General features: G+C 42.3%; 1 protein-coding gene and 1 long non-coding RNA gene across 2 annotated transcripts; both read right to left on the bottom strand.

Moving 5' to 3' along the window:
- Positions 1-29,724: 29,724 nt before the first annotated feature.
- LOC132885435 (uncharacterized) lies at positions 29,725-30,869 on the bottom strand. The gene is made up of 3 exons (XR_009654593.1): positions 30,613-30,869; positions 30,420-30,485; positions 29,725-30,323 (listed from the first exon to the last, which is right to left on the bottom strand). It is a non-coding gene; the product is annotated as an uncharacterized LOC132885435 (long non-coding RNA).
- Positions 30,870-40,127: 9,258 nt separating this feature from the next.
- On the bottom strand, positions 40,128-43,883 carry LOC132884643 (uncharacterized). Its single transcript, XM_060918482.1, has 15 exons — positions 43,538-43,883; positions 43,311-43,400; positions 43,123-43,192; positions 42,848-42,951; positions 42,487-42,759; positions 42,222-42,315; positions 42,022-42,089; positions 41,671-41,889; positions 41,515-41,553; positions 41,267-41,392; positions 41,100-41,177; positions 40,861-40,983; positions 40,683-40,760; positions 40,525-40,608; positions 40,128-40,310 (listed from the first exon to the last, which is right to left on the bottom strand). The coding sequence occupies exons 1-15, from the start codon at positions 43,628-43,630 to the stop codon at positions 40,128-40,130; spliced, it is 1,722 nt and encodes a 573-aa protein (XP_060774465.1). The 5' UTR covers positions 43,631-43,883.
- Positions 43,884-72,089: the final 28,206 nt, after the last annotated feature.

Genomic DNA, 72,089 nt, shown 5'->3' with positions numbered 1-72,089 from the left:
TGTTCCACAATTATTGGCACCCATAAGAATTCCTCGAAAATAAATGTAATTGAAGCATTTGTCATTTCTACTGTAGTTTATAAAGTTGATCAGAGTATCTAGGAACCTTTAATTAGTAATTCATCACATCCTGTTTCCCTGGGGTATAAATATGATGTGACACAGAGGCCTATTTCTCTTATTCACTCTTCAACATGGGAAAGACAAGAGAACACACCATTCAAGTAAGGCAGATGTGTGTCACCTTCATAAGTCAGGCAATGGCTGCAAGAAAATAGTCACTCGCCTACACCGGCCCATATCTACAGTCAGAGGAATCATCGAGAAGTTTAAAACAGCTGGAACAGTGGCAAACAAGCCTGGACGAGGATGCAAGTTTATCTTGCCACCACGCACAGTGAGGAGGATGGGAAGAGAAGTAAAAAGTTCTCCAAAGCTCACTGTTGGAGAATTGCATCAAAGAGTAGCATCTTGGGGTCACAAAGTCTCCATAACAACCATCAGGCGCTATCTACATGCCAACAAGCTGTTTGGGAGGCATGCACAGAAAAAGCCTTTTCTCACTTACAAGCATAAACATCTGGAGCTCGCTAAGCGGTACTGGGACTTCAACTGGGACTGTGTGCTTTGGTCAGATGAGACCAAGATAGAGCTTTTTGGCAACAAACACTCTAATACATCACAAAAGATGAGTATGCGGAAAAGCACCTCATGCCCACTGTGAAGTACGGGGGAGGATCGGTGATGCTGTGGGCCCGTTTCTCTTCCAAAGGCCCCGGGAACCTTGTTAGGGTGCACGGCATCATAAACTCTTTGAAATACCAGGACATTTTAAATCAAAATCTGGTGGCCTCTGCCCGAAAGCTGAAGATGGGTCGTCACTGGGTCTTTCAGCAAGATAATGACCCTAAACATGTGGCCAAATCTACACAAAAATGGTTCACCAGACACAAAATCAAGCTCCTCCCATGGCCATCTCAGTCCCCAGACCTCAACCCAATTGAAAACCTGTGGGGTGAGCTGAAGAGGAGAGTGCATAGGAGAGGACCCAGGACTCTGGACGATTTAGAGAGATTGTGCAAAGAGGAATGGTTGAATATCCCTCTCTTTGTATTCTCCCATCTTGTGAAATGTTATAGGAGAAAATTAAGTGCTGTCTTGTTGGCAAAAGGGGGTTGTACAAAGTATGAACATCAGGGGTGCCAATAATTGTGGCACACATGATTTCATCTCATCTCATTATCTCTAGCCGCTTTATCCTTCTACAGGGTCGCAGGCAAGCTGGAGCCTATCCCAGCTGACTACGGGCGAAAGGCGGGGTACACCCTGGACAAGTCGCCAGGTCATCACAGGGCTGACACATAGACACAGACAACCATTCACACTCACATTCACACCTACGGGCAATTTAGAGTCACCAGTTAACCTAACCTGCATGTCTTTGGACTGTGGGGGAAACCGGAGCACCCGGAGGAAACCCACGCGGACACGGGGAGAACATGCAAACTCCGCACAGAAAGGCCCTCGCCGGCCCCGGGGCTCGAACCCAGGACCTTCTTGCTGTGAGGCGACAGCGCTAACCACTACACCACCGTGCCGCCCACACATGATTTCATGTAAAATAATTATTTCTTAATGTGGGATTTTTTTTCCACTGAATAAATGCACTTGAATTAAAGGTTGGATTTTTCTCTATTTTTGCATTGTTGTCCTATATTATTTAAAAAAAAAGAATTTATTAGAAGCCTAAGAACATATCTTAATGAGGGGTGCCAATAATTGTGGAGGGTGCTGTGTGTGTGTGTGTGTGTGTGTGTGTGTGTGAGATATATAAATATAATTTTTTTTTTTTTTAATCTAAAGCCAAATGTTTTTAATCTATTTGACTGTCTATGTATCTATCTGTCCTCACTGGTCCTCTTTTTCATCCTCTCCTCAGTAAAGTGGTGTGTGAGCTGATTAATGTGCACATATGAAAACACTATAGATGTTTGCATTTGTCAGTTAACACAGTCACGGCTGCACTGAGTGTGTCTCGCTATCAGGAAATTCATAGTGCGTTCAGCTGAAGACTATTAAGACTCTTCTGACCTCCTTTGCGCTGGATAAGCGAGTTGTTCCTATTAACTCCATCAACCCTGACCGGACTTGATGGCCACTAAAGAGCTGTGTAATTGAGAGATATGCCACTCCAGTCCATTTTACAGTCTGCTAGATCCTGACAGTGGGAACATTGGGATGCAGTGGCTTTTTGACTAACATGATTTTATTCAAGTTAGATTGTTTAGCAGTGTGATCTTCTGCGCTTTCGAAAAGGGTACCGCTATTTTTAGCTCTCACATTTTTGAATGTATATAGTCAGAATACTTACTTAGACATATAATTGTAGATTGTAGCCAATTTGTTGCTGTGTATCCATTTCGTCAGCCCCCTGTAACACACACAGTGCTCTCCATGATTATTGGCATCCAACCTTACAAAGTGTTTTATTCTATCCACATTCATTGGATCCTCAACAGAGTTCTGTTGGAGAGGATGGAAGAAGCAGTTGACACCAAGCTTCGAGACCAGGCTTCCACCAGAACAGATCCTGTGCCAACCAGATTGCCACCCTTCACTGGAATGGAACTCTCCCCTTTACATTAACTTCACTGACTACGAGAAGGCATTCGACAGTATAGACAGAGATACACTGTGGAAGCTACTGAGACACCATGGGGTACCCGAGAAGCTCATCTCCATCATCCAGTGCACCTACAAGGACATGACATGACATGACATGACATGCAAAGTAGCTCATGTAGGACAGTTGTCAGACAGCTTCAAGGCAAAGATCAGAGTGCGACAAGGGTGTCTACTGACACCCTTTTCCTCCTGGTGATCGACTGGATCATTAAGACCACTACAGCAGGAAGGAAGAATGGAATACAGTGGACACTCTGAACGAGCTAGACTTTGCTGATGACCTGTGTAGGTACACACAGTCCCTTTTAAGAAACTACAAATCCCATCAACCAACTTCTGTGTTGACCTACGTCACGCTTGGGCGGGATTACCTACGTCACATCCTCCCTGAAGCCATAAGTTACTGAGTCAACTTCCGTTCTGTCTCTTTGGTGCTGTGAATCTCGCCGCGGACCGGCGCGTTCTACAGACATAAAGAGGCCCGCTCACCAGAACATCTAAAACCAAGACGTCTGCTTTGCAAGTAAGAATTCAGCGCGTTTTCATTTACCACAGCGCTCCGGTGGACTCCAGAAGTTTCGGAACATCTCCATAATCTTGCATAAGCAAGATACTGGAAGTAAGACTGGCATTTTTGGGCAAAAAGACTAGTCTTAGGAATTAGCTTTATGAAGTAGTGTGAATTTAAACTCAGGAATTGTTTAATTGTGCACACTGTAGACAGTGTGAATTGATCATTGTTCTATGTTCTCTCAGTTGTTTTTTTTTTGGATAGGCTGTTGCATGCTTCTCTATCCTTTCTAACATCCTTTAATTTCATTATTACACATATTTTGACCTCATCAAGATTTCAGTGGATTTAGTAATGTTATAAGCTAGTGGGTTAGCTGCCCTGGCTAATTCTTTTGTCTCAAGGCAAGCCACGAGGTAGCCTCACCTCCCCCAACACAAACACACCTTAGATAACATTCCTTTGTCTTAGCTAGCAACCAAGGCTAGTCCTTTGTTCGGGCTACGAGGCCACACACACACACACACACGCTCTCACACACACGCGCTCCCATATACACACATAACTCACTGTTTGCTGCTGATCATATTTGAATATTTCAACTGCTATTACTCATTTTTATCATTGTTATAATAAATTCAATTAATTGTTAAATTGTGTCTGTGTTGCTTCTATATACTTGAAGTCACCCAATCTCAAAGAATTCCAAATTGCCTTCAGTGTACCATTGGCTGTAGCTTTATGTAGCTTGGTAAGTGATACATTGCTGCATTGGAAGTGATCATAATAATTTGGAATATACCATAATTTAGCTGTTTGGTAATTTATTATTAAGCACCAAAATTAATGGTATTACTAATGAGGCTGATTTAATGAGACTGATTTAATGATTTGATGAGACTGATTTAATGAGATTGATCACTTAAGACCAATTGCCCCTACACCTGGCACTCCTGTCACACAACCACAACCAGATGCAAGACAAAACTACCCACCTTACTACAACATCAGCAAGAACAGGGCTTAAGATCAACAGGAAGAAAACGGAGCTCATGAAGATTAACACCACTGCAAACACTCCAGTCACAGTAGATGGAGAGCCAATCAAAGAGGTTGAGTCCTTTGTGTACCTAGGAAGTGTGGTTGACCAACAGGGGGGCAAGGACCAAGACATAACAGCCAGGATTGGCAAGGCAAGAGCAGCATTCGTCATATTAAAGAACATCTGGGCCTCAAAGGAAATCCACACAGCCACAAAAATGCGTATCTTCAACTCCAATATCAAGTCAGTCTTGCGCTATGGCTCAGAGACATGGAGAATGACCAGGGCATTACAGCAAAAGGTGCAAACATTTATAAACACTTGTCTATGATGAATCTTCAACATCAGGTGGGCTGACAGAATCAGCAACAAAGAATTGTAGCAACAGGCAGGACAAGAACCAGTCACCAAGCAGATTCTGAGAAGAAAGTGGGACTGGATTGGACATATCCTTAGGAAACCAGCATCCGGCATTACCCATCAGGCACTGACCTGGAACCCCCAGGGTAGAAGAAAGAGAGGCCGGCCGGCTGGCCCAGAAACACCTGGAGGCACGACACTGACAAGGAGCTGAGGAAATGGGACCAGCTGGTTGGAAGTAACGAAGACTACATCGAGACTGTGTCTGTTCCCCGAGCTCAACAAAAAGGTAGAAATATTCAGAGAGTTTGTTCCAGTAACCTAATCAATATAAAACTAAATCATACTGACTGTACAGCTGCTGCCAGCACCTTTGATCTAAAGGTGGGGCTATTAAATATTAGATCTCTTACATCTAAAGCGCTAATGGTTAATGAACTCATTACTGATCAGGAGTTTAATGTATTTTGTTTAACTGAAACATGGATTAAGCCAAATGAATATATAGCATTAAATGAAGCGAGTCCTCCTGGATACAGTTATATACACCAGCCTCGTCTAACTGGCAGAGGAGGAGGCGTCGCGGTTATTTATAATGATTATCTAGGTGTAACACAAAAAACTGGTTATAAACTTAATACATTTAAAGTTCTTCATACTAATATAATGTATGTAGCCTCGAAAAATAAGTCTACCCAGTTAATTCCATTACTTATTATTTACAGGCCCCCGGGGCCATATTCTGAGTTTCTTTCTGAATTTGCAGATTTTATCTCAGACCTGGTCATTTCCTTAGACAAAGCTTTAGTTGTCGGAGATTTTAATATTCACTTCGATAACCCAGAAGACCGTTTAAAAACAGCGTTTGTGTCCATTTTAGATTCAGTAGGGATTAATCAGAAAGTCATAGGACCGACCCATAATGGTGGTCACACTCTCGATCTAATACTAACATTCGGGTTAAACGTAGAAAATATAGTCATACTTCCACAGTCTGAAGTTATCTCAGATCATTATCTCATCTCATTCAAAATATGTCTGAGTAACGTAGTGGTTAGCACAGTCGCCTCACAGCAAGAAGGTTCCGGGTTCGAACCCAGCGGCCGGCGAGAGCCTTTCTGTGTGGAGTTTGCATGTTCTCCCCGTGTCTGTGTGAGTTTCCTCCGGGTGCTCTGGTTTCCTCCACAGTCCAAAGACATGCAGTTAGGTTGACGTGGGGCGGCCTTGGGCTGAGGTGCCCTTGAGCAAGGTACCTGATCCCTGACTGCTCCCCAGGCGCTCTAGTGTGGCTGCCCACTGCTCTGGGTGTGTGTGCATGTGTTCACTGCTTCAGATGGGTTAAATGCAGAGGATGAATTTCACGGTGCTTGAAGTGTGCATGTGACAAATAAAGGTTTCTTCTAATAATATATGCACCTCACCACGCTACTGTATTAAACGTACATTCACGTCAACTACTGCACAGACCTTTATAAATGATCTCCCAGAGTTATTAACTTTGACTGGGTCACTGTCAGCCCCTGCAGAACTTGATCAGGCAACTGAATGCTTAGAGTCAACGTTCTGCCAGACTTTAGATAATGTAGCTCCTCTTAAAAGGAAAATGGTCAGAGAGAAAAAATTAGCACCCTGGTATAATGATGACACTCGCACATTAAAACAGACCACTCGAAAATTGGAATGTAAATGGTGTCAAATAAAATTGGTAGTGTTCAAATTAGCATGGAAGGAGAGCTTCCTGAAATATAGAAAAGCTCTTAGTGCTGCGAGATCAACATATCTCTCCTCCCTAATAGAGGATAACAAAAATAATCCTAGATTCCTATTTAATACTGTAGCAAAATTAACCAGGAATAAGTCCACTATAGACACATGCACACCTGTAGTATGTAGTAGCAACGACTTCATGAATTTTTTTAATGACAAAATTGAGAATATCCGACAAAAAATTTCAAACTACTAATTTAAGGTCAGACAATGTAAGTGACCCTAGTAGTTAACAGTATAACTAGCAGATCAGCAATTAGAATGTTTTACTCCCCTTAGAGAAATTGAATTACTTTCATTAATCTCCGCATCAAAAGCCTCAACTTGTGTACTAGATCCCTTACCTACACGTCTATTGAAACAGATAATACCTGAAGTAATTGAACCGCTTCTAAAAATAATAAATTCTTCTCTTACGATTGGCTACATACCCAAATCCTTTAAACTAGCAGTTATCAAACCCCTGATTTAAAAACCTGACCTTGATCCCTGTCAGCTGTCCAATTATCGGCCAATATCAAACCTCCCCTTTATCTCCAAGATCCTTGAAAAAGCTGTGGCACAGCAGTTATGCTCATATTTACACAGGAATAACATCCATGAAATGTATCAGTCAGGATTTAGACCTCATCATAGCACAGAGACAGCTCTGGTTAAAGTAGTAAATGCCCTACTGTTGGCGTCTGATCAGGGCTGTGTCTCGCTGCTTGTGTTGCTTGACCTTAGTGCAGCATTTGATACCATTGATCATTCCATTCTTCTGGATAGACTAGAAAATGTTGTGGGAGTTGAGGGATTATTGACAAGACTGAAGTACTTGTACTCGGACCACATGCAGCTAGAAGTAAGTTTTCTGATTACACGGTAACTCTGGATGGCCTTTCTATTTCTTCACGTGCAGCAGTAAAAGACCTCGGAGTGATTATTGACCCCAGTCTTTCATTTGAAACTCACATTGATAACATTACCCGGATAGCTTTCTTTCATCTCAGAAATATTGCTAAGATAAGAAACTTAATGTCACTACATGACACGGAAAAACTAGTTCATGCTTTCGTTACCTCCAGGTTGGATTGTTGTAATGCCTTACTGTCGGGCTGTTCCAATAAGTGCAAAAACAAGCTCCAGTTAGTTCAAAATGCAGCAGCAAGAGTCCTTACTAGAACTAGAAAATATGACCACATCACCCCTGTCTTATTCACACTGCATTGGCTCCCAATCAAATTTCGTATTGATTATAAAATACTACTATTGACCTTTAAAGCACTGAATGGTCTCGCACCACAGTACCTGAGTGAACTTCTGCTCCTCTATGACCCGCCATGCATGGGCGCCACCGGGGGGGAAAGGTTAAAACAATTCTAGGGGCCCAGCACTGCCATGGGGCCCTTTAAGGGGCTGATAATATGCTTTTAATGATTTTAATAAGACTTTTGAAATAACAACAATGCAATATTCCATCTGGTAAAATGAGCTAATTGAACAAGGTTGTCTATTTCTTGAGTTCTTCAACATATTGTCATTTAACCCTCCCCCTTTTGTGAAATGGTACGGTCCAGTTCTGGTAGAAGCGCGATGCGTTAAATCTGTGTGCTGATCAGTGCAACGCTACTTGCTGCTGTGTCGCGGTGCAGCAGCCAGCAGTGGAGTGCGTACAGTCTATGATCGCTAAATATGAAGAGTGGCTGTCAAAAACGTAAAGAAAGGCAGCTGAAAGCTGAGAGGGACTGGAGAGGCAGGCAACTGGTCACTCAGTTTTTCCCAAAGAAAGGTAGCTATCGCTCACATGTGTTCAAAATATTAGCGAATGGTAAATGAACAGTATGAACGTGGTTGGATTAGCCTATCAAGAGAACACTTTTACAGTTTGTACAGTGACATTTTTCCATTTTAATAACTGAACTGACTTGTGTGATAAACAGGATGAAATATTACGTTATGCTGGTGCTAATAACTAGTGCTAATAACCAGTTTCATAACTAATGGGGTGCCCTAAATATGCACAGATTCAGCCTCAGGGGGACCTCCGCCCTACCAAACCACTGAACCCCCCTTTGGAGAAGGAGGTAAGCAGCAATACAACCCATAAATGCTTTAGGATTGAAGTTTTTAATGAGCGAGCGCCGTATACAGTTTGCTAGATTAAAGTGTTGCTAATGTAACAGACGTTGCATTGTGTTGTTCACCAGTCTTTTTATTCTGAATAAATGAGACACAAATACACTGCTGAGGACGGGCTGCAAACGTCCAGTGGCATTGGCGCTTTATTTCCAAAACGAACTGAATGAGGCCAGCGCCTCATTCCCATAACTACCTGCGCTCTTAAAGGGCCAGCGCAGAATTTCCCCACCACTACACACAATGGCAAGTGGAAAAAAATAAACCCGTTACACTAATAACGGACACCAGTCAAGTGTTTGACATGGTTACGTGTGTGGAATGTTCACACGTTCTAAACCATTGGTTTCAACCATTGGCTAATACATAAAATGTAATAACAAAGTCACAAACTCAAGGTCCATGGGCTATCAAAAGTCAAATAATGACAGTAGTGCAATTGTGACGAGGGTGGGCAAAGTTGGGGGGGGGCCCAAAATTCTAATCTTTCATGGGGCCCAAAATTTCTGGCGGCGCCCCTGCCGCCACGCCTACTTGGATCAAAAGGTGCAGGCTATCTGCTGGTACCTCGTATAGTGAAGGCTACATCAGGGGGTGGAGCCTTTTCTTACAAAGCCCCACAGTTATGGAACAGCCTTCCAAGTAATGTTCGGGAATCAGACACAGTCTCAGTGTTTAAGTCTAGGCTGAAATCATATCTGTTTAGTCAAGCCTTTTGTTAATGGTGTTTATGAGGTAAAGGAGTAGATCTGGAGGGCCCTCAGACAGAGTGTTTTGGTAAACTGGGATGTATGGATGCTGTCAGTCCCCACTCGCTTGCTCACTCGAGTTTGTTGACGGTGTAGTGGCTGGCTGCTTTATGTCCCGGGGCTCCCTCATGCCTGTGTTACCTTCTGGCTTTCCCCTTTTAATTATGCTGTCATAGTTCGTTGCCGGAGTCCCTGCTTGTACTCAGTGCAAAATGTATACTGTTCCTATTTATTCAGGTGACATTGGGCATACCTAACAACCTGTGTTTTCTCCCCCCCAATCTGTCCCTCTGAGTTACATGTCGGTCCTGGGATCGAGATGCTGACCTCCTCGGACCTGCCTGATCCATCCTGGTGCCCTGTGTCTGGTTGGAGTCTCATCACATCACTCCTGTGGAGGACGGCCCCACGTGGACAGTTGAAAGTCACACTTGGAAGACGCTCTGGACTCTTACAGTAATGCTTTTATGGCTGAGGACTACAGTTGACTTGCTAACTTTAGGACTGCAGTTGTCATGAACAGTTGTGCACTCAAGTTTCCATCAGTGAAAAGTTTATAACGTCAACGAAACTGACTTCATGTTAAAACTGTTAATGTTATAGTCAGGCTGTCTGTTGTTGCCTAAATGAGGATGGGTTCCCTTTTGAGTCTGGTTCCTCTCGAGGTTTCTTCCTCATGTTGTCTGAGGGAGCTTTTCCTTGCCACCGTCACCACAGGCTTGCTCACTGGGGATAGATTAGGGATAAAATTAGCTCATGTTTTAAGTTGTTCAAATTCTGTAATAGATTAGATTAGATAAAACTTTATTGATCCCTTTGGGCAGGTTCCCTCAGGGAAATTAAGAAAAAAATTGTTAAAAGTGCTATACAAATAAACTTGACTTAACTGCGGAGAACAGAGTCAGATGGCGGAGATTTGTCAATGGCCTATGCTCCACAAGGGGCAAAGGGCCTAAGTAAGTAAGCACGTACATTCACTAGATATGAGCAATCGCATGCTCTGATTGGCTATTCTACTACAAGAATATCAGCTCCTATACTGTGAGTAGAGAAAAACAAAATGGCGGCACGTGTTGCTGAACCAACCGAGGATGAAATAAAAACTCTACTCGCAAACAAACCCCCCAAAAATACAAAAAAAGCAACAAAATATGGAATAAAAGTATTTGATGCTAAGAATGTATCTTTTTTTTCCAATAATTATTCTTATAGCATTTTTCACAAATTGCTCCTGTCATTTTGCTGGTTTGTTTACATTCTAAGCGGAACTGATTTTGTCGGACGTTTTGTATAAAGTTTTTATTTATCAGATTTGCAAAGAACAACAATAATGTTCTGTTTCTCAAAATCCAGGGAATGTGGATAGAATAAAACAATTATTCCACTCAATCTCGTCGTACATGGTTTATAGCCAACTCATTGCTACACGTCTCATCAGCTATCAGCTCATGTACGACTTGATTTCCTGGAAGAACTGTTAAATAGGAGAAGACCCCGTGCTGTTTTCCTACCAAAACGAGGTTGTAGAAAGTATTAAATGCAGGTGTGCCAATACTAATGGCACATGTTTTTTTTTTAATTATTTCTTGATAAGGGATTTGTTTTTCCATGAAAAAAATTTATTTCCATTCAAGGTTGGATTTTTCTCATTTTTTCAGTCTGAGATGAAGCGACTTCACCAAAAGGTGGGGTTTTTCCTCTTTTTGCTAATCTTTACAAGGAGTGCCAATAATTATGGAGAGCATAGTACATCACTGAAAAAGTCACCTTTATACATTCTTAGAAAGTTTATAATCCTTAGAGGTTCTTTGCATCAATGTGTCTCTGGTCTGTATTAAAGGTCATAGGCAACGGTCGGAGGTGAAACGTAGAATATCAACTTTACTGTCTAGAAGAACGACTCGAAGCGAATTCAATCTTCTTGGTGTCTAATTTGCACCCTAATATTGAATAAAATGGTTAAAATATACTGTTTTGCCCAATTTCCGAAGTTTTGTTTACATCTCACTTATGCGCACTTTCACCGCCAGGGGACCGTCGTCGTGACGTCATTTAAGCCAAACAGACTGAGAGCAGTTCTGCGTTTACTTGTGAACCGAGCACACGTGTACGGACTTTGGTCATGAGAGGTTGTGTAAAATGTCTGAAAGTGATAGCGATTTTGAAGTAGGAACTCTCCAAATTGAATATCGAGAGGTGAAACCATATATGTATCACAGGTGGCTTCTCCAGTGAGGAGAGGGAGGAAGATCCTCCTTAAAAATTCTAAGAATAAAAAGTTGAAATTGTCTTGACCAATTTAATGAATTGCTGTCCTTGAATATTACTATTTTACTGCCAAATACGACATGTACATTATATTCGTTTCTCTGGGTGAAATTACATTAGCACCCCCTATCGCTCGCTATTAGAAATTACTGCACGGAGGATCTTCCTCCCTTCGGCTCCCATTCACTCCGATTCAAACAGTCTCCGGCACTGGCGGCTCGTGGTTAACATAGACTTCAATGAGAGAGAGGAGGAAAATCCTCCTCTAAGAGGGTGGGACTAGCTAAGAGATCTGACAAGTGCTACAAAATATCAACCAATAGGCTGCAGCCCTCGTTGCGCAATGAACCAATAAGTAGAGGCCTTAGCTGCCTGGGGGGAGGGGTTATCTTATCAAACTTAACTTCTAGATCCGGTGACTCGGGCACTTCGGCAGTCAGAGTGAGAACGGCGAGGTGGAAGTGGATTGACTATGTTATAGATATTCTACGAATAAAGTAATGGAAACAGAGGACGTGGTGAATGTTTTGCTTGCAAAACCCTTCCATGGGCTGAGCTACAAACATGGCCGCCAGGTTTGCTTCATTAAATACGGAAGATTTTGAGAGAATTTTGAAAGAGAAAGATGTGTTGAACACCTGAAAGTAATGTGTACAGCAGCTATAAAAAGTGTACACACCCCGTTAAAATGATAGGTTTTTCAACTATTATCAACTCAACCCGTGCGTGTAACTATAGCCGGTCCAGCAGGTGCGGTCGCATTGGGGCCCGTGACCTTCAACCAAGCATTCCTTCCTCCCTCACTTTTACAAAAGCCAGCCGCTACTGATATGTATGAACCTATGGCCGTTGCGAAGCAATCGGTGAATGTGGCTCGCTGGTTTGACCGTGCGGCCTCGGAATCGGACAGCGACTCAGCCAACTCTAATCACGGTGACCCCGGACCGCAACAAGACTCGCGCCCAAACAATTTATCCTGGTAGTTATGATAAATTCTTACTTTCGTCGTAATACTAAATAAGAGCTCTTTTGAAGAATAATTAAACCGCCCTCCCTAGTGGATATAGGGAATGATTACTGGACAGTGTGCCGGTAGGCCACATTAGCCTGCCATCTGCAGCATTATACTACAGTATTTATAGCCGACTCTAAGCGAGGAAATATCCCTTTGTCTCATTTCCACAATGATTGTACAGGATCCCTCAGGATTCTTGACTTGTCAATTGCAAGCAAAAGTAAAAATGTTTATCTCCAATCTTCTCCTTTTTGCTTGAGCATTGCTGCTCTGTTTCTTCTTTGACTACTTGATTTTGTTTCATGAGCACAATCCACTCTCTCCGCCTCGTCTCCTCTTCCGGAAAAAGCCAACCCACTCGCTCCGCCTCTTCTCCTTTTTCAGAAAAAGCCAACCCACTCGCTCCGCCTCTTCTCCTTTTTTGGAAAAAGCCAACCCTCTCACTCCACGTCTTCTCCTCTTCTGGAAAAAGCCAATCCACTCGCTCCGCCTCTTCTCCTTTTTCAGAAAAAGCCAATCCACTCTCTCTGCCTCTTCTCCTCTCTCGGTAAAAGGTAAAAACTTCTTCCTGAGCCGGTCCCGTTGTTACAGTTCACTGCACAACAATAAGGCATGGTTTTTCTTTGGAAATTCCTGAACGCACGTCTGCACTCAAGCCGAACGGCAATGTAAGTAAACGGAAGTGGACTCAACCCAAGCAGTTTATTTGACTTAAATGATGTCACGCGCCGAGTGGTCACTGAAATCGCCGAACAGAAATTCGCCGCGATCTGCGATAACTTATTTTAATTATTACTTATTAACAATACTTCTTGGGACCAGAAGAAAATTACAGAGGGTTTTTTAACATATAAAGTTTCAAATGTGCTTAAAATTAAAACCGTTGCCTATGAGCTTTAATGCATTTCACTCACTTAACTACAGTATGCTATTACAAATGCTAGCTATCGGTTTTTAGCTGAATCATCATCTGCAACATGGGACTGAAACACATGGTACATAGTCAGGAAAGCCTTCACTTACCCAGTGTACTAGCTCATGTATTTGCAGCTTGTCCAATATATACTGTACATACAGTACTAGTCAAAAGTTTGTACACCCCTACTCTACTAATTAATAGGTTTTTCTGTATTTGGACTATTTTCTACATTGTAGAACAATACTGAAGATCAAAACTATGAAATAACATCTGGAACATATATGGAATTATGTAGTTAAAAAAATGTGTTTGATATTTTAGATTCTTCAAAGTATCCAGCGTTTACCTTGATGACGCTTTGCACACTATTGGCATTATCTTAACCAGCTTCATGAGGTCATCACCTGGAATGCTTTTCAATTAACAGGTCTGTCTCGTCAAAAGGTAATTAGTGGACGAGTTTCTTTCCTTCTTAATGCATTTGAGGTCAAACAGTAAATAGTAAATACTAATAATACAGTAAATAGCCCTTTTCCACACCACAGCTGTAGCAATCCATACATATCGTATCAAGAACCGCTCAACTAAGTAAAGAGAAACAACATCCATCATTAAGACATGAAGTGATTTTTTTTCTTTATTCATAAAAATAAAGAAAATCATTGAATTCAAAGTTGTGTCCAAATTTTTGACTGGTACTGTACATTTCCAAGGAGCAAAATATTTTCCAGTGAAGCAATTTTATCAAAAACAACACAAAACATTTCACACTTATTCAGTACAGTACTATAGAAAATGGTCTGTTCTATTTTCCCAGTCACAGGATCTCTCACGGGGCGGCACGGTGGTGTAGTGGTTAGCGCTGTCGCCTCACAGCAAGAAGGTCCTGGGTTCAAGCCCCGGGGCCGGCGAGGGCCTTTCTGTGTGGAGTTTGCATGTTCTCCCCGTGTCCGCGTGGGTTTCCTCCGGGTGCTCCGGTTTCCCCCACAGTCCAAAGACATGCAGGTTAGGTTAACTGGTGACTCTAAATTGACCGTAGGTGTGAATGTGAGTGTAAATGGTTGTCTGTGTCTATGTGTCAGCCCTGTGATGACCTGGCGACTTGTCCAGGGTGTACCCCGCCTTTCGCCCGTAGTCAGCTGGGATAGGCTCCAGCTTGCCTGCGACCCTGTAGAAGGATAAAGCGGCTAGAGATAATGAGATGAGAGGATCTCTCACCAGTCAAACTCCAGTTCTGAGTGGGGGGGGAGAAAACCCCACCACATCCCAATAGTCCGAGATGTCTAGTTAAGAAACTTCTCAAAATATCTTGACTCTGGAGCTATGTTCACCCTTTATGGTCACTGTTCTCATCCTGAAATAAATGTACTTTCTCAAAAGAATTTCTGAGATGAATAGTGTGTGTAAGGTGAGTAAAAGGGTATAGCAGGTAGAGTTGCCACCTCACAACCACCTCAAAGTTCCCCAATTTGATCCTGAGTATAGGTTACTGTTTGTGTGGAGTTTCACAATTTCCCTGTATCCATGCAGATTTCCTCTGGGGCCTCAGATTTCCCACCAACACCCCAAAACATGCCAACTCTCATCACTGCCTGATCCATCCTGACGCCCTACTTCTAGCTGGAGTCTCATCACATCACTCCTGTGGAGGACGGCCCCATATGGACTTAGAAGATGGCTCTGGACACTTGCAGCTTTGCTACGATGGCTGAGGACTACAACTGACATGATAACTTTAGGACTGCAGTTGTCATGACCAGTTTTACACTCAAGTCTCCATCAATGAACAGTTGATAACCTCAACAAAACAGACTCCATGTTAAAACTGTCATGAATTTCCTGGTTACACAGTTATACGTTTTGACTCTATAGGACATGGTTATAGAAGTGAGTTATTTATAATCACACTATCTGTTCTCACCTAGATGAGGCTGGGTTCCCTTTTGAGTCTGGTTCCTCTCGAGGTTTCTTTCTCATGTCACCACAGACTTGATCTGAGGGAGTTTTCCTTCACCACCATCACCACAGACTTGATCATCAGGGATAAAATTAGCTATGTTTAAAGTCTTTAATTTTCTGTAAAGCTTCTTTGCAACAATGTCTGTTGTTAAAAGTGCTATACAAATAAACTGACTTGACTTGACAATGAAAGATCAACAAGTGCTGAAAGCCTGTTTAAACATAAACCAAATCCTTTACTCAACACGGGAATAAAACGGTAACAAGATCACTAGTTTAAAGGACTGGACTAGTGTAACAGCAAAACTTCATGAAAAGAGCCTATCATCATCAAAGCAAAAGTTTAGGTTTCGATCCAGTCTCTCTCTCTCTCTCCTCTGTGTGCATGTTTTTTGATACATCACCCGGAATAATCTTCCAGAAACACAGAGTTAATTCTCGTATTCCTTTAGTGCCTTCAGGCTAAAGCAACTCAAATGGCATCTCCTTGTTCCAGCCACTGTGGAGAGGCATGAGGAATAAAAGCATGTCCATGCTGCTTTGAAAAAGCCATGCAATGCTGCAAGGCATGAGCGACTGGAACACTTGCGCCATAATACCGCAGACTATTCATTCATTCATTCAAAATGTAACCTTTATGTAAACCCATGTCTCAGTCAAGAGCTAAGAGACTGGTGGTGTCCCTGTTTTGGGGTCCCAGTTTGTATCATTAATGTCACCAGATTATCAAAAGCATTTCATCCTAATTACTTTATGAAAGTCAAAGTCCCTCCTGTGCCTGGACCTGGTCTTCCCAAACAGTCTCCTGTCCCAGTACTAACCAGGAACTTAGCATGTTAGGTGGCGACAATCTCCGTTTCCATAGCCCTCAGCTTCTCACCTATTACATCGATGGGGTTACAGTTAGAGGTTGGTCCTCTGGTAACCGCAAGAGTTTGACTCCCAAATCACACCTATGTTGCAGCGTTCCTCACCAGATGGCAGAAGGTACCATTTTGATAACAGTTTTTGGTATGACCCAACCACAAATAGAACTCACAACTTCCTGGTCAAGAGGTAGACACGCTAACCACTAGGCCAACTCGTGGAAGATCCAAATGTCGCCAAAACATATATGATGCAAGGAATATAGCAATTTTGCTTGATTTAAATTTAAATGTAAAATTAAAATATAGCCACAAGCGGCGATGAAGGGCCTGAGCACCTCCGGTATACCAAATCTGGCATGAATCTAACAAACAGCCTAGGAGGAGAATGTCAAAATGTAACGTGTCAAAATGCACAAAACTAAAAATAGCTGACTTCCTGTTGAGTATGGTTAATGCAATGTACATTACAATTTTGTTCGTCTTGCGGCACCCCACACACCTACCAAATTTGACACAGATAGGTGAAACTATATACTGTACCAGACAAAAGTCTCAATGTGGGGGTGCTATGGAGTCCCCCAGACACACCTGGGGCCAATCCTCTATCCCTTAGTAGTGGTGGCCAGGACTGATGTGTGTACCAAATTTCATGAGTTTTCACCCATGGGAACCACCTCAAAAATGGCCAAGTCTTGAAGAAAAAGAAGAATCCTTAGGAAAACAATAGGGCCTTGCACCTCAGTGCAGCGCCCTCTGGTGGACACCGGAGGCTGGGCACCGCCGGTGTTCGGGCCTTAATAAAATGGATTTGTCCTGCTAAGATAGGGTGACCAGACGTCCCGGTTTTACCGGGACAGTCCCGATTTGGGGTTGTGTGTCCCGAGGCCCGACAAAAGTCTGTCGGGACACGGATATGTCCCGGTTTTCGCCACTCGCGATGTTTGCGACTGAGCAGAGTGGGAATCATTAGCGGAGAAATGTCTGCATTTACTACAGTATTTTGATGAATTGACAGGAATCGCAAACTTTCCTGGTTACTGGCCCTGTGGCATGGGTGTTTATTTAGCCACATTATTCCAGACAACAGAACGTGTTGCCATGCAACAATAAAATAAACATTAACTGGCGCGAATGTTCTTTGTCTAGCAGCAGTAATGCCGCAGCAATTATGCCGAAAAGAAAATGTACCTTTTCCAAAGATTTACAGGGCACCTACCCCTTCCTCCGAGAGGTGCAGAACAATGCGCACGAAGCCTACTGCACACACTGTAAGTGCTTTGTTCTTGTACTGAGTTGGGTAGCCTATGTTGCAAATGATGTGCGCTCCTGTGGGGGCTTTCCTCGGGCTGTCGCCCCTCTCCTCCTTTCTTGCTGTTTTGTTTGAGTGTATATTTTACGGAAGCCGCGAGAGGCCCTTCATATAATCTTTTTTTATTCACCTTGTTATCCCGAGATAACGACATAATTAATTCAGGATCTCGAGAAAACAGCACAACTAATTCGAGATCTCGAGAAAACAAAACCGTTATTCCGAGATCTCGAGAAAACAAAACAATTATTCCGTGATCTCGAGAAAATAAAACAATTATTTCATGATCTCAGCCGGATCACTGTATCTCCGTTGGTAGAGACGAAGCCGGGCCAGTCTTCTGTGGAGGTGCTGCGGTCTAATTTTGAAATGATCCCTTATTAAAAGACTTAATGCAATCTCTCCCTGTGTCAACCCCTGATCAAAATATTGCCTTATTAGGTGATCGATTATTCCAGACATTCTAATGACCAAAGTTGCGTCTATACAGAATGAGAAATAGCCTCAAAGTCAGCATATCACAAGTCTCTTGGCGCACCTGAATGAACCATTTCTCAGCTGTTTACTCGAGATCATGAAATAATTGTTTTGTTTTCTCGAGATCTCGGAATAACAGTTTTGTTTTCTCGAGATCTCTAATTAGTTGTGTTGTTTTCTCGAGATCCTGAATTAATTATGTCATTATCTCGGGATAACAAGGTGAATAAAAAAAAAAAAAGGATTATATGAAGGGCCTCTCGCGGCTTCCATAGTATATATTCTCAAATCACTTGTCTCTTTTTTGTTTCTGTTTAACATACCATTCTGACAGTTTGGCCATATTGCTGTGTTGAACAGCTTGTTGTACCTTCCATTAAAGTGTTCACTTTTGTCCACATCTTCTTGCTTTATTCATTCAGTTGTGGGGAATGGTTAGTAAGGTTGATTCTGGCCTAGGCTATGTTGAGGTCACATATCTACTTTTTAAGTTCATGCTATAGTGCATACAATTTTAGAGATATAGCCTACATGTGCATATGCATTCTTCTTGGTGTTCTCACAAACAGCTGAAATTAATCAGTTTAAATTTGGTCTATGGACATAGCCTGGCCTATTCTCAGCCATTACAAAATCTGTTGTCTGACCATAATTTAACTGATCTGTATACCACTATGCTACTAGATAACAAAATGCCTGTTTGTTTTATTTCATGTGAGATGCTGATAAATGTGAGCTTCAACAAAATGATAAGAGCACCTCTCTGAGTGTCACGTTTATGCAAAAAAAAAGGTGTGCGTGCACGAGCATGGTCGCGCGCAAAAGTGTCCCGGTTTCAGACTAGGGAAATCTGGTCACCCTATGCTAAGAATGAGTGTAACATGTCGTTTTTCCACACAATGATTAAGGAAAGATGTAGATGCTCTTTCAAAGTGAGAGCACAGGTCCCCTTAAAATTGGTTGAGACGTGATTTGATTGTAATTTATTATAAAATGTATTTTGTGTCTAATAATTTGGTTATATTCGCAAAATAGGCAAGTTTTTTTTCAGACAATTTTTCTGCTTGGCTAAAAAAAATGGCTCTTTGTTTTATAATATGTAGGTACTTGCCAGGAAAGTGTTTCTTTAAACAAATTCTTTTGTCTTTTCTAAAGTTTGCTAGTACAGTAACACTTTTTACGAGTTTTATTTTAAAAAAAAACACCTTGAACCCCATAATTTAAGCATAAAAGGATGATGTCTGGTAAGTCTGTCTGGTAATTAGAATAAACAGACTAACAAGCTAATATAACATTTTCTGGCTAGTGGCATAAGAGTAAACAAGCTACCTCACAAATTAGCAATATAGAACAGAATATACAGATAAGCACCGACTAATGCGGAAGTAAACACGATCATTTCAATTAGCATTGTAGTAAATAAACTAAGGTATGAACTAGATTTGTTGGTATAGTTTGTACTTAAACCTCAAACCTCTAGTACTGAGGCTAAACGACAAGCTAGCATTGGGCAATTCCATGTAAATGTCAACCTCACCATGCAAAAATAAAGCAACATGTAATACATCAAAACCACTCCCAGAGATATCACCTAGGCCTGTATTTTACAGATGTGAATAAGTTGAACCAATTTGTAACCAACCTAATATGTCACTGTCAGTCTTTCTTTCTTATAATGTAAACCCCAAGCTAAAATCAACTTTGATCATGCACAATTCTATATTATTGCCACAAGCCACAGAAATGTATGCTAAAATCCACAAAACAGCAAAACAATAGCCATCCTAAATATTATTTAAGAACTTTGATAGTTTTAGCTGATATTTAGAGAGTTTTTCAAAGGGTTATGGTGGTTAAATTGCTGATTTTCTAAACATACGCCATGTCTATTTCAGACGCGTCACATCCATAACGGAATTTCGTCACATCCATAACGCTGACTTTTCCTTCCAAAACTCTGCATGAAATACAAAATATTTTAAACAAAGATTTTTTAATATTCACCTTGGACCCCTCTATCAAATGGATATCTCCATTTCGACATTAGGTTTACAATTTCACAGAGTTTGATAAAAATGTACAGTCACCCAAGAAAAGTGATACTTTTTCTGTCACATCCATAACGCATCTTTTATTGGCATTTTCTGGCATGCCCTAGATGTACTATGGGAATTGTTCTTGTTCTATCACTTCTCCAGTATGGTACAGCCTTAAAATATGCAACACCTGTTTAAATACTGGGAGACAATAAAACATGCACTGGGTCATTTGTTGCCATTTTGAGTTCAAGTGTCACGTCCATAACGCTGGAATTGCTCCATTATAGAAATCAAGCTAAACCACAAACTATCTTGAGGAAACAGGTTACACTAAATTATTGATATAGTACACAGGCTAAGCCTCAAATTAGCATTGAGGAAAACAGGCTAAACCGCAAACTAACACACTGTTGTTGCACAATATAGTGCACGATGTCATTTTAACTGGCATTATAGTGAACATGCTAATCCATGAAGTGTTGTTTCATTTGAGTAAACAAGCTCACCGAAAGCTAGCTAATTAGCATTATAGTATACAAGCTAAGTGACAACTCAGGAATTGTATATATGAAGGCAGTGGTGTGTGTGTGTGTGTGTAAAATAACAATTTCCATAATTCAGGAACATCATCACTGAGTGGATGTTCAACCCGAGGCAATGTCCTAATCCGCTTGCTTGTGTAACAGAGCAAAACTAGACCGGACAATTCCCCGGGGGAAATTGTGAGAGGATGCAGTGCGCGAAGCAATTCGGTCATGCATGTTTGCCGGCCGTGAATGTGTGACCAGCAATGATGTTTCAATGCAATGATTGTGTGTGTGCTTGAGACAGCAGCCGTCATGAAGGAGACCTATTCAAGAGCATGAACAAAGTGACTACAGGCGGAAATTAGCATGTACTGCTATAACCTGGGACAGACATCTGTCCTTACCACAAGGATAATGTTTAATTTGTGCACTGTCCCTTTTAAAAATAAAATAAACTCTAAACTCTAAGAAGAGTGTTTGAAGTTTATATGTACGAACAGAAGTGTTCCTAATAAAGTGGGCGGCTAAGGTGAGGCTAAGACACACAAGGGCTGGAGTTTTCTACTGTTTTTTTTATGAAGGACCAGGCCTCGAACAATGACAAATAACTCGACAACGGAAGCAGCTATTCACAAAATTCTTTCACACTGAGCGCTAGAAGGGTCTCCTGAATAAAATGATGTATTTTTTTGTTTGTACTCTTTAAAATAACGACACTATAGCGATTTAAAAATGAGTGACTTTTCTATCACGTTTATAATGGTTGTCAATGAAGCCTGTCAGCTGCACTGTCCTCAGTTTGACGCTTGTCATTCAAAAACCGTAAATCCTATCGTTTAGGTAGACACATTGTGTGAATCAGGACAAGTTTTCCTACTACTTTTGAGAAAATCATGTCTGTAGAGTGAAATTTGTGGCTGAAAACAGAGTTTAAGCGAGAAAGTTTGACCTTTTTTTTGAAGCCGCCTACACTCTGAGTTAACGAGGCGCACTGGTGTGTAACGCAATAGACACCCATTCAAAAGCCGGATTTTCTCCCAGAAACCACATGGCGTTTGACCCGGGACTGATCCGAAAGTGTAGAACCTAGCAGAAAAGTTGAATGCCAGATCCACAGAGGAGAAGTTTTCCTACGTTTTAGAGTTTGAATCACGTCTCTAGGTGAAAGCATGCCAGAGCAGCGGATGTTTGAAAAACGTTGAAAAAGTGCTTTTTTTCAAATTAATTCCATAGAAATGAATGGGGTTTTTTTGGACGATTTTTTCGCGACTACGTCGCGAAAAAATCGTTTTCTATAGAGAAAAGTAATAGCATAGCGAGTCCGATCGAGCCGCACGTTTTGATATATTGTTTGTCTGTGTGCAACGTACGGTTATTGAGTTAATCGAAATCGAAATTTGCGTAGGAAGAGTAACAAATATAACACTAGACAATTCCCCTGCGGGAAATCGCGAGAGTGATGCAGTGCGTGGAGGCACGGCTCTAGGTGAAAGCACCACCCAAAAGGCATGGAGTTTTTCAGAAACTCCATAGAAATGAATGGGAAATGTAGCTGAGACTTTGAGCCGTTGGTGGCGCTAGAGAGTTTCACAGAATATCGAACAAAGCAATCCGACACCGAGTCCGATCGAGCCGCACGCTTTGATATATTGCTTGCCCGTGTACGATGTACGGTAAATGAGATATTCGCAGTCAAAGATTGCAGCAAGTTTTCCAAAAACTCCATAGAAATGAATGGGAAATGTAAATAATGAGACTTTGAGCCGTTGGTGGCGCTAGAGAGTTTCACAGAATAACATACAAAGTAGTATGACACCGAGTCAGATCGAGCCGCACGTTTTGATATATAGGTTGCCCCTGAGCGATGTACAGTTAATGAGTTATTCACAATCAAAGTTTGCATGGAAATATGAACAAGAATAAAATCAAAATGGCGGGAAAAGTAGGCGGGCGGAAAATGACGTCATAGGGTGCGATGGATTCGTCTGGGCCCAAGGATTACAGGGACACCAAGTTTTCGAAAATCGGACCAACGGTTGAAAAGTTACAAGCAGAAATGTTCCTGAGACTTGAGCCGTTGGTGGCGCTAGAGGGTTTGACTGAATATCGGACAAAGTAATAGCACGCCGAGTCCGACCATGCCGCACGTTTTGATATATGGCCTGCCTGTGTCCGATGAACTGTTAGTGAGTTATTAGCAATCAAAATATGCGTTGGAGTAAAAAGTAGGGTAACAAAATGAATACTAGACCGGACAATTCCCCGGGGGAAATTGTGAGAGGATGCAGTGCGCGAAGCAATTCGGTCACGCATGTTCGCTGGCCGTGAATGTGTGACCCGCAATGATGTTTCAATGCAATGATTGTGTGTTTGATCTAGACAGCAGCCATCATGAAGAAGAGCTTTTCAAGAGCATGAACAAAGTGACTACAGGCGGAAATTAGCATGTACTGCTATAACCTGGGACAGACATCTGTCCTTACCACAAGGATAATGTTTAATTTGTGCACTGTCCCTTTTAAAAATAAAATAAACTCTAAACACTAAGAAGAGTGTTTGTAGTTTGTATGTACGAACAGAAGTGTTCCTAATAAAGTGGGCGGCTAAGGTGAGGCTAAGACACACAAGGGCTGGAGTTTTCTACTGTTTTTTTATGAAGGACCAGGCCTCGAACAATAACAAATAACTCGACAACGGAAGCAGCTATTCACAAAATTCTTTCACAGTGAGCGCTAGAAGGGTCTCCTGAATAAAATGATGTATTTTTTTGTTTGTACTCTTAAAAATAACGACAATAGAGCGATTTAAAAACGAGTGACTTTTCTCTCATGTTTACAATGGGTTTCAATGAAGCCTGTCAGCTGCCCTGTCCTCAGTTTGACGCTTGTCATTCAAAAACCGTGAATCCTATCGTTTAGGTAGACACATTGTGTGAATCAGGACAAGTTTTCCTACAAGGATAATGTTTAATTTGTGCAATGTCCCTTTTAAAAATAAAATAAACTCTAAACTCTAAGAAGAGTGTTTGTAGTTTGTATGTACGAACAGAAGCGTTCCTAATAAAGTGGGCGGCTAAGGTGAGGCTGACACACAAGGGCTGGAGTTTTCTACTGTTTTTTTTATGAAGGACCAGGCCTCGAACAATGACAAATAACTCGACAACGGAAGCAGCTATTCACAAAATTCTTTCACAGTGAGCGCTAGAAGGGTCTCCTGAATAAAATGATGTATTTTTTTGTTTGTATTTTTAAAAATGACGACGCTACAGGGAGTTAAAAACGAGTGACTTTTCAGCAACGTTTATACTGGGAGTCAATGAGGCCGCTCACCTGTGCTCTCCTCACTTTGAGGCTTGTCATTCAAAAACCGTAAATCCTATCGTGTAGGTAGACACATTGTGTGAATCAGGACAAGTTTTCCTACTACTTTTGAGAAAATCATGTCTGTAGAGTGAAATTTGTGGCTGAAAACACGGTTTAAGCGAGAAAGTTTGAGCTTTTTTTTGAAGCCGCCTACACTCTAAGCTTAAAGACCCTCACTGGTGTGTAACGCAATAGACACCCATTCAAAAGCCGGATTTTCTCCCAGAAACCACATGGCGTTTGAACCGGGACTGATCCGAAAGTGTAAAACCTAGCAGAAAAGTTGAATGCCAGATCCATAGAGGAGAAGTTTTCCTACGTTTTAGAGTTTGAATCATGTCTCTAGGTGAAAGCATGCCAGAGCAACGGATGTTTGAAAAACGTTGAAAAAGTGCTTTTTTTTCAATTAATTCCATAGAAATGAATGGGGTTTTTTGGGGCGATTTTTTCACGACTACGTCGCGAAAAAATCGTATTCTATAGAGAAAAGTAATGTACTGTTTGTTTGCATGTACTGCTATAACCTGGGACAGACATCTGTCCTTAACACAAGGATAATGTTTAATTTGTGCACTGTCCCTTTTAAAAATAAAATAAACTCTAAACTCTAAGAAGAGTGTTTGTAGTTTGTATGTACGAACAGAAGTGTTCCTAATAAAGTGGGCGGCTAAGGTGAGGCTGACACACAAGGGCTGGAGTTTTCTACTGTTTTTTTTATGAAGGACCAGGCCTCGAACAATGACAAATAACTCGACAACGGAAGCAGCTATTCACAAAATTCTTTCACAGTGAGCGCTAGAAGGGTCTCCTGAATAAAATGATGTATTTTTTTGTTTGTATTGTTAAAAATGAGGACGCTACAGGGAGTTAAAAACGAGTGACTTTTCTATCCCGTTTATAATGCATGTCAATGAGCTAACACACACAAGGTCTTGAATTTTGTGCTGTTTTTTACTATGGACCAGACCTCAAACAATGACAAATAACTCGACAACGAAAGCAGCTATTCACAAAATTCTTTCACAGTGAGCGCTAGAAGGGTCTCCTGAATAAAATGATGTATTTTTTTGTTTGTATTGTTAAAAATGAGGACGCTACAGGGAGTTAAAAACGAGTGACTTTTCAGCAACGTTTATACTGGGAGTCAATGAGGCCGCTCACCTGTGCTCTCCTTGCTTTGAGGCTTGTCATTCAAAAACCGTAAATCCTACCGTTTAGGTAGACACATTGTGTGAATCAGGACAAGTTTTCCTACTACTTTTGAGAAAATCATGTCTGTAGAGTGAAATTTGTGGATGAAAACACAGTTTAAGTGAGAAATTTTGAGCTTTTTTTTGAAGCCGCCTACACTCTGAGTTAACGAGGCGCACTGGTGTGTAACGCAATAGACACCCATTCAAAAGCCGGATTTTCTATCAGAACCCACATGGCGTTTGACCCGGGACTGATCCGAAAGTGTAGAACCTAGCAGAAAAGTTGAATGCCAGATCCACAGAGGAGAAGTTTTCCTACGTTTTAGAGTTTGAATCACGTCTCTAGGTGAAAGCATGCCAGAGCAGTGGACGTTTGAAAAACGTTGAAAAAGTGCTTTTTTTTCAATTAATTCCATAGAAATGAATGGGGTTTTTTTGGACGATTTTTTCGCGACTACGTCGCGAAAAAATCGTAATCTATAGAGAAAAGTAATAGCATAGCGAGTCCGATCGATCCGCACGTTTTGATATATTGTTTGTCTGTGTGCGACGTACGGTTATTGAGTTATTCGAAATCAAAATTTGCGTAGGAATAATAATAAGAAGAAGAAGAAGAAGAAATACGTAGAAGAACAATAGTTGCAGTGCTTTGCACTGCAACCTATGGGCTCCCCTAGGGGAGCCCATAGGTTGCTGTGCTGCAGCACTGCATCCTAACTAGACCGGACAATTCCCCGGGGGAAATTGTGAGAGGATGCAGTGCGCGAAGCAATTCGGTCACGCATGTTTGCTGGCCGTGAACGCGTGACCCGCAATGATGTTTCAATGCAATGATTATGTGTGTGCATGAGACAGCAGCCGTCATGAAGAAGAGCTATTCAACAGTATAAACAAAGTGACTACAGGCGGAAATTAGCATGTACTGCTATAACCTGGGACAGACATCTGTCCTTACCACAAGGATAATGTTTAATTTGTGCACTGTCCCTTTTAAAAATAAAATAAACTCTAAGAAGAGTGTTTGTAGTTTGTATGTACGAACAGAAGTGTTCCTAATAAAGTGGGCGGCTAAGGTGAGGCCTGTCGGCTACCCTCTTCTCAGTTTCTCAGAGCAGCGGATGTTTGAAAAAGTGCTTTTTTTTCCAATTAATTCCATAGAAATGAATGGGGTTTTTTTGGGACAAGTGTGACTACTAGTTTTGAGAAAATTAACCTGGGACAGACATCTGTCCTTACCACAAGGATAATGTTTAATTTGTGCACTGTCCCATTAAAAATAAAATAAACTCAAAACTCTAAGAAGAGTGTTTGTAGTTTGTATGTACTAACGGAAGTGTTCCTAATAAAGTGGGCGGCTAAGGTGAAGTGTCATGCCGACTGAGGCTGTGTTTCTGTCACGTTTATAATGGTTGTCAATGAGGCCATTCGGCTGCCCTCTTCTCAGTTTGAGGCTTCTCATTCAAAAATTGTAAATCCTATCGTTTAGATAGACACATTGCGTGAATCAGGACAAGTTTTCCTACTACTTTTGAGAAAATCATGTCTGTAGAGTGAAATTTGTGGATGAAAACACAGTTTAAGCGAGAAAGTTTGAGCTTCTTTTCCAAGCTGTCTACACTCTAAGCTTAACGACCTTCACTGGTGTGGAACGCAATAGACACCCATTAAAAAGCCGGATTTTCTCCCGGAACCCACATGGCGTTTGAGCCGGGACTGATCCAAAAGTGTAGAAAAAAGTAGAAAAAAGAAAAAAGTAAAAAAGTAATAGCATAGCGAGTCCGATCGAGCCGCACATTTTGATATATTGTTTGTCTGTGTGCAACGTACGGTTATTGAGTTAATCGAAATCGAAATTTGTGTAGGAAGAGTAACAAATATAACACTAGACCGGACAATTCCCCGGGGGAAATTGTGAGAGGATGCAGTGCGCGAAGCAATTCGGTCACGTATGTTTGCTGGCCGTGAACGTGTGACCCGCAATGATGTTTCAATGCAATGATTGTGTGTGTGCTTGAGACAGCAGCCGTCATGAAGAAGAGCTATTCAACAGTATAACCAAAGTGACTACAGGCGGAAATTAGCATGTACTGCTATAACCTGGGACAGACATCTGTCCTTACCACAAGGATAATGTTTAATTTGTGCACTGTCCCTTTTAAAAATAAAATAAACTCTAAGAAGAGTGTTTGTAGTTTGTATGTACGAACAGAAGTGTTCCTAATAAAGTGGGCGGCTAAGGTGAGGCCTGTCGGCTACCCTCTTCTCAGTTTCTCAGAGCAGCGGATGTTTGAAAAAGTGCTTTTTTTTCCAATTAATTCCATAGAAATGAATGGGGTTTTTTTGGGACAAGTGTGACTACTAGTTTTGAGAAAATTAACCTGGGACAGACATCTGTCCTTACCACAAGGATAATGTTTAATTTGTGCACTGTCCCATTAAAAATAAAATAAACTCAAAACTCTAAGAAGAGTGTTTGTAGTTTGTATGTACTAACGGAAGTGTTCCTAATAAAGTGGGCGGCTAAGGTGAAGTGTCATGCCGACTGAGGCTGTGTTTCTGTCACGTTTATAATGGTTGTCAATGAGGCCATTCGGCTGCCCTCTTCTCAGTTTGAGGCTTCTCATTCAAAAATTGTAAATCCTATCGTTTAGATAGACACATTGCGTGAATCAGGACAAGTTTTCCTACTACTTTTGAGAAAATCATGTCTGTAGAGTGAAATTTGTGGATGAAAACACAGTTTAAGCGAGAAAGTTTGAGCTTCTTTTCCAAGCTGTCTACACTCTAAGCTTAACGACCTTCACTGGTGTGGAACGCAATAGACACCCATTAAAAAGCCGGATTTTCTCCCGGAACCCACATGGCGTTTGAGCCGGGACTGATCCAAAAGTGTAGAAAAAAGTAGAAAAAAGAAAAAAGTAAAAAAGTAATAGCATAGCGAGTCCGATCGAGCCGCACATTTTGATATATTGTTTGTCTGTGTGCAACGTACGGTTATTGAGTTAATCGAAATCGAAATTTGTGTAGGAAGAGTAACAAATATAACACTAGACCGGACAATTCCCCGGGGGAAATTGTGAGAGGATGCAGTGCGCGAAGCAATTCGGTCACGTATGTTTGCTGGCCGTGAACGTGTGACCCGCAATGATGTTTCAATGCAATGATTGTGTGTGTGCTTGAGACAGCAGCCGTCATGAAGAAGAGCTATTCAACAGTATAACCAAAGTGACTACAGGCGGAAATTAGCATGTACTGCTATAACCTGGGACAGACATCTGTCCTTACCACAAGGATAATGTTTAATTTGTGCACTGTCCCTTTTAAAAATAGAATAAACTCTAAGAAGAGTGGTTGTAGTTTGTATGTACGAACAGAAGTGTTCCTAATAAAGTGGGCAGCTAAGGTGAGGCCATTTGGCTGCCCTCTTCTCAGTTTGAGGCTTCTCATTCAAAAATTGTAAATCCTATCATTTAGATAGACACAATGTGTGAATCAGGACAAGTTTTCCTACTACTTTTGAGAAAATCATGTCTGTAGAGTGAAATTTGTGGATGAAAACTCAGTTTAAGCGAGAAAGTTTGAGCTTTTTTTCCAAGCTGTCTACACTCGAAGCTTAAAGACCTTCACTGGTGTGTAACGCAATAGACACCCATTCAAAAGCCGGATTTTCTCCCGGAACCCACATGGCGTTTGAGCCGGGACTGATCCAAAAGTGTAGAACCTAGCAGAAAAGTTGAAGGCCAGATCCACAGAGGAGAAGTTTTCCTACGTTTTAGAGGTTGAATCACGTCTCTAGGTTAAAGCATGCCAGAGCAGCGGACGTTTGAAAAACGTTGAAAAAGTGCTTTTTTTCAATTAATTCCATAGAAATGAATGGGGTTTTTTGGGGCGATTTTTTCGCGACTACGTCGCGAAAAAATCGTTTTCTATAGAGAAAAGTAATAGCATAGCGAGTCCGATCGAGCCGCACGTTTTGATATATTGTTTGTCTGTGTGCGACGTACGGTTATTGAGTTAATCGAAATCGAAATTTGTGTAGGAAGAGTAACAAATATAACACTAGACGGGACAATTCCCCGGGGGAAATTGTGAGAGGATGCAGTGCGCGAAGCAATTTGGTCACGCATGTTTGCTGGCCGTGAATGTGTGACTTGCTATGAGGCTACAAAATTGATGTTAAACATCAAGTTATTACTGAAAAACTATTGATTAAAAAAACAGACACTGAGAAATGGTCCTATAAACAACTTTACCAATATAAAAGCTTACCAGGACTATCAAATATGTGATGTGAACTTTCCCAGTCGCAGGTTCCTGGTCAGGCCAGCGTGGCGCAGCAGCAGGTGAGATTTTTATTTATTTTTAACAATAAGTTAACTGGTTAATATTTAAAGTTTGAATATTTGTCTGGTCAAATATACATGTGGGTTTTTTGTCTTTCACAGGAGGAGTACTGTACTGTGTGAATGTGTGAATTACTATGAGGCTACGATGCTAACAGCTAGCTAACATGCTAATACCTAGCAAGCAATAATAAAACAACCATAAACAGACATTTTGCAGCAGATATTTGGTTTATTTTTCCATAAAACACAAGCAAACAACCAAGGCATTGAAAAACACCCGATGAGTCAGCAAAAATCAACATAAGTCTAACGCTTTTAACAAACATTGTCGCAAAGCAGCTTTACAGAATTTGAACAACTTAAAACATGAGCTAATTTTGTCACTAATCTATCCCCAATGAGCAAGCCTGTGGCGACGGTGGCAAGGAAAAACTCCCTCAGACAACAACATGAGGAAGAAACCTCGAGAGGAACCAGACTCAAAAGGGAACCCATCCTCATTTGGGCAACAACAACATGAACAGTTTAACATGAAGACAGTTTCATTGATGGAAACTTTAGGACTGCACTCAAGTTAACAAGTCAACTATAGTCCTCAGACATAAAAGCATTACTGTAGCAACAAAAAGCAGATTAGGTACTACCGGTCAACTAATCACAGGCCCTAGGACCTGGTGTGTATCCTCCCTACTAAATACAATGAGAACTAATCTAAGAAGCAGACAAGACAACCGAACCAATCAGGAAACTAAAGATAAAAGGGGGGGGGGATCTTCTGGAGATCTTCTTCCTGAGTCTGTTGTTCTTCCTGTAACATTAAAACAGTATTCATTAGTCAGGTGCACTTTTCAAAGTGTTGTTTGATATTCAAATCAATGAAGATACAATGCTAAATATCCCTTACGTTCTTCTGCTGGGTTGCTGTCTTCACTGGAGAGTGAGCTGCTATAGTCTTCTGGAGGTCTTCATCCTACATATGTTCCCAGATTAAAAAAACAACAAGACATAAGTTACAGGTTTCAATGCATTGTGTTAAAACATTGCTCAAAAGTTATGAAATATTTCTTTGCTTTTTTGTGATCGGTTGCTGTCCCCACTGGCACGAGATCAGCTGTGGTCCTCTTCATTTCCTCCTCACTCTGCTGTGAGATACTCCTGCTTTTGAACATGGACAGTAGAGAGCCTGAAGAAGAGAAAGGGAGGGGGATTTAGTTACATTACTCAAACGCGAGTGAATAATTCAAAGGAAGAGAGATACTTACCTTGTGATGGACCTTGTTGACATTCAGCTTGATTTTACATAAAGCAACATTACAATACAAGATTACATAACATTACATTACATTAGCTAAGCCAATTCCATAACATTTTAAATTGACCGCCGTTCTCAGCAGCTCAGTAAATGACAAGATAATGCGGAGCCCTTTATTACATAAATAAATACAATTACACTGCATTTACATAAGATTCAACCATTTCCAGCCAACACATGCCACTACAATTATTAGTCTTAACAATAACTTAAAACTACACAATTGAAAAACTGGGCACTCATTGAACAAACTGAATGAGTGACCTGAAACACGTATATGAAAAACAATTAAATAAGAAAAACGCCCACGCAGACAAGTTATGACAAAATGAAACAATGTGAAGGTTTTTTTTTTTACAAAAAAAAAATTAAGGTCAATTAACACTTTACAGAGAGAGTACAATAACAGTGACGATAAACTACTCCTTGACCAGGCTCAAGGAGTGCCTAGAAACTACATATGCATTACACACACACACACACACACACACACACACACACCTTACAGGATACAGAAACTCGAACTTTTCTATGGATCATGTGTTGGCTAGAGAGGCTTAGTCGGTCAAAATACAATAAACCGGACTGTGGTAACTGTAGTACGTTTGGAGAACACCTGATTGAAGACACTTATCAGGATGTGAAATATAAATGTGGTCAATCAGCGTGTTCTTCTCGGTGGTGGACTCTTTAATTAATTGAGTGTAACCTCTGGACTGAAATAAGTCTTTGATGCTTTTTTTTCCTTTCGAAAGAAGATCCTCATTAAAATCGCCACAAACAACAATGGGCTGGTGATTTAAAATGGCCAATGAGTCCAAGAGGTTTTTCAAATTTTGGAGAAAGATTCCTAATTGAAAATTTGGCGGTTTGTAAACCGTCGCCAATAGTACTTTGACCGGAGCCTTGATTTTAACAACAACAAACTCCAAATCCGTGACCTGTTGCATGTACCTGCGAGGCTCTGCTTGCACATAGTCTCTGCAGTACACTGCAACTCCACCTCCATCTTTTTTAGCCATGTCCACACAGCTGTTGTAAGACAGCTGTCTGCTACGTGGGAACATGGCATACCCCTCCAATTGAAAAATTTCAGCTACAGAAGACCCCGACAAATGTGTCTCTGTAAGGCAAAGCACATCCGCTTGTTGGAGCTCATGATGCGCTCTCAGGTCCACCATGTGACATGGCAGACCCTGCGTGTTGTGGTGGACAATTGTCAAAACCTTTGGAGTTTGTTGCACGGATTGAAGAAAACTCAACAACGGTCTACAGCTCTGGAAAGACGCTCGAGGCATACTTTCCATAGCCATCTTTATCTCGGGGTCGGCGTAGATCTTCTTCTCGTCGAAGTCGCAGACGGTCAGACCTCCCAGCGAAGTTGTGCGGCTTAGAGCTACATAAGCCATGCCCGGTTCGAAGACGCGTTTCAGGCACACAACCGCCGACGCCATCGTCATGCCTTGTACTTTGTGGGCCGTACAGGCAAAAGCCAACTTCATGGGGAACTGGCGACGAACAACGCCTTTTTTGCTGCTCAGGTTCTCCTCAGACCTTTCAATATAGGCCAGATTGTCTGAGGGACCCAAGATCTTTTTGCGGAATCTCTGTCCTGCTGTGGGATTGTCCAGCTGGAGTCCAATCAACTTTACATATTTTGGCTCGCGCTCCGTCATCACAATGTGCGAGATGGTTCCGAATGTTCCGTTAACAATTCCGTCCTCCACGTCGAGATTCCTGGTCAACATAACGCGTACTCCTTGAGCAGCCATTATGTTGTCAGGCAAGTCTCGCTGGTTACCTTTAACGGCGAACACCATCGTCATGCAGCCGGTCGTAGGCATTTTACGGTAATCCTGAGCTGCGATGTCAATGGCATCCTCGTGGAGGGAGGCTACAGTGGCGGAGTTGTGACGGTCAACTTCTTTGTTGGTGGCATATATATGCAGCCTATCTACTGGACAATCCTTGATGTCGGCCACTGCCTGTGTGAGCAACCGTCTATCTTCGTTGCTCAAAGGATCGCGCTTTTGCTTCACTCTCAGGCGGTTCAAGAGCTCAGCAAAAGCCCGATCGTCCTTCTGTCGCATGATCTCTGTAAGGACGACCATTTTGAAGTGATCCTTCCAGAGATCAAACTCCGTCTCCTCGTACACACACAGCGGCTTGGCTCTACCGGGAGGCGGCAACTGATAAAAGTCACCTACAGCAAGGACAGAAATTCCTCCGAACGGCTTCTTGTTTCCTCGGATCTGTTGAAAACGCCAGTTGACGTAGGCAAACAGCTCTTTGGAAACCATGGAGATCTCGTCAATGATGAGAATCTCCGCATTGGACAGCGCCGCTCTGACCTCATCAAGGGCGTTTCCAAGACCTTGATACGGTGGCTTCAAGGATCTTGGCAGTTTGAGGACGGAGTGCAACGTTACGCCAGCGATGTTGAAGGCTGCTGTGCCAGTGAAGGCGGTCAGCAGCACCGCAGGCTGGGACATGTCTGCATGGTCCCGGAATCTGGGGAGCTCACGCAGAATCCTCGTTGCCTCCTGGTGAACGCACTTGATTACGTGCGATTTACCACAGCCAGCTCCCCCGGTCAAAAAGTAATAAAACGGCTCGACGTCATGACCCCACACAAGTTCAAAGCACCACTGACGTATGCTGTAGAAGATAGAAGCCTGCGTTTCGTTCAGACTTTGATACATTTTTCTCACAAAGTCTGGACTCAACTGCGGCGCTTCTATCCTAGGCATGGAGCTCCTCCCGTCTTTCTTGACTTCGTATTCAGGAACTTCTTCTTGGTCTTCACGCTCATCGTCAGGTTCTCGCTCTGCAAGACACTCTAACCGGTCTGCCTCTACTTCAGGCGCATAACAGTCCAATTCATTAACTATAGGGCCATGCACCCGATACTGTTCCAACGCTTCGTCAAGCTTCCGACCTTGACCTTCATAGCGTTGTTTGTTGCGGTCTACGATGGCTCGGACACGCACGCCATACTTTTGGCCACACTTATAAAACTGCTCGTAAGTCGGGTGTGCTTCATCTCTCAGGTCGTCATCGGATCTGTGTGGGAGATAAAGCTTGAGCAGTCTTCTATAGAACTTCTCAGGTGTTTTCTGCTCTGAGAAGCGAGGAAATCTAATAATTGCTGGTTTCCCAGTCCTCTTCTGAACAAAGCCCATGTCGTGTAAGAGGGGGATGCCGCTTCTACTTTCAGTTTGCTGCCCGTACAGCACCCTGTACTCCGACGCAAACTCGGCCATGCACATGTGCTCGAACTCCGGCTCGACAGGCCTGTAGGCGTATTTGTCAGGCAGGCCCGACATCCACACCTCCTCCGAACCCGGCTCCATTTGCTTGAGTCTGCCAATAGGGTGACTCATCTTCAGACCCTCCTCGTCGGTCTGAAGGAACACAACGGAGCGGGAGCACCTCTTCAGACGCAAGCTGCAGGTGCGAGCAACAGCCTCTTGAGCGCTGACCTCTCTATGTTTAACATAGGCCTGCATAATCTGCTTCATTTCGTCACGCTCATTTACGTTGGACTGTTTTACATCTTTGATGACGTTCTTAAGGAATTGAGTCATCTCATGCTCTGGCTTCGACACATAGGACATCATGTACATGATGCAGCTGTAGTCATCCACGACGTACTGAATGTCCATGTTGGCGTTCCAGGCACGAAGCAGGTCTGGGTTGTACTGATTAACCCAGCAGTCATTCGGATGCCGCTTCAGGACCACGACGTTGCTGTTCGCGGCGCGGTCGAAGAGCTTACGGTACTGCTTACGCGTCAAACCGCATCGGTCGAGCAACTCCGTCAAGCTGCTAAATGAAGCGCCTGCATCCATGAGCAAGTCTCTAACTTGCTGAAGCTTGGCTTTGGCTTTCTTTCGCTTCTTAGCGATTGCCCGCTTCTCCCTACGTTCTCTAGCAGCAGCCTCGTCTTGGTTTTCGTCTAAAACTCCAGAGGGGCGAACAACGGGGGGCCTAGTGATGAAGGTTTCATCCACGGGCAGTTTAGGGAAGCCAAACCTACAGGCAACGTTGCCTTTTTTGCAGGACTTGGAATGGTTCCTGCTGTGCACCTGAACCTCCGAGACAATTCCGTGGAGCTCCAGGTCTGTCTCGGGGTCAGGCATCTCACATGAGATGTAGTGATCTATAAACGCTGCTACTTCGTCGTCAGAGGCGTCGTCAAATTTGGGTGAGTTTTTTATCCAAATCAGCATGTGTATATGGGGACTTCCTCTAGCTTGGAACTCAACCCTATAAAAGTAATCCTCTACTTCACCAATGGGCTGTGCTGGTGAGAGGATAAGGTTGGTCATCAGAGCATCGACTCGCTTTTCAAACATGCGCATCACCGTTACGGGGTTGCTCCGCAGAATGTCGCATTTCGCTTTCCAGTCGAGCTCTGAAAAGTCCCCTATTTCTCCCTGCTGAGCATTTATGACCTCTACGACCTCAGGCCATCTCATCTCGGCAGCGGAGAACGTTGCAAAAAACGTGGGTTTGCCAATTTGCCGGACCATGGCGTGGACATCTTTGAGCGTTTTTGTCCAATAAGCCGGGGTGCCTCGAAGAGGTTGCATAAACCGAGTTGCGTCTTGGCTCATAATGAGCCGTTGCACCTCGTCTCGGTCCAGGAGCATGAGGTTGTTAATATGACGGCCATCTGCAGCTCTGGACCTGCCTTTGCGCATTTGAATCGACATGCTGTTTGTCACCAGGTGCGTCTCTGTGACAAACTGCGCAAAGAAAAGATACGTTTGGTCGCTAGCAAAACGTGTATCAGCAGCAAACAGCCTGCAATTAAAATACATGCTAGGCGAGAGCGAGAAGGTTCTGGGTTCATCCAGTGTGTTCTCTCCTGTCGGGAATTGCACAGGGAAAGCCATGGCTTCTAGTTTCGGTATGGCGAAGAACCCTACTGGTTTGTTGCCCTGGGCGGGGGCAACGCTAAATATTCCATCGCCATACGTAAGAATTTCCTGCGCGATGTCAGGCGGCTGCATACACGTGTCCAGAGTCAGGCCAGGTCTAAGCTCCTCCTCCTCCTCCTCCTCGTCAGCTTCCTTGGGCTGACGACGTCTATTGGGGTCCGGGTCGTTCTGACTACTAAAAACCTCCTCAAGGTCTATGCCAGCCTCAATGTCTCCCTGATGCTGCTCCGGCTGGGCAGCATCAGCAACATTGTGCTGCGAGTCGTCTTGATCGACCGACTCGTCAAAAGTGGCGCTGTCGTTAATGGATACATCCTGATACTCAGAATGCATCTTTTTAAGCATGGCGAGGGCAGCTAAAACATTTTTCATGTTAACAGTATAGAAGTGCTGGTAGCCCTTATAGTTAATGCGCCTCTTTAACTTAACTTGAAGTAGCTGCGCTTCCGATCTGGGTCTTGGGAGACTGTTGACAGTCGCTTCCATCTCCGATGGAACGCACACAACAGCTCCGCGGACTGCTTTTTGCTGTCCTTTGGGCAGAGCGATAACCTTGGCGAAAGGCAGTATTTTGGCAATAAGCTGCCTCTCGAGCACGTTGAGCGTAGCCAACTCCGGGGGGATCGGTGCCAACTCCAGTCGGTTCGCGGTGGCTATTGGTGGCATGCGTCCTCTCTTCAAGTGGCTGTCACATGTGTTACAGATCCACTCCTGCAGTCGCTCTTGTGCAACAGAGCAATGTTCAGAGCAGTCGTCGTCACAAAAATGGACGTACTTGCCTGTTAAGCAGGCTGCGGCCACTCTGGGTTTTTGGGTGTACTTTCCCCTATTGCACAATTTAACCTGATTAGGAAACATTGCTCTGTTGCACACCGTACAAACGCACGTTGGTCCACGACGAATTAGCTCGCGAAATGCTGTGATGGTGGCTTCCATCACAGGGTTAATCATGGCCTGCGAATGGCGGGGGGTGTGGGGCACTAGCTTCCTATATTTTCGCTTGATCCTTAATGCCCTCTGCATCTTGCTAAAGATGCAAAAAGTAGCATCTGTGGACAGTTTGGTTACTCTGCGCTGGCTACAGCGTTTGATACAGCGTAACCTAAACTCAGGATCACTGTGGTACCTAGCATAGAAACGCTCCTTTTTCTTTTGCCTAAAGCTCTGGTGCGATATGTACTTTGTCGTCATATACAATTTCTTTCTACTCTGAAAAGCAGGATCCGCCTTATACTTGTCTTTACTGTACTGTTTCTTTCTACTCTGAAAAGCAGGATCCGCCTTATACTTGTCTTTACTGTATTGTTTCTTTCTACTCTGAAAAGCAGGATCTGCCTTATACTTGTCTTTACTGTATTGTTTCTGTCTACTCTGAAAAGCAGAATCCGCCTTATACTTGTCTTTAATGTACTGTTTTCGTCTACTCTGAAAAGCAGGATCTGCCTTATACTTGTCTTTACTGTACTGTTTCTGTCTACTCTGAAAAGCAGGATCCGCCTTATACTTGTCTTTAATGTACTGTTTTCGTCTACTCTGAAAAGCAGGATCCGCCTTATACTTGTCTTTACTGTACTGTTTCTGTCTACTCTGAAAAGCAGGATCCGCCTTATACTTGTCTTTAATGTACTGTTTCTGTCTACTCTGAAAAGCAGGATCCGCCTTATACTTGTCTTTAATGTACTGTTTCTGTCTACTCTGAAAAGCAGGATCCGCCTTATACTTGTCTTTAATGTACTGTTTTCGTCTACTCTGAAAAGCAGGATCCACCTTATACTTGTCTTTAATATAACTTATTTGTCTACTCTGAAAAACAGGATCCGTCTTATACTTGTCTTTAATGTACTGTTTTTGTCTACTCTGAAAAGCAGGATCTTCCTTATATCTCTGGATAATTAATACGCTCTTTTTTCTTTGAACTTTTAAATAATAACGTCTGAAAGACAATAACCGTCGTTTCCTATGATTACTGTCTTGTGAATATTTTTTGTCTGCTTCCATTTTTTTAATTCCAAATTCCGGGCACTTGTCATACTTATTTTTTTCATATACCGAGCTTCCTTTTTTTTTGACAACATGGCACACTGGTGCATGTTGCTCTTTGCTGCTACTTTTTCTTCTGGCCTTTTGTCGCTGGGTTTTACCGAGTTTTAAGATATTTTCGTTTGTTGGAGGGAGAGCTGTCCTGGAGACTTTTTCTACCAACGATTGCTGAAGACATTCACTGGAACCAACGGCTTCAAATGACACAAGCACCAACTCATAGGTGGCAAAAGGTCCACGATCGGCAAAGAGTTTGAGCAGGTGCTCAGCCAGGTCACTGATTTCAGTGAAGGTCTTCATGATTGCAGTTCCGTTGTGGTCTGGTAGACCTGCTGAATTTCTGGCATGTGAATCAAACACGCCATACCTCCCTGATTTGTCACGGAAAACTGCAATAACCTCTGGAGATACAATGATGAACGCATGCCTAACATGACCTGACAGACACTGAAGCTCTTCAGCAAGGGAAAGGAGACCCTGGTTTCCGTTGCTGCTGGCTTTGACGAGTCCACATTTAATGTCGGACATATGGACATTGTACATATTTGTGTCTGTCAGGACTTGTTTTGGCATTTCCTCAACGCTAAGATGGTCATCATTGTATCTTCTCTCCAGGATCAGCTGTTGTTTCACTGCTACGTACAGTGAATCTCCCTGTGCCAGCACTCTATCGAGGGCAGCCGTGTTAAAGTGACCACCCTCATTCTCAAACGCAAGAAAAGTCAGGGACATGCAGGAACACTGATGATTTCTAGAGAAATCACTGTACCTCATGTCTGCCTGACTGTGGCTAGCCCTAACAACAACAACAACAGACTGACCCCCACTTACCGTCACACTTACCTTGACGCTCACCTGTAAAGATGTTAAAAGGTTAATTATTACTAAGTTAGTCACAATTAGTTATTAGTCTTATTAGTAGTTACTACCCATTATTGCCAGCATTGTTATTAATACTGTTAACTTTATTATTACTAGTAGTAATAGCAGCAGTCGTAACTAATCACATTACAAACTGTTGTAGAACGTTTTCAGCAAGTTTGTCAGATCAATTAAATAAATCTATAAAAAAGCTGACACAATCTTACATGTTATGGCAAGTATATTTGGCTACACATTACATTACATTATTCCTTGTTTAAAATTTAAACATGTTGAGACCATCGTGGTTTCTCCTTTGTCCCATGGTCTTCTAGAATAAAGTTTAAAGGCCCGGTCACACAGCGCTTTACGGCTTTATCACGGCCAAAACCCGTCAAAAAGTGCTCTCCCGTGAAGCAGACGATGTTGTTCGTGTTGATGTCGAAGTTAAGACGTGTTACAGTCGATATACAGACGTGACAGGACGCAGGGGAAAATCGGAACGGCGTCAGACGCGGCAAAAAGTTTTGGACTGCTCAAAACTTTAGACCGCGGACAACCACGGCCGGCACACGTGGTAAAGACGTGCAACACACGTGAAAAACACGTGATAATCAGTGTCCCGGCCGTTATTAAAACTTGGGGAGACGTGGTAAGACGCGAAAGTTTGGCGGTCTATCACGGGCAGAGCACGGTCATCGGACGGGTGTTACGCGTTGGTATCACGGGATATAGCGTGTGTTTAGCGGCTTATCACTGAGAAATGGATTTTTCCGCGTACATAGCACTGTCTAAGCCCGTTAAACGACGTCTCAAACAAGTTCTAAATTCGATTGATCACTGTCTAATCACTTCTGCATCACTTCTGATTTGCGGCATGTAAATACCGTAATTTTCTGAGACCTCGGCACTTGCAGTCTAAATGTCAAGGGGTGAACATGAACCCTCAACGCTGTGATCTCCTCATCTTAATGCTCCAGCACCAACAGAACCAACTGATACAGGCTCAACATATCCTACCGCTTTTATATGCACAGCAAGCCGCTCTTCCAACGACGCTGAGCCGCGGTTACCCGTGATTTGGCAGTGCTGCAGCAGTGAAACAGCCGCCGACGGCCATACCCCGTACAAAGCACGGCAAAGCCAAAATTGACCAAAAATTACCACTTACGACCACGTCCACCTGATTTTTGTATCTTTTTGTACGTGATATAGACGCGGAGTGCTGTGTGACCGGGCCTTAAAGGAGGATTTAAAGGACCTTTAAAGGAGGCTACTACCTTCACCACACTGACACTGCAGGATGTTGACTTTACAAGTACAGAGGTTTTCTGACCAGTATTATTAACTTAAGTTTATCAAGATCATATTTAGAAAACCTCTGTACCATTACTTGTGTTTATCTTTAAACAATTAATAAAACCATAAACTGTTTAGATTATACTACTCTGAATTATTTCTTCCTTAAAGGTTTTTTTATGCATTTGAGTTGAAATAAACCACACACACACAAGCACTTTATTAAACCCACGATAAACCCGAATGTAAATGTCCTGACCTCTTTACCAGGGGAGCTGGAGAGTCCATCGTCGATTATCCAGGGCCAGGAAGTCAATGAGGGAAATGGTGTCCATGTCTGTGATAAGTCATAACTCCAATTAATATTTGGACATGAGGAGACAACGCACCAAGTTGATACAAGAAAAGTTTTCCAAGTGTATTTCAATTTCTCACTGACATTTGTGTTGTGTGCAGAGAAAGATAATGCTATCAGATGTTAAATGAACCAGTTTAATGTAGTTACAACTGATTTTACAGTAAACATTCTGTGTCAACTGTGGAGTAAATACCTTAGCTGGGCGAGGAGACTGATGGGCCACATCTTTAATGGTCTTGGATGGTCCAGCCGGTGAAGGAGTCTTCATCCTGGGCACCTGAAAACAAATAATTTGATAAAATGAAGACTTTAATGACATCATGAACTTTACTTAATAGGAATAATATTTACCTTCGCAACCGGGGAACAGCAGGGGGTCTCCGGATCACCCAAACTGCAGGACAACCTGACTGGAGGGGACTCCATCAGCTGTTGACACACGAGAACAAACACGTTAAACTTCATGTCTCAGTGAACACAATGTGTGTTCTGTGTGAGATTGTGTCTGTTGTGGCAGAGAGTAACATACGTTGGTCACTGAAATTTGGGTGCGGGGGGATGGTCCGTCCGTGGTCCTGGACCGAGGAACCGGGCTGGAGGGGGCGTCGTCCTCCAGTCTCTGTGACAGCCTGGTTGGAGGGGATCCAACCAGCTGTCGACAGACGAGAACAAATACATCAAAATTCAGACAGACAGTCTAGTTATGTCTCCATGAAGACACCGTGTCAACTGTAAACATTCACTGTGTGTGTCAGTTGTGTAACATACGGTGTTCACAGGAGACTGGTGGTGGGGGGGGCGTCTCTCTGAGGTCCTACGACGCCTGGCTGCCGCTGGGGAGGCCACCTGCACCATCAAATAAAACATAGCATCAGTAACTGTAGAACAAGGAGAAACTTTAGAACACAGCCGAGAAGAGACGTCAGACAATTTACCTTCTTGCTCGCTGGAGGAGACCTGCAGTCCTCCACGCCAGACAGCCGAGAAGGAGACACCTCCTCCACAGCACGAAGGATCGTGCTACTGAACCACACTGGGTTCAGTGGGAGGAAGGACTCCTCCTGTGAAAGACAAAAAAAAAAAAAAAAAAACACCCGCATGAATATTTGTCTGGTCAAATATACAAAACTTTAAATATTAACCAGTTAACTTATTGTTAAAAAAATAAAAAAAAGTCACTCACCTGCTGCTGCGCCACGCTGGCCTGACCAGGAACCTGCGACTGGGAAAGTTCACATCACATTTGATTAAATAGATGCTTTTTAATTACAACTGTGAACCCGTTCACCAAAATGTACCCAAAAACATGTAAACACACAATATAATAAACTTTACTAACCTTGCTTCTCCGACCAACGACCTTCCACTGGAAGGGGTCAGGAGACAGAGGAGCACATACCTCGCCCTTCACAACCAGCTTAGGAGATACCTTCCCAAGTGGCTGTGAAGGAGTGGGAGACACCGGGGGAGGTGGTGGTGGTGTCTTGAGGAACTGCTCCGTCGCGGCCCACAGCAGCTGGGTGAGGATGCCCATCCCTTCACGGTCACTCAGGTGAACCTGCAGACATGACAACACAAATCCATTTACAGACAAAGTTCAACTACAAAAAGTAGCTCGTGTTGACTGGTTCATGTCAGCACGAGAAATTATAACAAATTAGACTTTTTCTATCACAGACATTCTACTTACGCCGTCTCTGCTCCACAGCTCCAAGCGCGTAAGGGGGAAGTGCTCCGCCACAGAGAAGTACCTCACACCTAAAAATATAAAAACGAAAAACATAAGTCATCACAACATCCACACATGCATTATGACTATGTTCATTACTATGTCACAGACATTAAGTACATTTCTTGTTCTTGTTTTATTGACATGATATTTTTACACACCCATACGAGCTGTCACGCGGTGGTACTCTTGGCGCAGGAGGACCTGGTACATCTCATCCTCCTGCAGGCGGGGGGGGAAGTCCAGCACAAAAACCTGTAGAAAACAAAACATGTTCGTTAACAATCGGCATTTTCATTCAAAATCACACATTACAATAACTACACATTAAAAGCTCATACATTGATTACTCTGAGATTAAACGTATCTCTAGTGTTGTCAAACTACTACAAATACAGGACAAGAGAGACATGAAAAAACACGTACCTCCGGCCAGCGGCTCCTCACAGCAGTGAGGAAACTTGCATAGTCGACGGCTGCCTCCTCGATGGTCCTGCTTGCAGTCAGGTTGTTGCTGGGGGCAAGAACACAGACCGCAGCAGGGGCCCGAGGAAGATCAGCATGCAGGACCTCCGTCCGCAGCTGAGCAGCGTGGGCCCCAGGGGTCGACATGACGCCAAACGAGAACTTACCCTCTGGCATCACGGCGAAACCGTCCGCGATGGACCGCAGGTGGGAGTCCCCGACAATCAGAACGAACTGCAACAACAAAGAAAATTTCTTTAGCATGAAAATCATTAATTCCTCTCAAGATCAATTGCTTTGTTCATAAACTGGACAATAACACCTTCTTGTCAGGAGACTCCGGCGGGATGACCAACTTGTGGCTCCGTCCTGTGAGCTTTGAAGTTGGCCACCTCAGCACCCGATGGCGGAACCCGGTACCGCGGCCTGTTTAGTAAAAGACAAAGCAGATAACGGTATTATTTAAATGAAAAACCAGGAAATGTCAAGAAATCACTCGTTTATACGAGTAAAACAGTACAAAAAACCAGTTTAAAAAGCTTAATATTGATGAATTAATTTATTGATCATTTAGGGATAAAACAGGTGGATACTCACATGGCCGAACTTTGGGAAGGACATCTCCCGTGCTCCAGAAAGGCTTGGCTGGGGGTGAAGATCCAACCAACTGATGAAAGATAAAATAATAAGCATAAGACAAAGACAAGTTCAAACAAAATACAATAAAAATTTAAAAAGTAATACAAAATACATTAAACCTCAGACAATGTCTCATATGAACATACGTTGCTGACTGGAGCTCGGGAGCAGGGGGGGTGGGTCTCCCTGGTCCTCGACCCTGTGGAAGGCTCCTCTCCGGCCGGGGGGGACACCGTCTGATGAAACATTAACATCAAAGACATGGCAGACATACAGAACTTGGCAGTTAAAAAGAAAGCGATTGATGTGACATTTCTACAGTTATTTTCATGCAGACAGTTGTGACACAGAAGCTTATCTACTGTGTAAATACCTTCAGGGGGAAAGTGGAGGGAGTCAGCTCCTCCAGGTCGAGCTTACTCCATCGGCGCCTGGCCGCCTCAGACCTCCTCCCCTTCCTTGGCATCCTGCTGGACAGAAGACAAAAAAAAAAAAAGAAAAAAAAAAAAGAAAAAACTTCTTGCAAAGTTTAAGTGACCTAAACCCTAACCTACCTTAACTACTTAACTTAAATTATCTAAGATAACCTAATATATTTTATATAAAATGTGATGGTGTGAGTGTGAACAAATCTGCTCCGGGAGTCTTGAGGATGACTTGAGTGCGATGAGTCTTGAGGGCGATGATTAGTCTCAGTCGTGAAGTACGTACAAACCTCTGATCACAAATCAAAGAAAACCTGCAATAAAAATAGAAATGTTCTTCTGTTACTTCGACTCATTGTGAGCAACAATCCAACAGCGTAACACACGTTAAACATGTTTACTTTTCATGGTGTGTGTGTGTGAGAGAGAGAGTGAGCACAGAGCAGTGCCTGTTGACTTATCAGTAAACTTTTCCCCCCTCAAGACAAATACTTACACTATAAACACTATAAATATCCCCCACAAATAAAATACTACTAACTTCAGCAAATATGCAGAATTTTATCACCAAAATGTACATTAATTACTAAAAGTCAAAGTAGTCATGTATGAAAATGCTCCCTTCTCCATTTAATCACTATAGGCTGTTAAATATATTACACTTAGGCAGTATACATTTTAACTCCATACCAAAACATTTAATCACAGTTTATCAATCATATTTAACATTTTACCACAGTTTAATACAACACTAGTCTGAATATATAGATAAATATATAGCTTTCAGCTTTAATGTAAACACCAGTTTAAATTAATGAAAGATCCAGCCCAAATTCATGAGTTTATCTTCAATAACCTGAATTTTGTTTAACCCTCCTAATGTCTTCAGGTCAAAAATGACCCGAAACTGTTTAACAGCAGAGTTAAGTTTTTTTTTTAACTTAATTTTATGACTTTTCCTAAAATGGCAACGGCTCGAGGTTTGTCGGTTTAAAATGGCGACAGCTCGAGGCATAGATATACATAGAAGACTAGATGCCTCACCGCGTATTCCAGGGCGTCCGCACAGGGCGGCCATCTTACCACAGACAAGCTTTTCCACAGAATTTGTGGTAAACTGAGGTAAGACCATTGAGGTGCTTAAATGTTTATACTCTTATCTTGCTGAAATTTTGATGTATATACAAATGGTTTGATTTCTTAAAAACATTATTAATGTGGTTGTAATTCTGGGTGCTTGAACATGCTAAAATCGTACCTTTTCTCTTCAAAAACGACTTACTGCAGCTTTTAGTCAAAGTTGTGTTTCATGCTAGGCTAGCTCGTAGCACCAAGTAATTTTACATGGAAGGTCTTGAGATAATATTTTCAAAAACTGAAGTTGCACTTGCACATGGTTTTCATTTTCGGGTTGGTTAATTGAAAACACTGGTTGTGTCCCTATTTTTTAAGCTTAGACTCCACCACATTGCCAAGATGACAACCCTTTCCTTCCAGAACAACAGCATGAGACAGAAGCACAACAAAGCAGTACACTCAAAAAAATAAAACATTGGATTTACTTAACTGAGTTATGGCAACGGGTCCCACGAAACTGTGGGAATTTAGATGTATTGAATACAGTTATGTGTTGAATAACTCAACATAACTGTATTCAATGCATCTAAATTAACACAGTTTTGTGGGACCGATTGCCATAACTCGGTTAAATAAATCCAATGTTTTATTTTTTTGAGTGTACTGTTTAAAGGGCATTAGCCAAATATACAGTATAAAAATTTTCAAGGGGTATGAAGACTTACGCAAGCACAGCCCAGCACTCACATTATGATTTACAGGAAATCAAAGTACTGACTTTGATGACAAGATGATGTGTGTGTGTGTTTTAATTGTAGATGTTTATATCAGTATGTTTAGTTTTATTTTAACTGCACATTGGAGCCTAGTCAAATGAAATTTCAATCTTCTCTGCTAACATATATTGACTTTGACATGATAATCAGCTTTGAATGTTCTTTTTGTAAATGTAAAGATATCTTTTTATCCTTGGAAGTATAACCACGTGATTAATTAAATGCTTTTTTTTGTCACAAACTACCGTGAGCCGCTGTCACTGTTTTATACTATTACTTACTCGGGCAGTGCATTTGTTATTATGCTATGATGTGAGTTCATATTTGTTATTATGCTATGATGTGGGTTTACATTTGTTATTATGCTATGATGAGTTTACATTTGTTATTATGCTATGATGAGTTTACATTTGTTATTATGCTATGATGAGTTTACATTTGTTATTTTGCTATGATGTGGGTTTACATTTGTTATTATGCTATGATGAGTTTACATTTGTTATTATGCTATGATGTGAGTGCATTAGGTTTTTGAGGTGGATGAAGTATTTCTGAAGTTTCAGAAGTGAGTAAGCTGTTTATTTAACTTTAGCTTCCCCTACGGCCCTATCACATGTAAAAATATTTTCACTAAAAATTGGAAATAAATTGTATGGTTATTTGTCCTAAGGCCGCAGTTATCCATAAGTATGCAGTGCTCGGCTTCTCACAGCATAGGAATTTCAGCATGTATTTGTTTAAAACATAAAATGATTATTCATCATTAATATCATAAATACATACTTCCGTTTTTTTTTTATATAACAAACCAAACCGTTTGAATATCAATTGAAACTGAAGGAAGTTACGGTCATCTGAAAAGTACATATCGCTACCAACACAATGTAATGGGTAAGCCAGCTGTCTGAGGTAAGATGGCCGCCATGTGCGGACGTTCGACTTCATTGACGGGCAACGGGGACGAGGCATCTAGTCTTCTATGTATATCTATGGATCGAGGCTTGTTTGCTTGTCGGTTTAAAATGGCGCCGGCTCGAGCCGCTCGGCCTCAGCTCCGTTAGGTTTTAGGTCGGTTCATGGATAGAAACAAACCAACCGTAAAATAACCAGAGATTAATCTCTACCTTCAATAATCTCACTTTTGTTAAAGATGTATTCATATCAGCACAATTAGCGCTGTTAGCTTTGGGCTTGGCTCAATGTTTTCATATAGAAAACGCACAGTCACCGTTAGCTTTTAGCGCAGCTATGCTTTTATATAAACTCACGCCCATAAATAATTAAATACATTTCCGGAATAATGACAGAACAATATCTATCTTCAATAATCTCACTTTTGTGAAAGATGGCAGTATATTGTACATACGCTGCTGTAACAATTCAGCAAGCAATGGAGCATAATGCTACGAAATTTAAAAATTAAAAAAGCTTACTGATAAAACTCCGCAGGCACTGCGCGCTCTTTCTTATTCTTTCTCAGTCACTATGAAAATTAAACATTTTCACCTACCTGTGATGAGTTCAGAGAGAAAGGGAGCGAAAAAATTTAAACTCAGGGTTTTTATATGACGGGCGGACACGCGCACAGAACTGTCCAATCAGAGTCCTCCTGTAGACGTCATCTGTTTTCAAACGTGTATTGTCAAATCAGATGGCTGATTAATTCGCGGGCTACATGATGGAGACGTTCAAGAGAAACAGTATGTGCGCAGGGTTGCCAGATTGGGGTATCCTGCACAGGGTTGCCAGATTGAGCGGTATCCTGCTCATTTGGGCAAGTTTAAGTGCATTTTGGCGGGTTTTGAACATATTTTGGGCGGGAAAATGTCAACAGTATCTGGCAACGCTACATGGGCGAGTCAGTGTTTATGTAGGCTTAAATTCTGTTACTGAAAGTGTGTGATGTTTACAGTGAAGGACTGTGTGCACTTTACATTATTTTTTTTTTACTTAATACAAGAAATTAATGGATGCCAACATTTTTGCCAAAATGGTATTTTATTTTCCATTGTTTAGGCAGCTTCAGCATCATACTGAGGTTCTGTTCAAATTGTTTTTTTTTTCTTCTATGAAGCCTGAGCCATTTATTTTATTAGTTTATAATTATCATTTAATTGAGACCTCAGGAGAGACTGCCTGTACACAGTACTAGTATTAATAGTTTTTTTTTCTTACATGAAAGCTGAGGCACTTATATTATATTTTAAGGTAACTTCATGTTGTGCTATGAGGTTCTATGCACTTTAACTCTTGAACCAACAGGTGCATTTGGACAAGTAAAGCCTATTTTTCTGCATTTTTGTAGTCCTGGAAATCTTTTATATTGGTAAAGTTGTTTATAGGACCATTTCGCAGTGTCTTTGTTTTTTTAATCAATAGTTTTTCAGTAATAACTTAATATTCAACATATCATCCATCTGTATGATGGGTTGATGAAATTTTGGCGACTATGAAATTTTGGCGACTGGCGTCGCCAAAATTTCATCATACCATGACCTAAGCATTGTTTGAGAGAGAGAGAGAGAGAGAGAGAGAGCAGCCCCTCCCCTCTCTACTCCTATTTTTCTGCATTTTTGTAGTCCCGGTAATCTTTTATATTGGTAAAGTTGTTTATAGGACCATTTCGCAGTGTCTTTGTTTTTTTAATCAAGAGTTTTTCAGTAAAGACTTAATATTTAACATATCATCCATCTGCATGATGGGATGATGAAATTTTGGCGACTATGAAATTTTGGCGACTGGCGTCACCAAAATTTCATCATACCATGATCTAAGCATTGTTTGAGAGAGAGAGAGAGAGAGAGAGAGAGAGAGAGAGAGCAGCTCCTCCCCTCTCTACTCCCATTTTTCTGCATTTTTGTAGTCCTGGTAATCTTTTATATTGGTAAAGTTGTTTATAGGACCATTTCGCAGTGTCTTTGTTTTTTTAATCAATAGTTTTTCAGTAATAACTTAATATTTAACATATCATCCAACTGTATGATGGGATGATGAAATTTTGGCGACTATGAAATTTTGGCGACTGGCGTCGCCAAAATTTCATCATACCATGACCTAAGCATTGTTTGAGAGAGAGAGAGAGAGAGAGAGAGAGAGAGAGAGAGAGCAGCTCCTCCCCTCTCTACTCCTATTTTTCTGCATTTTTGTAGTCCTGGTAATCTTTTATATTGGTAAAGTTGTGTATAGGACCATAACGAGCTGCACTGGTGTGTAACGCAATAGACACCCATTCAAAAGCCGGATTTTCTCCCGGAACCCACATGGCGTTTGAGCCGGGACTGATCCGAATGTGTAGAACCTAACAGAAAAGTTGAATGCCAGATCCACAGAGGAGAAGTTTTCCTACGTTTTAGAGTTTGAATCATGTCTCTAGGTGAAAGCATGACAGAGCAGTGGACGTTTGAAAAACGTTGAAAAAGTGCTTTTTTTTCAATTAATTCCATAGAAATAAATGGGGGTTTTTTCGACGATTAATTACTAAAAGTCAAAGTAGTCATGTATGAAAATGCTCCCTTCTCCATTTAATCACTATAGGCTGTTAAATATATTACACTTAGGCAGTATACATTTTAACTCCATACCAAAACATTTCATCACAGTTTATCAATCATATTTAACATTTTACCACAGTTTAATACAACACTAGTCAGCGGATGTTTGAAAAAGTGCTTTTTTTTCCAATTAATTCCATCGAAATGAATGGGGTTTTTTTGGGACAAGTGTCACTACTACTTTTGAGAAAATTATGTCTGTAGTGTGAAATTTGTGGCTGAAAACACAGTTTACGTTTGAAATTTTGAGCATGATTTATGTGTGTGCTTGAGACAGCAGCCCCCCTCTGCCCCGTCACTGGCCCCAATCGGCATGGTGACGGGCCTGAACAGGAGAGTTAAGAGACACACACAAGATTATGTCAGGTTTCTGCTGTGTTTTGCTAAGAAGTAGGCCTCGAACAATCACAAATAACTCGACAACGAAAGCTTCTATTCACAAAATTCTTTCACAGTGAGCGCTAGAAGGGTCTCCTGAATAAAATGATTTATTTTTTTGTTTGTATTGTTAAAAATGAGGATGCTACAGGGAGTTAAAAACGAGTGACTTTTCAGCAACGTTTATACTGGGAGTCAATGAGGCCGCTCACCTGTGCTCTCCTCACTTTGAGGCTTCTCATTCAAAAACCGTGAATCCTATCGTTTAGGTAGACACATTGTGTGAATCAGGACAAGTTTTCCTACTACTTTTGAGAAAATCATGTCTGTAGAGTGAAATTTGTGGATGAAAACACAGTTTAAGTGAGAAATTTTGAGCTTTTTTTTGAAGCCGCCTACACTCTGAGTTAACGAGGCGCACTGGTGTGTAACGCAATAGACACCCATTCAAAAGCAGGATTTTCTATCAGAACCCACATGGCGTTTGACCCGGGACTGATCCGAAAGTGTAGAACCTAGCAGAAAAGTTGAATGCCAGATCCACAGAGGAGAAGTTTTCCTACGTTTTAGAGTTTGAATCACGTCTCTAGGTGAAAGCATGCCAGAGCAGTGGACGTTTGAAAAACGTTGAAAAAGTGCTTTTTTTTCAATTAATTCCATAGAAATGAATGGGGCTTTTTTGGACGATTTTTTCGCGACTACGTCGCGAAAAAATCGTAATCTATAGAGAAAAGTAATAGCATAGCGAGTCCGATCGAGCCGCACGTTTTGATATATTGTTTGTCTGTGTGCGACGTACGGTTATTGAGTTAATCGAAATCAAAATTTGCGTAGGAATAATAAAAATAACTAGACCGGACAATTCCCCGGGGGAAATTGTGAGAGGATGCAGTGCGCGAAGCAATTCGCTCACGCATGTTCGCTGGCCGTGAACGTGTGACCCGCAATGATGTTTCAATGCAATGATCGTGTGTGTGCTCGAGACAGCAGCCATCATGAAGAAGACCTATTCAAGAGTATGACCAAAGTGACTACAGGCGGAAATTAGCATGTACTGCTATAACCTGGGACAGACATCTGTCCTTAACACAAGGATAATGTTTAATTTGTGCACTGTCCCTTTTAAAAATAAAATAAACTCTAAACTCTAAGAAGAGTGTTTGTAGTTTGTATGTACGAACAGAAGTGTTCCTAATAAAGTGGGCGGCTAAGGTGAGGCTGACACACAAGGGCTGGAGTTTTCTACTGTTTTTTTTTTATGAAGGACCAGGCCTCGAACAATGACAAATAACTCGACAACGGAAGCAGCTATTCACAAAATTCTTTCACAGTGAGCGCTAGATGGGTCTCCTGAATAAAATGATGTATTTTTTTGTTTGTATTGTTAAAAATGAGGACGCTACAGGGAGTTAAAAACGAGTGACTTTTCAGCAACGTTTATACTGGGAGTCAATGAGGCCGCTCACCTGTGCTCTCCTCATTTTGAGGCTTGTCATTCAAAAACCGTAAATCCTATCGTTTAGGTAGACACATTGTGTGAATCAGGACAAGTTTTCCTACTACTTTTGAGAAAATCATGTCTGTAGAGTGAAATTTGTGGCTGAAAACAGAGTTTAAGCGAGAAAGTTTGACTTTTTTTTAGAACCTCTCTCCACTCTAATCTTAACGAGGTCCACTGGTGTGTAACGCAATAGACACCCATTCAAAAGCCGGATTTTCTCCCAGAAACCACATGGCGTTTGACCCGGGACTGATCCGAAAGTGTAGAACCTAGCAGAAAAGTTGAATGCCAGATCCACAGAGGAGAAGTTTTCCTACGTTTTAGAGTTTGAATCACGTCTCTAGGTTAAAGCATGCCAGAGCAGCGGATGTTTGAAAAACGTTGAAAAAGTGCTTTTTTTTCTGTTAATTCCATCGAAATGAATGGGGTTTTTTGAGACGATTTTTTCGCGACTACGTCGCGAAAAAATCGTATTCTATAGAGAAAAGTAATAGCATAGCGAGTCCAATCAAGCCGCACGTTTTGATATATTGTTTGTCTGTGTGCGACGTACGGTTGTGTGACCTGCTATGAAGCTACAATGCCATGATTTATGTGTGTGCTTGAGACAGCCGGCCCCTCCCCTCTGTGCTCGCTTACTGAAGCCAGTCGGCATGGTAAAGGGCCTGAGCAGGTTAAAACACACACACAAGAGTTTGTCAGGTGTCTGCTGAATTTTGCTAAGGGACAGGCCTCGAACAATGACAAATAACTCGACAACGGAAGCAGCTATTCACAAAATTCTTTCACAGTGAGCGCTAGAAGGGTCTCCTGAATAAAATGATGTATTTTTTTGTTTGTATTGTTAAAAATGAGGACGCTACAGGGAGTTAAAAACGAGTGACTTTTCAGCAACGTTTATACTGGGAGTCAATGAGGCCGCTCACCTGTGCTCTCCTCACTTTGAGGCTTGTCATTCAAAAACCGTAAATCCTATCGTTTAGGTAGACACATTGTGTGAATCAGGACAAGTTTTCCTACTACGTTTGAGAAAATCATGTCTGTAGAGTGAAATTTGTGGCTGAAAACAGAGTTTAAGCGAGAAAGTTTGACCTTTTTTTTGAACCTCTCTCCACTCTGAGCGTAACGAGGTCCACTGGTGTGTAACGCAATAGACACCCATTCAAAAGCCGGATTTTCTCCCAGAAACCACATGGCGTTTGACCCGGGACTGATCCGAAAGTGTAGAACCTAGCAGAAAAGTTTAATGCCAGATCCACAGAGGAGAAGTTTTCCTACGTTTTAGAGTGTGAATCACGTCTCTAGGTGAAAGCATGCCAGAGCAGCGGATGTTTGAAAAACGTTGAAAAAGTGCTTTTTTTTCAATTAATTCCATAGAAATGAATGGGGTTTTTTTGGACGATTTTTTCGCGACTACGTCGCGAAAAAATCGTATTCTATAGAGAAAAGTAATAGCATAGCGAGTCCGATCGAGCCGCACGTTTTGATACATTGTTTGTCTGTGTGCGACGTACGGTTATTGTGTTACTCGAAATCAAAATTTGTGTAGGAAGAGTAACAAATATAACACTAGACCGGACAATTCCCCGGGGGAAATTGTGAGAGGATGCAGTGCGCGAAGCAATTCGCTCACGCACGTTTGCTGGCCGTGAATGTGTGACCCGCAATGATGTTTCAATGCAATGATTGTGTGTGTGCTCTAGACAGCAGCCATCATGAAGAAGAGCTATTCAAGAGCATGAACAAAGTGACTACAGGCGGAAATTAGCATGTACTGCTATAACCTGGGACAGACATCTGTCCTTACCACATGGATAATGTTTAATTTGTGCACTGTCCCTTTTAAAAATAAAATAAAACTCTAAACACTAAGAAGAGTGTTTGTAGTATGTATGTACGAACAGAAGTGTTCCTAATAAAGTGGGCGGCTAAGGTGAGGCTAAGACACACAAGGGCTGGAGTTTTCTACTGTTTTTTTATGAAGGACCAGGCCTCGAACAATAACAAATAACTCGACAACGGAAGCAGCTATTCACAAAATTCTTTCACAGTGAGCGCTAGAAGGGTCTCCTGAATAAAATGATGTATTTTTTTGTTTGTACTCTTAAAAATAACGACAATAGAGCGATTTAAATACGAGTGACTTTTCTCTCATGTTTACAATGGGTTTCAATGAAGCCTGTCAGCTGCCCTGTCCTCAGTTTGACGCTTGTCATTCAAAAACCGTAAATCCTATCGTTTAGGTAGACACATTGTGTGAATCAGGACAAGTTTTCCTACAAGGATAATGTTTAATTTGTGCACTGTCCCTTTTAAAAATAAAATAAACTCTAAACTCTAAGAAGAGTGTTTGTAGTTTGTATGTACGAACAGAAGTGTTCCTAATAAAGTGGGCGGCTAAGGTGAGGCTGACACACAAGGGCTGGAGTTTTCTACTGTTTTTTTTATGAAGGACCAGGCCTCGAACAATGACAAATAACTCGACAACGGAAGCAGCTATTCACAAAATTCTTTCACAGTGAGCGCTAGAAGGGTCTCCTGAATAAAATGATGTATTTTTTTGTTTGTATTTTTAAAAATGACGACGCTACAGGGAGTTAAAAACGAGTGACTTTTCAGCAACGTTTATACTGGGAGTCAATGAGGCCGCTCACCTGTGCTCTCCTCACTTTGAGGCTTCTCATTCAAAAACCGTGAATCCTATCGTTTAGGTAGACACATTGTGTGAATCAGGACAAGTTTTCCTACTACTTTTGAGAAAATCATGTCTGTAGAGTGAAATTTGTGGATGAAAACACAGTTTAAGTGAGAAATTTTGAGCTTTTTTTTGAAGCCGCCTACACTCTGAGTTAACGAGGCGCACTGGTGTGTAACGCAATAGACACCCATTCAAAAGCAGGATTTTCTATCAGAACCCACATGGCGTTTGACCCGGGACTGATCCGAAAGTGTAGAACCTAGCAGAAAAGTTGAATGCCAGATCCACAGAGGAGAAGTTTTCCTACGTTTTAGAGTTTGAATCACGTCTCTAGGTGAAAGCATGCCAGAGCAGTGGACGTTTGAAAAACGTTGAAAAAGTGCTTTTTTTTCAATTAATTCCATAGAAATGAATGGGGCTTTTTTGGACGATTTTTTCGCGACTACGTCGCGAAAAAATCGTAATCTATAGAGAAAAGTAATAGCATAGCGAGTCCGATCGAGCCGCACGTTTTGATATATTGTTTGTCTGTGTGCGACGTACGGTTATTGAGTTAATCGAAATCAAAATTTGCGTAGGAATAATAAAAATAATAATAAATATAAGAATAAGAAGAAGAAGAAGAAACACGTAGAAGAACAATAGTTGCAGTGCTTTGCACTGCAACCTATGGGCTCCCCTAGGGGAGCCCATAGGTTGCTGTGCTGCAGCACTGCATCCTAATAATAAATATAAGAATAAGAAGAAGAAGAAGAAACACGTAGAAGAACAATAGTTGCAGTGCTTTGCACTGCAACCTATGGGCTCCCCTAGGGGAGCCCATAGGTTGCTGTGCTGCAGCACTGCATCCTAACTAGACAATTCCCCTGCGGGAAATCGCGAGAGTGATGCAGTGCGTGGAGGCACGGCTCTAGGTGAAAGCACCACCCAAAAGGCATGGAGTTTTTCAGAAACTCCATAGAAATGAATGGGAAATGTAGCTGAGACTTTGAGCCGTTGGTGGCGCTAGAGAGTTTCACAGAATATCGAACAAAGCAATCCGACACCGAGTCCGATCGAGCCGCACGCTTTGATATATTGCTTGCCCGTGTACGATGTACGGTAAATGAGATATTCGCAGTCAAAGATTGCAGCAAGTTTTCCAAAAACTCCATAGAAATGAATGGGAAATGTAAATAATGAGACTTTGAGCCGTTGGTGGCGCTAGAGAGTTTCACAGAATAACATACAAAGTAGTATGACACCGAGTCAGATCGAGCCGCACGTTTTGATATATAGGTTGCCCCTGAGCGATGTACAGTTAATGAGTTATTCACAATCAAAGTTTGCATGGAAATATGAACAAGAATAAAATCAAAATGGCGGGAAAAGTAGGCGGGCGGAAAATGACGTCATAGGGTGCGATGGATTCGTCTGGGCCCAAGGATTACAGGGACACCAAGTTTTCGAAAATCGGACCAACGGTTGAAAAGTTACAAGCAGAAATGTTCCTGAGACTTGAGCCGTTGGTGGCGCTAGAGGGTTTGACTGAATATCGGACAAAGTAATAGCACGCCGAGTCCGACCATGCCGCACGTTTTGATATATGGCCTGCCTGTGTCCGATGAACTGTTAGTGAGTTATTAGCAATCAAAATATGCGTTGGAGTAAAAAGTAGGGTAACAAAATGAATACTAGACCGGACAATTCCCCGGGGGAAATTGTGAGAGGATGCAGTGCGCGAAGCAATTCGGTCACGCATGTTCGCTGGCCGTGAATGTGTGACCCGCAATGATGTTTCAATGCAATGATTGTGTGTTTGATCTAGACAGCAGCCATCATGAAGAAGAGCTTTTCAAGAGCATGAACAAAGTGACTACAGGCGGAAATTAGCATGTACTGCTATAACCTGGGACAGACATCTGTCCTTACCACAAGGATAATGTTTAATTTGTGCACTGTCCCTTTTAAAAATAAAATAAACTCTAAACACTAAGAAGAGTGTTTGTAGTTTGTATGTACGAACAGAAGTGTTCCTAATAAAGTGGGCGGCTAAGGTGAGGCTAAGACACACAAGGGCTGGAGTTTTCTACTGTTTTTTTATGAAGGACCAGGCCTCGAACAATAACAAATAACTCGACAACGGAAGCAGCTATTCACAAAATTCTTTCACAGTGAGCGCTAGAAGGGTCTCCTGAATAAAATGATGTATTTTTTTGTTTGTACTCTTAAAAATAACGACAATAGAGCGATTTAAAAACGAGTGACTTTTCTCTCATGTTTACAATGGGTTTCAATGAAGCCTGTCAGCTGCCCTGTCCTCAGTTTGACGCTTGTCATTCAAAAACCGTGAATCCTATCGTTTAGGTAGACACATTGTGTGAATCAGGACAAGTTTTCCTACAAGGATAATGTTTAATTTGTGCAATGTCCCTTTTAAAAATAAAATAAACTCTAAACTCTAAGAAGAGTGTTTGTAGTTTGTATGTACGAACAGAAGCGTTCCTAATAAAGTGGGCGGCTAAGGTGAGGCTGACACACAAGGGCTGGAGTTTTCTACTGTTTTTTTTATGAAGGACCAGGCCTCGAACAATGACAAATAACTCGACAACGGAAGCAGCTATTCACAAAATTCTTTCACAGTGAGCGCTAGAAGGGTCTCCTGAATAAAATGATGTATTTTTTTGTTTGTATTTTTAAAAATGACGACGCTACAGGGAGTTAAAAACGAGTGACTTTTCAGCAACGTTTATACTGGGAGTCAATGAGGCCGCTCACCTGTGCTCTCCTCACTTTGAGGCTTGTCATTCAAAAACCGTAAATCCTATCGTGTAGGTAGACACATTGTGTGAATCAGGACAAGTTTTCCTACTACTTTTGAGAAAATCATGTCTGTAGAGTGAAATTTGTGGCTGAAAACACGGTTTAAGCGAGAAAGTTTGAGCTTTTTTTTGAAGCCGCCTACACTCTAAGCTTAAAGACCCTCACTGGTGTGTAACGCAATAGACACCCATTCAAAAGCCGGATTTTCTCCCAGAAACCACATGGCGTTTGAACCGGGACTGATCCGAAAGTGTAAAACCTAGCAGAAAAGTTGAATGCCAGATCCATAGAGGAGAAGTTTTCCTACGTTTTAGAGTTTGAATCATGTCTCTAGGTGAAAGCATGCCAGAGCAACGGATGTTTGAAAAACGTTGAAAAAGTGCTTTTTTTTCAATTAATTCCATAGAAATGAATGGGGTTTTTTGGGGCGATTTTTTCACGACTACGTCGCGAAAAAATCGTATTCTATAGAGAAAAGTAATGTACTGTTTGTTTGCATGTACTGCTATAACCTGGGACAGACATCTGTCCTTAACACAAGGATAATGTTTAATTTGTGCACTGTCCCTTTTAAAAATAAAATAAACTCTAAACTCTAAGAAGAGTGTTTGTAGTTTGTATGTACGAACAGAAGTGTTCCTAATAAAGTGGGCGGCTAAGGTGAGGCTGACACACAAGGGCTGGAGTTTTCTACTGTTTTTTTTATGAAGGACCAGGCCTCGAACAATGACAAATAACTCGACAACGGAAGCAGCTATTCACAAAATTCTTTCACAGTGAGCGCTAGAAGGGTCTCCTGAATAAAATGATGTATTTTTTTGTTTGTATTGTTAAAAATGAGGACGCTACAGGGAGTTAAAAACGAGTGACTTTTCTATCCCGTTTATAATGCATGTCAATGAGCTAACACACACAAGGTCTTGAATTTTGTGCTGTTTTTTACTATGGACCAGACCTCAAACAATGACAAATAACTCGACAACGAAAGCAGCTATTCACAAAATTCTTTCACAGTGAGCGCTAGAAGGGTCTCCTGAATAAAATGATGTATTTTTTTGTTTGTATTGTTAAAAATGAGGACGCTACAGGGAGTTAAAAACGAGTGACTTTTCAGCAACGTTTATACTGGGAGTCAATGAGGCCGCTCACCTGTGCTCTCCTTGCTTTGAGGCTTGTCATTCAAAAACCGTAAATCCTACCGTTTAGGTAGACACATTGTGTGAATCAGGACAAGTTTTCCTACTACTTTTGAGAAAATCATGTCTGTAGAGTGAAATTTGTGGATGAAAACACAGTTTAAGTGAGAAATTTTGAGCTTTTTTTTGAAGCCGCCTACACTCTGAGTTAACGAGGCGCACTGGTGTGTAACGCAATAGACACCCATTCAAAAGCCGGATTTTCTATCAGAACCCACATGGCGTTTGACCCGGGACTGATCCGAAAGTGTAGAACCTAGCAGAAAAGTTGAATGCCAGATCCACAGAGGAGAAGTTTTCCTACGTTTTAGAGTTTGAATCACGTCTCTAGGTGAAAGCATGCCAGAGCAGTGGACGTTTGAAAAACGTTGAAAAAGTGCTTTTTTTTCAATTAATTCCATAGAAATGAATGGGGTTTTTTTGGACGATTTTTTCGCGACTACGTCGCGAAAAAATCGTAATCTATAGAGAAAAGTAATAGCATAGCGAGTCCGATCGATCCGCACGTTTTGATATATTGTTTGTCTGTGTGCGACGTACGGTTATTGAGTTATTCGAAATCAAAATTTGCGTAGGAATAATAAGAAGAAGAAGAAGAAGAAGAAATACGTAGAAGAACAATAGTTGCAGTGCTTTGCACTGCAACCTATGGGCTCCCCTAGGGGAGCCCATAGGTTGCTGTGCTGCAGCACTGCATCCTAACTAGACCGGACAATTCCCCGGGGGAAATTGTGAGAGGATGCAGTGCGCGAAGCAATTCGGTCACGCATGTTTGCTGGCCGTGAACGCGTGACCCGCAATGATGTTTCAATGCAATGATTATGTGTGTGCATGAGACAGCAGCCGTCATGAAGAAGAGCTATTCAACAGTATAAACAAAGTGACTACAGGCGGAAATTAGCATGTACTGCTATAACCTGGGACAGACATCTGTCCTTACCACAAGGATAATGTTTAATTTGTGCACTGTCCCTTTTAAAAATAAAATAAACTCTAAGAAGAGTGTTTGTAGTTTGTATGTACGAACAGAAGTGTTCCTAATAAAGTGGGCGGCTAAGGTGAGGCCTGTCGGCTACCCTCTTCTCAGTTTCTCAGAGCAGCGGATGTTTGAAAAAGTGCTTTTTTTTCCAATTAATTCCATAGAAATGAATGGGGTTTTTTTGGGACAAGTGTGACTACTAGTTTTGAGAAAATTAACCTGGGACAGACATCTGTCCTTACCACAAGGATAATGTTTAATTTGTGCACTGTCCCATTAAAAATAAAATAAACTCAAAACTCTAAGAAGAGTGTTTGTAGTTTGTATGTACTAACGGAAGTGTTCCTAATAAAGTGGGCGGCTAAGGTGAAGTGTCATGCCGACTGAGGCTGTGTTTCTGTCACGTTTATAATGGTTGTCAATGAGGCCATTCGGCTGCCCTCTTCTCAGTTTGAGGCTTCTCATTCAAAAATTGTAAATCCTATCGTTTAGATAGACACATTGCGTGAATCAGGACAAGTTTTCCTACTACTTTTGAGAAAATCATGTCTGTAGAGTGAAATTTGTGGATGAAAACACAGTTTAAGCGAGAAAGTTTGAGCTTCTTTTCCAAGCTGTCTACACTCTAAGCTTAACGACCTTCACTGGTGTGGAACGCAATAGACACCCATTAAAAAGCCGGATTTTCTCCCGGAACCCACATGGCGTTTGAGCCGGGACTGATCCAAAAGTGTAGAAAAAAGTAGAAAAAAGAAAAAAGTAAAAAAGTAATAGCATAGCGAGTCCGATCGAGCCGCACATTTTGATATATTGTTTGTCTGTGTGCAACGTACGGTTATTGAGTTAATCGAAATCGAAATTTGTGTAGGAAGAGTAACAAATATAACACTAGACCGGACAATTCCCCGGGGGAAATTGTGAGAGGATGCAGTGCGCGAAGCAATTCGGTCACGTATGTTTGCTGGCCGTGAACGTGTGACCCGCAATGATGTTTCAATGCAATGATTGTGTGTGTGCTTGAGACAGCAGCCGTCATGAAGAAGAGCTATTCAACAGTATAACCAAAGTGACTACAGGCGGAAATTAGCATGTACTGCTATAACCTGGGACAGACATCTGTCCTTACCACAAGGATAATGTTTAATTTGTGCACTGTCCCTTTTAAAAATAAAATAAACTCTAAGAAGAGTGTTTGTAGTTTGTATGTACGAACAGAAGTGTTCCTAATAAAGTGGGCGGCTAAGGTGAGGCCTGTCGGCTACCCTCTTCTCAGTTTCTCAGAGCAGCGGATGTTTGAAAAAGTGCTTTTTTTTCCAATTAATTCCATAGAAATGAATGGGGTTTTTTTGGGACAAGTGTGACTACTAGTTTTGAGAAAATTAACCTGGGACAGACATCTGTCCTTACCACAAGGATAATGTTTAATTTGTGCACTGTCCCATTAAAAATAAAATAAACTCAAAACTCTAAGAAGAGTGTTTGTAGTTTGTATGTACTAACGGAAGTGTTCCTAATAAAGTGGGCGGCTAAGGTGAAGTGTCATGCCGACTGAGGCTGTGTTTCTGTCACGTTTATAATGGTTGTCAATGAGGCCATTCGGCTGCCCTCTTCTCAGTTTGAGGCTTCTCATTCAAAAATTGTAAATCCTATCGTTTAGATAGACACATTGCGTGAATCAGGACAAGTTTTCCTACTACTTTTGAGAAAATCATGTCTGTAGAGTGAAATTTGTGGATGAAAACACAGTTTAAGCGAGAAAGTTTGAGCTTCTTTTCCAAGCTGTCTACACTCTAAGCTTAACGACCTTCACTGGTGTGGAACGCAATAGACACCCATTAAAAAGCCGGATTTTCTCCCGGAACCCACATGGCGTTTGAGCCGGGACTGATCCAAAAGTGTAGAAAAAAGTAGAAAAAAGAAAAAAGTAAAAAAGTAATAGCATAGCGAGTCCGATCGAGCCGCACATTTTGATATATTGTTTGTCTGTGTGCAACGTACGGTTATTGAGTTAATCGAAATCGAAATTTGTGTAGGAAGAGTAACAAATATAACACTAGACCGGACAATTCCCCGGGGGAAATTGTGAGAGGATGCAGTGCGCGAAGCAATTCGGTCACGTATGTTTGCTGGCCGTGAACGTGTGACCCGCAATGATGTTTCAATGCAATGATTGTGTGTGTGCTTGAGACAGCAGCCGTCATGAAGAAGAGCTATTCAACAGTATAACCAAAGTGACTACAGGCGGAAATTAGCATGTACTGCTATAACCTGGGACAGACATCTGTCCTTACCACAAGGATAATGTTTAATTTGTGCACTGTCCCTTTTAAAAATAGAATAAACTCTAAGAAGAGTGGTTGTAGTTTGTATGTACGAACAGAAGTGTTCCTAATAAAGTGGGCAGCTAAGGTGAGGCCATTTGGCTGCCCTCTTCTCAGTTTGAGGCTTCTCATTCAAAAATTGTAAATCCTATCATTTAGATAGACACAATGTGTGAATCAGGACAAGTTTTCCTACTACTTTTGAGAAAATCATGTCTGTAGAGTGAAATTTGTGGATGAAAACTCAGTTTAAGCGAGAAAGTTTGAGCTTTTTTTCCAAGCTGTCTACACTCGAAGCTTAAAGACCTTCACTGGTGTGTAACGCAATAGACACCCATTCAAAAGCCGGATTTTCTCCCGGAACCCACATGGCGTTTGAGCCGGGACTGATCCAAAAGTGTAGAACCTAGCAGAAAAGTTGAAGGCCAGATCCACAGAGGAGAAGTTTTCCTACGTTTTAGAGGTTGAATCACGTCTCTAGGTTAAAGCATGCCAGAGCAGCGGACGTTTGAAAAACGTTGAAAAAGTGCTTTTTTTCAATTAATTCCATAGAAATGAATGGGGTTTTTTGGGGCGATTTTTTCGCGACTACGTCGCGAAAAAATCGTTTTCTATAGAGAAAAGTAATAGCATAGCGAGTCCGATCGAGCCGCACGTTTTGATATATTGTTTGTCTGTGTGCGACGTACGGTTATTGAGTTAATCGAAATCGAAATTTGTGTAGGAAGAGTAACAAATATAACACTAGACGGGACAATTCCCCGGGGGAAATTGTGAGAGGATGCAGTGCGCGAAGCAATTTGGTCACGCATGTTTGCTGGCCGTGAATGTGTGACTTGCTATGAGGCTACAAAATTGATGTTAAACATCAAGTTATTACTGAAAAACTATTGATTAAAAAAACAGACACTGAGAAATGGTCCTATAAACAACTTTACCAATATAAAAGCTTACCAGGACTATCAAATATGTGATGTGAACTTTCCCAGTCGCAGGTTCCTGGTCAGGCCAGCGTGGCGCAGCAGCAGGTGAGATTTTTATTTATTTTTAACAATAAGTTAACTGGTTAATATTTAAAGTTTGAATATTTGTCTGGTCAAATATACATGTGGGTTTTTTGTCTTTCACAGGAGGAGTACTGTACTGTGTGAATGTGTGAATTACTATGAGGCTACGATGCTAACAGCTAGCTAACATGCTAATACCTAGCAAGCAATAATAAAACAACCATAAACAGACATTTTGCAGCAGATATTTGGTTTATTTTTCCATAAAACACAAGCAAACAACCAAGGCATTGAAAAACACCCGATGAGTCAGCAAAAATCAACATAAGTCTAACGCTTTTAACAAACATTGTCGCAAAGCAGCTTTACAGAATTTGAACAACTTAAAACATGAGCTAATTTTGTCACTAATCTATCCCCAATGAGCAAGCCTGTGGCGACGGTGGCAAGGAAAAACTCCCTCAGACAACAACATGAGGAAGAAACCTCGAGAGGAACCAGACTCAAAAGGGAACCCATCCTCATTTGGGCAACAACAACATGAACAGTTTAACATGAAGACAGTTTCATTGATGGAAACTTTAGGACTGCACTCAAGTTAACAAGTCAACTATAGTCCTCAGACATAAAAGCATTACTGTAGCAACAAAAAGCAGATTAGGTACTACCGGTCAACTAATCACAGGCCCTAGGACCTGGTGTGTATCCTCCCTACTAAATACAATGAGAACTAATCTAAGAAGCAGACAAGACAACCGAACCAATCAGGAAACTAAAGATAAAAGGGGGGGGGGATCTTCTGGAGATCTTCTTCCTGAGTCTGTTGTTCTTCCTGTAACATTAAAACAGTATTCATTAGTCAGGTGCACTTTTCAAAGTGTTGTTTGATATTCAAATCAATGAAGATACAATGCTAAATATCCCTTACGTTCTTCTGCTGGGTTGCTGTCTTCACTGGAGAGTGAGCTGCTATAGTCTTCTGGAGGTCTTCATCCTACATATGTTCCCAGATTAAAAAAACAACAAGACATAAGTTACAGGTTTCAATGCATTGTGTTAAAACATTGCTCAAAAGTTATGAAATATTTCTTTGCTTTTTTGTGATCGGTTGCTGTCCCCACTGGCACGAGATCAGCTGTGGTCCTCTTCATTTCCTCCTCACTCTGCTGTGAGATACTCCTGCTTTTGAACATGGACAGTAGAGAGCCTGAAGAAGAGAAAGGGAGGGGGATTTAGTTACATTACTCAAACGCGAGTGAATAATTCAAAGGAAGAGAGATACTTACCTTGTGATGGACCTTGTTGACATTCAGCTTGATTTTACATAAAGCAACATTACAATACAAGATTACATAACATTACATTACATTAGCTAAGCCAATTCCATAACATTTTAAATTGACCGCCGTTCTCAGCAGCTCAGTAAATGACAAGATAATGCGGAGCCCTTTATTACATAAATAAATACAATTACACTGCATTTACATAAGATTCAACCATTTCCAGCCAACACATGCCACTACAATTATTAGTCTTAACAATAACTTAAAACTACACAATTGAAAAACTGGGCACTCATTGAACAAACTGAATGAGTGACCTGAAACACGTATATGAAAAACAATTAAATAAGAAAAACGCCCACGCAGACAAGTTATGACAAAATGAAACAATGTGAAGGTTTTTTTTTTTACAAAAAAAAAATTAAGGTCAATTAACACTTTACAGAGAGAGTACAATAACAGTGACGATAAACTACTCCTTGACCAGGCTCAAGGAGTGCCTAGAAACTACATATGCATTACACACACACACACACACACACACACACACACACCTTACAGGATACAGAAACTCGAACTTTTCTATGGATCATGTGTTGGCTAGAGAGGCTTAGTCGGTCAAAATACAATAAACCGGACTGTGGTAACTGTAGTACGTTTGGAGAACACCTGATTGAAGACACTTATCAGGATGTGAAATATAAATGTGGTCAATCAGCGTGTTCTTCTCGGTGGTGGACTCTTTAATTAATTGAGTGTAACCTCTGGACTGAAATAAGTCTTTGATGCTTTTTTTTCCTTTCGAAAGAAGATCCTCATTAAAATCGCCACAAACAACAATGGGCTGGTGATTTAAAATGGCCAATGAGTCCAAGAGGTTTTTCAAATTTTGGAGAAAGATTCCTAATTGAAAATTTGGCGGTTTGTAAACCGTCGCCAATAGTACTTTGACCGGAGCCTTGATTTTAACAACAACAAACTCCAAATCCGTGACCTGTTGCATGTACCTGCGAGGCTCTGCTTGCACATAGTCTCTGCAGTACACTGCAACTCCACCTCCATCTTTTTTAGCCATGTCCACACAGCTGTTGTAAGACAGCTGTCTGCTACGTGGGAACATGGCATACCCCTCCAATTGAAAAATTTCAGCTACAGAAGACCCCGACAAATGTGTCTCTGTAAGGCAAAGCACATCCGCTTGTTGGAGCTCATGATGCGCTCTCAGGTCCACCATGTGACATGGCAGACCCTGCGTGTTGTGGTGGACAATTGTCAAAACCTTTGGAGTTTGTTGCACGGATTGAAGAAAACTCAACAACGGTCTACAGCTCTGGAAAGACGCTCGAGGCATACTTTCCATAGCCATCTTTATCTCGGGGTCGGCGTAGATCTTCTTCTCGTCGAAGTCGCAGACGGTCAGACCTCCCAGCGAAGTTGTGCGGCTTAGAGCTACATAAGCCATGCCCGGTTCGAAGACGCGTTTCAGGCACACAACCGCCGACGCCATCGTCATGCCTTGTACTTTGTGGGCCGTACAGGCAAAAGCCAACTTCATGGGGAACTGGCGACGAACAACGCCTTTTTTGCTGCTCAGGTTCTCCTCAGACCTTTCAATATAGGCCAGATTGTCTGAGGGACCCAAGATCTTTTTGCGGAATCTCTGTCCTGCTGTGGGATTGTCCAGCTGGAGTCCAATCAACTTTACATATTTTGGCTCGCGCTCCGTCATCACAATGTGCGAGATGGTTCCGAATGTTCCGTTAACAATTCCGTCCTCCACGTCGAGATTCCTGGTCAACATAACGCGTACTCCTTGAGCAGCCATTATGTTGTCAGGCAAGTCTCGCTGGTTACCTTTAACGGCGAACACCATCGTCATGCAGCCGGTCGTAGGCATTTTACGGTAATCCTGAGCTGCGATGTCAATGGCATCCTCGTGGAGGGAGGCTACAGTGGCGGAGTTGTGACGGTCAACTTCTTTGTTGGTGGCATATATATGCAGCCTATCTACTGGACAATCCTTGATGTCGGCCACTGCCTGTGTGAGCAACCGTCTATCTTCGTTGCTCAAAGGATCGCGCTTTTGCTTCACTCTCAGGCGGTTCAAGAGCTCAGCAAAAGCCCGATCGTCCTTCTGTCGCATGATCTCTGTAAGGACGACCATTTTGAAGTGATCCTTCCAGAGATCAAACTCCGTCTCCTCGTACACACACAGCGGCTTGGCTCTACCGGGAGGCGGCAACTGATAAAAGTCACCTACAGCAAGGACAGAAATTCCTCCGAACGGCTTCTTGTTTCCTCGGATCTGTTGAAAACGCCAGTTGACGTAGGCAAACAGCTCTTTGGAAACCATGGAGATCTCGTCAATGATGAGAATCTCCGCATTGGACAGCGCCGCTCTGACCTCATCAAGGGCGTTTCCAAGACCTTGATACGGTGGCTTCAAGGATCTTGGCAGTTTGAGGACGGAGTGCAACGTTACGCCAGCGATGTTGAAGGCTGCTGTGCCAGTGAAGGCGGTCAGCAGCACCGCAGGCTGGGACATGTCTGCATGGTCCCGGAATCTGGGGAGCTCACGCAGAATCCTCGTTGCCTCCTGGTGAACGCACTTGATTACGTGCGATTTACCACAGCCAGCTCCCCCGGTCAAAAAGTAATAAAACGGCTCGACGTCATGACCCCACACAAGTTCAAAGCACCACTGACGTATGCTGTAGAAGATAGAAGCCTGCGTTTCGTTCAGACTTTGATACATTTTTCTCACAAAGTCTGGACTCAACTGCGGCGCTTCTATCCTAGGCATGGAGCTCCTCCCGTCTTTCTTGACTTCGTATTCAGGAACTTCTTCTTGGTCTTCACGCTCATCGTCAGGTTCTCGCTCTGCAAGACACTCTAACCGGTCTGCCTCTACTTCAGGCGCATAACAGTCCAATTCATTAACTATAGGGCCATGCACCCGATACTGTTCCAACGCTTCGTCAAGCTTCCGACCTTGACCTTCATAGCGTTGTTTGTTGCGGTCTACGATGGCTCGGACACGCACGCCATACTTTTGGCCACACTTATAAAACTGCTCGTAAGTCGGGTGTGCTTCATCTCTCAGGTCGTCATCGGATCTGTGTGGGAGATAAAGCTTGAGCAGTCTTCTATAGAACTTCTCAGGTGTTTTCTGCTCTGAGAAGCGAGGAAATCTAATAATTGCTGGTTTCCCAGTCCTCTTCTGAACAAAGCCCATGTCGTGTAAGAGGGGGATGCCGCTTCTACTTTCAGTTTGCTGCCCGTACAGCACCCTGTACTCCGACGCAAACTCGGCCATGCACATGTGCTCGAACTCCGGCTCGACAGGCCTGTAGGCGTATTTGTCAGGCAGGCCCGACATCCACACCTCCTCCGAACCCGGCTCCATTTGCTTGAGTCTGCCAATAGGGTGACTCATCTTCAGACCCTCCTCGTCGGTCTGAAGGAACACAACGGAGCGGGAGCACCTCTTCAGACGCAAGCTGCAGGTGCGAGCAACAGCCTCTTGAGCGCTGACCTCTCTATGTTTAACATAGGCCTGCATAATCTGCTTCATTTCGTCACGCTCATTTACGTTGGACTGTTTTACATCTTTGATGACGTTCTTAAGGAATTGAGTCATCTCATGCTCTGGCTTCGACACATAGGACATCATGTACATGATGCAGCTGTAGTCATCCACGACGTACTGAATGTCCATGTTGGCGTTCCAGGCACGAAGCAGGTCTGGGTTGTACTGATTAACCCAGCAGTCATTCGGATGCCGCTTCAGGACCACGACGTTGCTGTTCGCGGCGCGGTCGAAGAGCTTACGGTACTGCTTACGCGTCAAACCGCATCGGTCGAGCAACTCCGTCAAGCTGCTAAATGAAGCGCCTGCATCCATGAGCAAGTCTCTAACTTGCTGAAGCTTGGCTTTGGCTTTCTTTCGCTTCTTAGCGATTGCCCGCTTCTCCCTACGTTCTCTAGCAGCAGCCTCGTCTTGGTTTTCGTCTAAAACTCCAGAGGGGCGAACAACGGGGGGCCTAGTGATGAAGGTTTCATCCACGGGCAGTTTAGGGAAGCCAAACCTACAGGCAACGTTGCCTTTTTTGCAGGACTTGGAATGGTTCCTGCTGTGCACCTGAACCTCCGAGACAATTCCGTGGAGCTCCAGGTCTGTCTCGGGGTCAGGCATCTCACATGAGATGTAGTGATCTATAAACGCTGCTACTTCGTCGTCAGAGGCGTCGTCAAATTTGGGTGAGTTTTTTATCCAAATCAGCATGTGTATATGGGGACTTCCTCTAGCTTGGAACTCAACCCTATAAAAGTAATCCTCTACTTCACCAATGGGCTGTGCTGGTGAGAGGATAAGGTTGGTCATCAGAGCATCGACTCGCTTTTCAAACATGCGCATCACCGTTACGGGGTTGCTCCGCAGAATGTCGCATTTCGCTTTCCAGTCGAGCTCTGAAAAGTCCCCTATTTCTCCCTGCTGAGCATTTATGACCTCTACGACCTCAGGCCATCTCATCTCGGCAGCGGAGAACGTTGCAAAAAACGTGGGTTTGCCAATTTGCCGGACCATGGCGTGGACATCTTTGAGCGTTTTTGTCCAATAAGCCGGGGTGCCTCGAAGAGGTTGCATAAACCGAGTTGCGTCTTGGCTCATAATGAGCCGTTGCACCTCGTCTCGGTCCAGGAGCATGAGGTTGTTAATATGACGGCCATCTGCAGCTCTGGACCTGCCTTTGCGCATTTGAATCGACATGCTGTTTGTCACCAGGTGCGTCTCTGTGACAAACTGCGCAAAGAAAAGATACGTTTGGTCGCTAGCAAAACGTGTATCAGCAGCAAACAGCCTGCAATTAAAATACATGCTAGGCGAGAGCGAGAAGGTTCTGGGTTCATCCAGTGTGTTCTCTCCTGTCGGGAATTGCACAGGGAAAGCCATGGCTTCTAGTTTCGGTATGGCGAAGAACCCTACTGGTTTGTTGCCCTGGGCGGGGGCAACGCTAAATATTCCATCGCCATACGTAAGAATTTCCTGCGCGATGTCAGGCGGCTGCATACACGTGTCCAGAGTCAGGCCAGGTCTAAGCTCCTCCTCCTCCTCCTCCTCGTCAGCTTCCTTGGGCTGACGACGTCTATTGGGGTCCGGGTCGTTCTGACTACTAAAAACCTCCTCAAGGTCTATGCCAGCCTCAATGTCTCCCTGATGCTGCTCCGGCTGGGCAGCATCAGCAACATTGTGCTGCGAGTCGTCTTGATCGACCGACTCGTCAAAAGTGGCGCTGTCGTTAATGGATACATCCTGATACTCAGAATGCATCTTTTTAAGCATGGCGAGGGCAGCTAAAACATTTTTCATGTTAACAGTATAGAAGTGCTGGTAGCCCTTATAGTTAATGCGCCTCTTTAACTTAACTTGAAGTAGCTGCGCTTCCGATCTGGGTCTTGGGAGACTGTTGACAGTCGCTTCCATCTCCGATGGAACGCACACAACAGCTCCGCGGACTGCTTTTTGCTGTCCTTTGGGCAGAGCGATAACCTTGGCGAAAGGCAGTATTTTGGCAATAAGCTGCCTCTCGAGCACGTTGAGCGTAGCCAACTCCGGGGGGATCGGTGCCAACTCCAGTCGGTTCGCGGTGGCTATTGGTGGCATGCGTCCTCTCTTCAAGTGGCTGTCACATGTGTTACAGATCCACTCCTGCAGTCGCTCTTGTGCAACAGAGCAATGTTCAGAGCAGTCGTCGTCACAAAAATGGACGTACTTGCCTGTTAAGCAGGCTGCGGCCACTCTGGGTTTTTGGGTGTACTTTCCCCTATTGCACAATTTAACCTGATTAGGAAACATTGCTCTGTTGCACACCGTACAAACGCACGTTGGTCCACGACGAATTAGCTCGCGAAATGCTGTGATGGTGGCTTCCATCACAGGGTTAATCATGGCCTGCGAATGGCGGGGGGTGTGGGGCACTAGCTTCCTATATTTTCGCTTGATCCTTAATGCCCTCTGCATCTTGCTAAAGATGCAAAAAGTAGCATCTGTGGACAGTTTGGTTACTCTGCGCTGGCTACAGCGTTTGATACAGCGTAACCTAAACTCAGGATCACTGTGGTACCTAGCATAGAAACGCTCCTTTTTCTTTTGCCTAAAGCTCTGGTGCGATATGTACTTTGTCGTCATATACAATTTCTTTCTACTCTGAAAAGCAGGATCCGCCTTATACTTGTCTTTACTGTACTGTTTCTTTCTACTCTGAAAAGCAGGATCCGCCTTATACTTGTCTTTACTGTATTGTTTCTTTCTACTCTGAAAAGCAGGATCTGCCTTATACTTGTCTTTACTGTATTGTTTCTGTCTACTCTGAAAAGCAGAATCCGCCTTATACTTGTCTTTAATGTACTGTTTTCGTCTACTCTGAAAAGCAGGATCTGCCTTATACTTGTCTTTACTGTACTGTTTCTGTCTACTCTGAAAAGCAGGATCCGCCTTATACTTGTCTTTAATGTACTGTTTTCGTCTACTCTGAAAAGCAGGATCCGCCTTATACTTGTCTTTACTGTACTGTTTCTGTCTACTCTGAAAAGCAGGATCCGCCTTATACTTGTCTTTAATGTACTGTTTCTGTCTACTCTGAAAAGCAGGATCCGCCTTATACTTGTCTTTAATGTACTGTTTCTGTCTACTCTGAAAAGCAGGATCCGCCTTATACTTGTCTTTAATGTACTGTTTTCGTCTACTCTGAAAAGCAGGATCCACCTTATACTTGTCTTTAATATAACTTATTTGTCTACTCTGAAAAACAGGATCCGTCTTATACTTGTCTTTAATGTACTGTTTTTGTCTACTCTGAAAAGCAGGATCTTCCTTATATCTCTGGATAATTAATACGCTCTTTTTTCTTTGAACTTTTAAATAATAACGTCTGAAAGACAATAACCGTCGTTTCCTATGATTACTGTCTTGTGAATATTTTTTGTCTGCTTCCATTTTTTTAATTCCAAATTCCGGGCACTTGTCATACTTATTTTTTTCATATACCGAGCTTCCTTTTTTTTTGACAACATGGCACACTGGTGCATGTTGCTCTTTGCTGCTACTTTTTCTTCTGGCCTTTTGTCGCTGGGTTTTACCGAGTTTTAAGATATTTTCGTTTGTTGGAGGGAGAGCTGTCCTGGAGACTTTTTCTACCAACGATTGCTGAAGACATTCACTGGAACCAACGGCTTCAAATGACACAAGCACCAACTCATAGGTGGCAAAAGGTCCACGATCGGCAAAGAGTTTGAGCAGGTGCTCAGCCAGGTCACTGATTTCAGTGAAGGTCTTCATGATTGCAGTTCCGTTGTGGTCTGGTAGACCTGCTGAATTTCTGGCATGTGAATCAAACACGCCATACCTCCCTGATTTGTCACGGAAAACTGCAATAACCTCTGGAGATACAATGATGAACGCATGCCTAACATGACCTGACAGACACTGAAGCTCTTCAGCAAGGGAAAGGAGACCCTGGTTTCCGTTGCTGCTGGCTTTGACGAGTCCACATTTAATGTCGGACATATGGACATTGTACATATTTGTGTCTGTCAGGACTTGTTTTGGCATTTCCTCAACGCTAAGATGGTCATCATTGTATCTTCTCTCCAGGATCAGCTGTTGTTTCACTGCTACGTACAGTGAATCTCCCTGTGCCAGCACTCTATCGAGGGCAGCCGTGTTAAAGTGACCACCCTCATTCTCAAACGCAAGAAAAGTCAGGGACATGCAGGAACACTGATGATTTCTAGAGAAATCACTGTACCTCATGTCTGCCTGACTGTGGCTAGCCCTAACAACAACAACAACAGACTGACCCCCACTTACCGTCACACTTACCTTGACGCTCACCTGTAAAGATGTTAAAAGGTTAATTATTACTAAGTTAGTCACAATTAGTTATTAGTCTTATTAGTAGTTACTACCCATTATTGCCAGCATTGTTATTAATACTGTTAACTTTATTATTACTAGTAGTAATAGCAGCAGTCGTAACTAATCACATTACAAACTGTTGTAGAACGTTTTCAGCAAGTTTGTCAGATCAATTAAATAAATCTATAAAAAAGCTGACACAATCTTACATGTTATGGCAAGTATATTTGGCTACACATTACATTACATTATTCCTTGTTTAAAATTTAAACATGTTGAGACCATCGTGGTTTCTCCTTTGTCCCATGGTCTTCTAGAATAAAGTTTAAAGGCCCGGTCACACAGCGCTTTACGGCTTTATCACGGCCAAAACCCGTCAAAAAGTGCTCTCCCGTGAAGCAGACGATGTTGTTCGTGTTGATGTCGAAGTTAAGACGTGTTACAGTCGATATACAGACGTGACAGGACGCAGGGGAAAATCGGAACGGCGTCAGACGCGGCAAAAAGTTTTGGACTGCTCAAAACTTTAGACCGCGGACAACCACGGCCGGCACACGTGGTAAAGACGTGCAACACACGTGAAAAACACGTGATAATCAGTGTCCCGGCCGTTATTAAAACTTGGGGAGACGTGGTAAGACGCGAAAGTTTGGCGGTCTATCACGGGCAGAGCACGGTCATCGGACGGGTGTTACGCGTTGGTATCACGGGATATAGCGTGTGTTTAGCGGCTTATCACTGAGAAATGGATTTTTCCGCGTACATAGCACTGTCTAAGCCCGTTAAACGACGTCTCAAACAAGTTCTAAATTCGATTGATCACTGTCTAATCACTTCTGCATCACTTCTGATTTGCGGCATGTAAATACCGTAATTTTCTGAGACCTCGGCACTTGCAGTCTAAATGTCAAGGGGTGAACATGAACCCTCAACGCTGTGATCTCCTCATCTTAATGCTCCAGCACCAACAGAACCAACTGATACAGGCTCAACATATCCTACCGCTTTTATAT

The sequence above is a fragment of the Neoarius graeffei genome, chromosome 4 (genome assembly GCF_027579695.1).
Source record: "Neoarius graeffei isolate fNeoGra1 chromosome 4, fNeoGra1.pri, whole genome shotgun sequence".
Classification (NCBI taxonomy): domain Eukaryota; kingdom Metazoa; phylum Chordata; class Actinopteri; order Siluriformes; family Ariidae; genus Neoarius; species Neoarius graeffei.
The sequence above is the reverse complement of the archived record's forward strand: the minus strand, read 5'-3'. Positions and strand labels throughout refer to the sequence as shown.

Excerpts from the sequence above, each read along its gene's own strand:
- LOC132884643 (XM_060918482.1), bottom strand. The coding sequence starts at position 43,630 with ATGCCAAGGAAGGGGAGGAGGTCTGAGGCGGCCAGGCGCCGATGGAGT. Across the intron at positions 43,401-43,537 it reads CCTCCACTTTCCCCCTGAAG|ACGGTGTCCCCCCCGGCCGG; the intron begins GTATTTACACAG and ends ATGTTTCATCAG. Across the intron at positions 41,178-41,266 it reads CTCCTCCAGCGAGCAAGAAG|GTGGCCTCCCCAGCGGCAGC; the intron begins GTAAATTGTCTG and ends TTGATGGTGCAG.